The 70,869-nt window shown below is 50.6% G+C and overlaps 2 protein-coding genes across 2 annotated transcripts; both read right to left on the bottom strand.

Annotated features, from left to right (window-relative positions):
* Positions 1-47,425: 47,425 nt before the first annotated feature.
* On the bottom strand, positions 47,426-62,351 carry KIF23 (kinesin family member 23). Its single transcript, XM_065734101.1, has 20 exons — positions 62,275-62,351; positions 61,543-61,679; positions 60,847-60,956; positions 60,076-60,246; positions 58,667-58,779; positions 58,398-58,519; positions 57,765-57,867; positions 57,350-57,429; positions 57,145-57,264; positions 56,477-56,636; positions 55,758-55,925; positions 55,400-55,557; positions 54,756-54,929; positions 53,863-54,042; positions 53,204-53,485; positions 51,071-51,301; positions 50,198-50,280; positions 49,828-49,909; positions 49,644-49,714; positions 47,426-48,113 (listed from the first exon to the last, which is right to left on the bottom strand). Exons 2-20 carry the CDS (start codon positions 61,630-61,632, stop codon positions 48,098-48,100), a joined length of 2,514 nt encoding a protein of 837 aa, XP_065590173.1. The 5' UTR covers positions 61,633-61,679; positions 62,275-62,351; the 3' UTR covers positions 47,426-48,097.
* A 4,004-nt stretch (positions 62,352-66,355) lies between these two features.
* On the bottom strand, positions 66,356-69,917 carry PAQR5 (progestin and adipoQ receptor family member 5). The gene is made up of 8 exons (XM_065734340.1): positions 69,850-69,917; positions 69,453-69,624; positions 69,204-69,331; positions 68,927-69,129; positions 68,638-68,764; positions 67,238-67,334; positions 66,819-66,960; positions 66,356-66,680 (listed from the first exon to the last, which is right to left on the bottom strand). The coding sequence occupies exons 2-8, from the start codon at positions 69,501-69,503 to the stop codon at positions 66,445-66,447; spliced, it is 984 nt and encodes a 327-aa protein (XP_065590412.1). The 5' UTR covers positions 69,504-69,624; positions 69,850-69,917; the 3' UTR covers positions 66,356-66,444.
* Positions 69,918-70,869: the final 952 nt, after the last annotated feature.

Genomic DNA, 70,869 nt, shown 5'->3' with positions numbered 1-70,869 from the left:
AACAAACAAACATCAAAACAAAATTAAACGCTGAACGCTGGCACCGAACGCGACACGAAAGCCCAAATGCAAAACAGTTCCCTCGCTGGAAAAATGTTCCTGGGAAGAATAACTTTCCCTGCGTGAAAGGCGAGGCCGTGCTCGCGTCAGCTGGCTGCATCCTGCTCTCCCACTGCTCCCTACCAGCAAGCAAAGGGCACGGCAACTCCAGAGGTGCTGGTTTACGGTGGGCGAGGTGGAGAGCAGCAGAAAGAAGCTGGCATGCAAGCCACGGAGCTCAGCACGATGAAACAGCCGCCCTAACCCATCGGAACAGCAAACCCCATTCATCTGCCACGCTCCCTTCTGACCCACACTATCTGCGAGCCCAGAGGGGGGGACCCAAGCAGCTCCCCCCTGCACAGACAGAATGCTTTACTGCAGCAAGGAGCTGAGCTCCCAGCCCACCAGGGCGCACGCACTAAGCAGTGTGGGCTGAATAATTTACAGCAAGCAATTTGCTCGGTGTTACCTCTGCTCCCACGTGGAAAGGCTGCCAGCAGCCGAACGCTCCTCGGATCCATCCGTCATCCCCGACTGTTTCCTATGCAGTTTTTGTGAATGACGCCGGGTGCACCTGCTTGTTTGCAAACAGCACTCGTTTTGACATCCGCTTGCTTCTCCAGCAAAGAGCAGTGTGAGATGCGAGGCATGGCATGGGGCTCCCCATGAGTACAGCCACCCTGTGCCCCCCACACACCCACCCTGGGCTCTGTACAGCGCTTACACCATCAGATCCCATGCCACAAGGGAGCAGGAAGGTGCCACCTTTACCTCTGTAAGCACAGAATCATAATCATGAAATCATAGAACTGCAGAGACATAAACCCAAGGAATTACAGAACCACAGAAGGTCTTCAAATGGGAGGGAACTGGAATACCCCTCTCCTCTTTCCCCCAGAATATATATTTTGGCCAATTCTCAGAGAGGATTCCTTTGGAAAGCCAGGGCTTGGGGTTGTTACAACATCCCTTCCAGAGCTTGTATCCCTAAGATGGTGTATGGTTAACAGATTAACAGCAAATAGCATTGCAGTTGAGGTATATTACAGATGGTATAGTTAGAAAAATCACTGCGATGGAAAGAGACAAAATAAAGGTAAGTGCTCACCTGGATCCCACGCTCACAAACAGGAAACTCCGAAGGAGCAATCTCCAGAAAGAGATCTTCCCCCAGTGGTGGTCAGCCCTTAAATGGGGGTCTACGAGAGGTGGAGTCGGACTCCACCCCTTCTGGTCATACAGACGCATTACCTTCACCTGTGCTCCTGCAGCTGACTCAGTGCTCACCTCAGGTGCTCAAGCAGTGGCTCAGGCTGTGATTCAACAGTTCCCATACAGGTGGGAAGGGGCAACGCTCTGCCATCCCACTGCCCAGTGAACACAGGGCAGCAACATCTCCATCAGCAGCTCAGGCAGAGGCTGCACGTGGAGCTGCCACAAGTAAACGATCCCCAAATGCCCCCGCGGAGGGGAAGGAGCTCTGGGGGTGTTAACATCACCCTCCTCCGCGCCGAGCTATTCGTGGCACTCCATGCCTGTAATAACTGGTGTTTTGGCAGCTGACGCCGTGTAATCGAACCGGGGCTGTCAGGGAAATTTGTAGCTATTTGCTTCACAGGGTTTCTTCATTCCACTCAGCAGCTGTCAGCCCGCGCCGCGTGGTTATTGATGATAGGCGCTAATCATGCAACAGATTCCCCACATAAATCAAGAGGCAGTAGAAAATAAAGTTTCTTCACACTGAGGTCATTTGCCCCCCTCCCAAGTGCCATGGAGAAGAAAAATACAAGCTCATACTGCTGCTATTAATAACACCCCCCCCATCCCCTGTCTCCTGGGAAAGGGAGATGGTGTCAAATTTTAAATTACAGCTTTTGTTACATCCACCGAACTGTGTGTTTATAGAACTAATTACTGGGCACATTCTGTGCGTTGCAGGCTTGGTTTGTGGGCTATCACGTGCTTGTAAAAAGATCCTGTAAAAGGTTTTTTCCTTACTTTTTCTTCCTCCCCCCCCACCCCCACCATCCAGGGCTGAGCAGCAGATCTCGAGTTGTAAGTGACAGCTTAAAGCACCGCCAGGGTGCTAATCCCCAGCAGGCTCTTTTTCCAGCCTGTCTCTATGGTGCTGTGAATGAAAGGCACACCGCCCTCCCCTCGTGCTGTCACCATCGTGGAGTGAGGCCCGAACACGTACAGCCCCGTGCCCACGGCAGGAACAAGATCCTAGGATCAGGTTGGAAACCATCTGTAAGATCAAGTCCTACAGCCAGCACGTCCTCGCCGTACTGTTCACGAAGAGTCACGAGGGTCAGGAAAGACCCCTAGGATCCCTGAGCCCATCCCACTCCACCATGCCCACTGATGGTGTCCCCAAGTGCCACATCCCTCCGGGGGCAGTGACCCCACCACTCCCCACGCAGCCTGTACCAACGCACTGCAGCACTTTCAGAGAAGAAACGCACCCTAACACCCAACCTGAACCTCCCCTGCTGCAACCTGAGGCCATTTCGTAGACGAAGAATCACAGGACCATAAAGACCGGAGAAGACCCCTAGGATCACCAGGCCCACCCCACCATATAACTAACCACATCCCCACTGTTCTTGAGCACCAGCACGCAGATCCCACAGCACTGCCTCCCTAACCCAGCTCCATTTGGAGCTGCAGCTGTAGGTGATGATTCAGCTCCCTCCTCCCACATCCCCACCCGCTCACATCGCTGTGGCAGCTCAATTTGCCCTTTGTTAAGTGCCCACCTGAGCCAACTGGGACAGGTTGCACCTTCAGTGGGGTGAGGAGAGCTGGCAGAGAATGCCACAGCTCCAGCAGCACCCAAATCCCCCGAGTCCCCTGTCTGGGGGACCACATCTCTCCCTGATACTGGTGCAAATGTGGGATGCTTGAGACGTGCCGTGGGACAGCAAGAAAGCTGCTAATCCTGGTTGTGGCTGCTTTCTTTAATGCATGGATGGCAAATCACGAGTCTCAATGCTTGCTAATTAGTGCCGTGATTGGCGTGCTCGTTACAAAAATGGTTAATTCGCTCGGCAGCACGTCTCATACAAAAGAGGAGCTGTCCTTTGAAGGCGAAGCTTTTATCCTTTTCAAACACGTCCTCAAGTTATCAACTTCAACACAACATCAAGGCCTGCTTTTGTTGGAATAATTTAACACTAATAGTTCACGAATGCTGCCACCGCTCCTGTTGCCGAGCTGTCAGTGGCTGCAGAGACATTTGGTTCAAAGGCAATGCCAGCGTGCAGTGAACCTGGGCTGGTTTTTAGTTTAAAAAGTTGTTCTGTCTTTTTTTTTTCCCCCCTCTTTCTCTTGCCAGCTGGTGGGGGACAGCCCCAGGGCTGTCCGTCTGTGCGTGAGGTGATGGGCAAAGCTCAAGGAAGGGGGGAGAGGGCTTTAGGAGGAGGATGGGGTGGTGGGAAGCAGCACGGCAGGAGCCAGCCCCAGCTGCAGACCTTTGCCAGTTAGCATCAATTACAGCAGCACAGAGTCCTCTCATAGGCAAAGGAGCTGAGCCGATGGGCAGCAGAGTAAGCAAAGTGTGCCAAGAGGAAAATCGATGCTGGCAAGCGGTGCTTGGCTCCAGGTGGTGCCCAGGGGTCGCAGGCACAGGGTGCTGGAGCATCACTCCTGCTGCTCCCCAGCTCCAGCTCTGTGCTCTCACCCTGTGGCTCTCAGAGCCACCCCGAGCAGCGTGGTGACATCGGGCTCCATGTCACAGCCTCGTGGATCAGCACTGACGTGCCCTCCCCATTGCTGCCCCCACAGCACGGTGGTGGCTGGGATGTGCCGTGACAGCAGCCACGTCTCTGGGCTACATCAGATGAATGTGTGCAGCCCATTGGGACAGCGTGGCAGCAGGGATCGAGCGAGGAGCGTGGCCAGGACTGGGGGAACAACGTGGTACTTCAGAACGTGCCGCTCCCAGGGACACCCTGCCGGGAAGCCTCGAGCTCCTTGGGCTGCCTCCAAGGGGAAACCAAAACCAGATTTCCAGCAGCACGGTGTTGTCACGGCACGGTGGCCCCCGCCAGCCCGCGTCACACTGCACTGTCAGATGTTTCTGTTGGCAGCTCCGAGTCCCCCGCAGCACAACTGCCACGCGGGGCCGGGTGAGTCACAGCACTAGGTGAGCCCCGCGATAACTCAGCAATGCTTTATTGCAGGATTTAATTATTTTATCCTTTATTGATTGGGCTCGGCAGGCCGCAAATCCCCTCGCCCCCACCTCTTTTTTCCTTCCCTAGCTCCAGCCCCAGGGCTGCCTTCGGCACCTGTGTGCTGCTGCGCATCATCCGGGATGACCTAATCCCACCTGAACAGTGCTCTCCCGCTTAGTCCTCCAAATTAAGCTCCCTTCCCTTTGTTTCCATCCCCCCAAGAGCCTGGAAGCAGAAAGGTGCAGGAGAGCCCAACCCTTCGGCAACCAGATCCTATTGCAGCACCCCACGGCGGATGGACGCTTTTGTTGCCATGCACGACAGCACGAGCTGCATGCACACACAGAGCCTTTATTTTGCTTCACCTCGAGACCATTTGCTGTGAAGAAGAGCAGAGCTCCCTCTGCACGCTGCCCCAGGTGTCACCCATTGGCGGCGTGTGAGATGCAGCCCCATAGTGCCACTGCATCATCTCCAGACAGCGGCTGTCTGTTCGTAAATTATCACACCTACTCCATCCTTTTCAGGTATAAGCAGTAATTTGGCTTTTGGAGAGAAGGAAAAAAGAAAAAAAAAAGAGAAAGCGTGGAAAGGGGAAAATCATCTCGAGCAAGAAATAACTAAAAATGTGCAAAACAGAATGAAAATGACACTTCAGCTTTAACATCACATCATTAGCAAGATATTTTATCATGCAATTCATCTGCCTACCTACCTGCTTCCCAAACCACAATGTTCCCCTCAGAGTTCTGTTCCTCTTTTGCAATGAACCATAAATTACATGCTGACAGCTTTAATTTGTGCAAAGTATGCCTGGTTGCTTCTGGCACAAGCAGCCGGCTGCTATAATAAGGTCAATATATATTCATTGTCGCATTGCTTGATGTGCCAGATAACACAAAAATGCAGAAATGTGGTAGTTTCTTTGGGGCTACAAAGTGGGAATGATAGAAAGCGGAGAACGCTGCATCTCATCAGGGCACGGCAAGCAGTTGGCTCATCATTTATGCATGGCATGAGCAATGTTATGATTTAACTAATCATCATCAGTTATTCATCCCATTGCTGTCAGGGGACCACGCAACACTTTCATTTCTTGCCAGTTCTGGATAATTTATGTTCCCCTATCATTCCGAGGGGGTTGTGTTTGTTTGTTGGTTGGTTTCCTCTTTTATTTTTTTTGCTGTGTGGTTGACCATCAGCAGGTGAGCACCGGGGCGTGAGGTGTGGGTGCAGCAAGGGGAGCTACTGCTGCTGTGTGCAGGGCCAGGAGCAACACAACCTGAGCAAGTGCTGCTTGCAAAGCCCAGCATCATCTCCTGGAGGAGATGGGGACAGTGACGGCAGAGCCCTTTCTGATCTGTGCATCACAAGATGAAGAGCAGAGTGGGCACTGTGCGTGCCCAAGTGGTCCCTGCACCCAGCTCCCTGAACGCCACCACAAACATCTGCAGTGCTCAGCAGCCCCAGAGCATCATCTCAAAGCTGCCACCAGGATGGAGGGGAAGGAGCATCGCTGCCTTTGGCACCAGGGAAGCAACCCCTGGGCGTGCAGGGGCAATGGGCCTGGTGGCAACACGTGCAAGTTCTGGGGCGTGACCACGGGCAGAGGTAATTTTCAAAGTGGGAGCTGCCATCTCACCATGGGGTGTGGCAGAAGGACAGGGATGGGGAGTGCTGCTCAGCACTTTGCAGCCTTTGCAGCAGGCTTTGCATCAGGTTCTGCTTTGAGCAGCAGGAAGACCTTCTTGGAGGGCCATCATGGCACTTCTGGGCTCCAAAGTGTCAGGAACATTGAAATCCCTGTTGGGCTCTGCCTTCTTGACACCACTGCCCCCAGCATGGGTGGTTACAGCGGGAGAAGAGCCCTGGAGATGCAGAGAGGTGGTGATTTATCCTCTCACCCCTGCCCCACCCCCCCCAGCAACAGCCTAACACGGCTGTTTTGGAGGTGTGAAGGCACAACGAGCACAAATGTCACCGTTACACTCGCGGACGTTCTCGTAGAACGCACATTAAGGGAAGTAGATTAGATTGCTTTTCCCTGAGATCATAAGTATTTAAAAAGCAATAAGGCTTAATGCCTGTTTTTCTTACTCTGTAAGGTGGTTGGGGATGATAAATGATAGGCAATTTCATGGTCGGAATTTCAATTTCCCCAAATATTAGCGCCATTCTCCACTTCCGAGAGATCCCTTTTGGCAGTCTCCCTGCATTGCCTCCTCCTCCTCTGTTTTCTAATCCATTTTCAGAGCATAGAGCCATTTTGCAGCCTGGCATTGGACTCAGGAACCCATCAGCACTGGGGCTGGAACTGCCTCTGATTCTAGGAAATGGTTTCAGGGAAAGAAAGGAGTTTTGAAAACTGAATGTTGTTATTCTGGCTTTTTTCTTTTTGGAGGGCTGGGGGAGGGGGGGGGCGAGTTGGGAGGAAGAGAACAATACTTCTCTTATTTTGGAGGATGTTTTGATGCAGCCAATTTTAAAAGAAAGAAAAGAGCCCAAAGAGCGAATTGTTTCTGCTTCAGGGAGATGAAAGGTGACTGATTCAGGGAAGAACAAGGCTCTACCCTGGGACCAATTTTTATGGCTTTTCTTGTTGAAGTGAAGAAGAAAACCAGACCAGGCCCAGCATGACCCCAGCATCAGGAATCCAACAACCCAGCCCCTTCCCCATCCTGCAGCTCAGGGGACGAACGCTGACACTGAGCTCTGTGGGGCGAGCACGGCAGCGGGGCCCACGTGCTGACCCTCCACCACCCATCACCACTCCCAGAGGCAATGCCTGAGGATGCAGCCCCCAGGAGCCCCCCCTCGATCATTTCCCCATCCTCACCTGGAGGATGAGGAGGTGTCCGGCAGCTCCCGGCCCCACTGATGCATTATTGAAATCCATTACGGCGCGGCAGCTCCGACAGCGCTCTGCGGTGATGTGTCACGGCAGCACCACTCTGGTGATGTACTCACATAATATATCAAAGCCCCATCATCCTGATTATGTTCTAATACGATATATCAAAACGCCATTGTTCTGGTGATGCGCCATTATTGTACATCAAAGGAGCGGGGCCCGCTGATGTGCCATTACCCAGCATCAAACCCCTGTCAATCTGACGCACGCTGTCATGCGATGGCCACTCAGAAGGCAGTAATAAAATGAAGCTCATTCTTTGAAATTTATCTCTCCATCCATCCGCAGAGAGATATTGACCTAGCACGGGTTGGGGACTGTATGTGCGTCCCGTAAGTTAGGGGGCTGACTGAGAAGGCTTCGTGTGCGTTAGGGCTTTTCAAATGCGTGGAGAGCTTGATGTGTTTTTTTGAGCTCGTGGGTCGACAGCACAAGCCAGAAAGGGGAAGAAAAGCCCTCCTGTGCTCTGCAGCCGCACACACACCCACGTTTTGCAAAGCACTGGGGGCACTCTGGCTTCAGAGCGATGCACTCACTGTGCTGCTGCGAGCTGAAAGCCCCATCAAGCTTTTAAAGCCAACAGGTGCTGGGCCTCTTCCAGGAGCCTGAGTGCATTTTTGCTCCTTGATGTTTTCCTGGAAAAAAATATCCCTCTGTCCTTTGAGGCTGATGGCAGTTCTGCAGGAGGAGAGCACCCCCACCCTGTGCTGCAGAATGGGGGCGTATAGGGCAGCTTCTCTGCTCCTCCCCCTCCCCCCCGCATGCACAGTAATGAAACCATGAAAATAATGGATAAAGGGCAATTAATAATATGTTTAAAAAAGAAGAAGAAAAGAAGGCAGCGCTCAGGCTGCTCCTGGACCTCAGCGGTTATGGTCCGCTCACTCTGCCCCACCCAGGACCCCCACTCTGCTGGGACCCCCACACTGCCAGAGCCCCCCATGCAGGGCCACCCGGTGATGCAGTGCTGTGCCGTGGGCATCCTGCCCCACCCTCACTGTTTGATCCGGCTCCAGAGCAAAGCAGAGGGCGGCTCATGGCATCTACGTGCTTCCCAGCTCCCTGTCTGCAATTAGGGCTGCCCAGAGTTGCTGCTCTAATGAGCGCTGCAGGAATTTCCCTGGGTGCTGAGCAAGGAGAGCTGGCACAGGGATGCTGCCTTGGCTCTGGGAAACCTCTCCAAACACCTCTGGGGGGAAGAAATTCAGATGAAAGCCCTCCCCCTGTGGCACTGGATCTTGGCTCGGAGTTGGGGAGCACCTGCCCAGCTAGGAGACTGCTTTGGAGGGGTTGGAGCCATGTGGGCAGCAGGCAGAGTGCAGAGCAGGTGGTGGAGGGAGGGTCAGAGCCGTGGGACAGCCCCGGGTCACGCTCTGCAGTGCTCCTCCAGCACTCCCATCTGCAAGATAACAGCTTGGAGCCTCCGTGCAGCAGGCAGTGGTGTGGGGCAGGTGCCAGCCCTACGGCAGGGCTGCTCTGAGTCAGATAGAAAAGCTCTTTTCCTTAAAGCACCTCATCCTTAAGCCCTCTCGGTTTCCCGTTGGGTTTCTCCCTCTCTCTAGGGTTGGTTATCAGCTCAGAAGCTGCTGTCCAGCAGCACAAACCGTGCCTGAGTGCTTGCTGCAGGTGATGTGGGTCACAACATCCATGTTGTCCGTCCATCCTTAGCTTGCCTCAGCATGAGGCCGGTCCAGCTGGCTGCAAAGGGATGTTGAGACGGGAAAATAGCATCTGTCACCCCCAAAAATGGGACAGGTGGGGACCATGGGAGGTGGGGAAACCAAGGGGAGTACAGCAAGGGGGGGAAACAGCAAGGGGGGACGACAAGTTGGGGATACCAAGAGGTAAACCAAGCATCAGCAGCAGGAGCACCTGGCTCGAGGCATCCGGTGCCAGGAAGGAGAGAGTGGAGCAAACCACCCACCGCGGTGCTATGAATGAGGACTTTTTCCCATCTGCCTGAAACCGATATTAAAAAGAAACCGCAGGAATGCTGGATGCTTTCCATCCCGTTTCGCACCTTCGGCAACCCAAATCAGGCCGCAGAGCAGCTGGCACCGGAGGGGCTCTTCCTGCAGCTTGTGTGCTGGGAGGAGCAGTGCTGAGCTGCAGGAACCTCCCAGCTCCCCGCTCCCATCCCTCGGGCAGTGCTCCTTGAACCATCCAGCCCTCCCCGTGCAACCAGTTGGGGCAGAAAAGAGCTTTTGTTCTCCCTGCAGGTGTCATCACAGTGCCCACCACCACCCAACCTGCAGCCCCCGACCCAACTCCTGCACCTCGGCAGGTGCACCGGTGCGGGCCCAGCCCTGCGCGGTGGCTCTCGGGCAGCAGCGTGATGCCACCTGCACCCATCCTCACCTCTTCAGGAGCTCTTTCTCAGGAGCACAGGGATGAGCACTGCAAACAGCCAGATAAAAGGCACAGGTTTTAACCTGTCCGTCGCGGCAAGAGACCGGGTCATGTGATTAAGTTGCCTAAGAGTCGGCTTAAGGCTCGTTGATTAATTAAAAGGATAATGCTCATCGGCCATGCGTCACCTGCAGCATCCCCAGCGCGGTGTCCCCACAATGCAGGATGCACACCAGTGTCACTGTGGGAGATAATTGCTTCTAACGAGGAGCAAGCACGCTTTCATCCCAAGGGCAGCGATGGATCCAAGACCCAGCTGCAGGGCTTGCTGTATTTTCTGATCATTTTTACCCTTTTTCCTCAGGGCTGCCCTTCCCAAAGCAGTGCCCCCTCTCCCTGGTGGCGCGGGGCAGGATGCAGCACCAACCCTGCAGGCTGCAGCAGGCAGCAGGGAGACACCTCCAGGCTCAAAAAATAACGATTTTAGAGCAAAACTTTAGGCAGGGCTGGGATGGTGGGTCTCGGGGACACAGACACAGGATGCAGGCAGGGGTCCCGGCCCCTCCAGCTGTTTATTTTTGTGTATCTTTGGGAACGCGGCCATCAGAGGCAGGCAGGGCTGTTTAATCAGGTTCATATTTACCTTCGGAGCCACTGTACAAACAACACGCTGTGGGTAAATTAAACAAACACCGGTTATAAAGTCGACATAATCAGCTTAAACTCAAAGGATAATTACAAGAGTCAGAATCTACACTATCATAAAGATAGGCGGCCAAGGACTGGCTCCGTAGAAGCGAGCTCAGGAAGATAACCTTGCGAGCTGCAATTAACTCGCAGGCTCTGACAGTTACCGAGACCCGAAATGAAAATAGCCCAAGGAAAACAAATACGGGGTTTGGCACTCCTGGAGAAATTTAAACCTAAACATACAAATTAAAAGCACCTCGAGAGGCAGGGTGGGATTTAATAACATAATGTCTCCCATTCACTTTGAAAGTAATTGACGCACAATAAGAAACCCTTTCTGTCAGCGCAGGCAGTGGGAAAACCCGACGAGTGGCGGTGGAAACGGAGCCCTTTTCATGTCGGGGTGGTGTTTTTTCAGAGCTGTGACCTGACAGAAGAAAGCCCGCGGGGAAATGGTTGATGTCGAGAGATTGTTCACAGGCAGCAGCCCGGCCCCAGCACGGCCATCGTGAGCATGGAGGGACACGGCGGTGCTGGGAGCCCCAGGGTGGAGGAGGTATTGCATCTGGGAGGCTGGCTGCAGCACCCATCCTGCCAGGGCTCAGCAGGAGCCAAAAGCAAAGAGCAAAGAGCAAAGAGCAACACATTGCTGCTCGCAACAAAGCGCCGGGGAGCAGCAGCTCTCCTGGCAGGCTGGGAAACAAACGCCTTTTAAAATGAAAGCCGATAAAGCGTTGAACCCGGTGCTTCTGCTCGCGTGTAAATCGCAGCGCTGCGCTCGCTAATGGCTCCGGCGATGGGAGTTCAAAGGAAAGAAGTAACCTAATTATGAAGTTTGTTCGATTTATTGTCAGTTAATAACAGCGTTTTCACGGATGCGATGAGTAAGATCAGTGGGTTTCTCATGCTTTGCGTACTCCTCTCTTCCCAACAACTATTCTAGGTCAAATTCATCGCGCTGCGTCTCCTTTCCATCACACGGAGTGAGGACACTTCCAAGCGAACCTGGCAAAGCTGTGATTAGCATAATGAGGGCAGGTGAATGTATTGTATTTCCTTCTGGCTTTTTCGGTTCATATTGCGAGCAAGAAAAGGTGTCAAGAGCTGCTGGCAATTTTTGCAAATATTAAGGTAATGAAACAACTAGGAGATGCTGAATTATTAAACGTTCTCCAGCATTTCTGATATTTTATTCCTTTTATTAAATGTGTAAGTGAAGGATCACAGAGCTGGGCTGCCTTCCTTCTCCCACGCCTCTCCCAAAAGCGGTGGAGAGGAGAGAAATTCAAACTCAGCCCTGGTGCCTGCTGTGATCAGAGGCGTGCAGCGGCAGGGCTGAGCTCTGGGTGAGTGGATGAACGAATGAATGGATGCAAGCAGTGGGGTGCAGGAGCAGTGGGAGCTGGGTTCTGCTCATGGGTTGGGCCCAGAGACTGGAGGGGGTGGTCAGAGCAGGGCCCGCATGGGACAGCTCGAAATAAATGAGAGGATAAATAGAGCAAGCAAAGCCATGCAGAGCAAAGGCCACTTCAACGAGCAGAAGTCACGTCCCATCCAGAAGGCCTTTTTTTTTTTCTTCTAAAAATGCCCTTGATATGCCCAGGTCAGAACACTGCTAGAGAGCAAGACACTCACCACCCCCTGCTCTCTGTGAGCAGAGCTTTGAGGCCGCTGAGTGCAGAACAGGGGTGGGGAGGTTTTGCATCACCATGTTCTTCAAGGAGGATCTGAAGGCAGCAGGAGCTGCAGGTCCTCCAGACCTCCATAGTGCTGCTTGGGTTGCAAGCCAATGGGTCTGAGGGGCCAAATTCACTGCAGACATGGCTGGATACAGCACGAGGAACTCCATCACGTTCACCCATTACTTTCATCCGTCACCCATAATCCATTACCATCAACCACCGTGCATCATCCATCCCCAGCACCCATCACATAGCAAGCATCACCTTCATCCACCACCCGTTGTCCAACCTCTCTACCCACCACCCATGCTCTCTACCCATCCCCTTCAGCAACCACACATCCTCAAACCCCCTCAGCCATCACCCCTCATCCATCCCCCACTGTCCACCACCCATCACCCAACCCATTCACCCATAACCCACAGATGCTCCCCCGGCACCCAGGAGTGCACTGTATGGGACCGTTCCCTGGGGGTGAAGATGCTGAGCAGAACCACTGCTGGATTTTTCCTGGAAATACAGCATCCATATCCACCATCATCCACTCCTACCGGCGATCGTGGTCCTAAAGCCATGTCCACTGAGGATCACGGCCAGTGGGCGTGGTGGGGATGGGTTGGGGTTGGTCTTGGTGATCCTAGAGGTCTTTCCCAACCTCAGTGCTTCTATGACTCTGTGCATCTATGAAAGCAGCATTGGAGCAGCAAGCAGAAGTGGGCAAAGGAGCGCTGTGCCCACTGCTGAGGTACTGTGCTGCATGTTCCCATCACATTAACCAAAGTATTCTGCATTAAGCACTCCAAAATAGGAGTAATATTCTAAGCTTAATTATCATTTAAATATAATAGGAATCTGATGTTTCCACCAAGCGACCGTGTGCCAATCAGTCAGCAGTAAGCACTGCGTTTTCTAAACAAATCGTTATTAACTTTAATATATTGCAGACATGTAGCAAGCTGGATCCAATTTTAAGTGAAAATTAATGGCAAATTCTTGTAACCACATTAAGAGCCATCTTAGTTCATTTGAAATCAGTTAAACATGAAAACAATATGAAAGCCATCTTGTGTGCCTGGAATATAAATATTTGTCCTCATCCTTGCCAGAGCAGCAAGAAAAATTAAGAGATGTTGGCATGTGAGCTTTATATAAACACGCTCACAAAAGGCCGACGTTTGATGGATTAAACTATTTGTCAATTTTTCCGTTTCCTTCATCAAAAAGTAATTAAACATTAAGCAGATGTCAGAATCTAATTGGTTCGAGAGAGTATTGCACAATAGGATTTATGGCAATTGTGAAGTTGTATTTACATGTCTGTAAACAGGCAGCTGCCTGCCAGAGGAGAGCGGTCACAGCACTCCAACCTCTGCGGAGCAGAACAAGGCCCCGATTCGGGCAGCCCTGTTGGGATCTGCTGGCTCAGCACCAGCACAGCCCAGGGAATTTGGGACGGGGATGGCCACACCACACCTGGGCACCTCGTGAGGAAGTGTGCTTCTTCCCACTTGCGCCCTCCTTCTCTCTTTTCCTCTGTGGAAGCATGGGGGGAAAAATGGGGGAAGAGTCCCTCTGAGGCCCTTCTTTGTACTTCTTCTTTTTTTTTTCCTTTTCCTGCCTTTTAAACTGAAGGGAAACCCAAGTACAAAAGAAGGAAAGAGTTCAAAAAGCTTCAAAATTCTGCACGACATGGCATTTTTTCTTCGCATTTTCCGGCGTGGGTGCAGAAGGCTCCGCTGCAAAGCTCCACCAGCGCCCGGAGCTGATGGCTGCTCCTTCATCAGCAGTCACCACCTCGCACAGTTCTCGCAGGGACACATCCTTCCCAGTGCTGGTGCAGCACTGACATGGAGCAGGGCCATGTAATGCACCAGGGGCAAAAGAGGCTCCATGCAGAGACCCCAGAAACCGCTCGGTATCCCCAGCTCCCCGAAGAACCCGCGGAGGAAGCGCTGATCACAGAGGTGGTGAAGGCAACCAGACCACCCCTGAGCAGCAGGGATTTATTACCTGGGGGTGCTCACGGGGTGCTGACCCACTGCTGGGCTGGGAAGAAGCAAAGGGGATCTCTGAGGCTTGTGTCTTCCTGATGCTGAATTAGAGGGGAAAAGCATGGGGAGTCGGTGTGAACCCTCCTCACAGGATCCAGTGGGACTGTGGAGACCCTGCCAGCAGCAATAGGAAAAGAAGGCAAAATTCAGAACAAAGCAAAGGCAAAGGTGGTCCTGTTTGTCATGTATCTCTAAGTTGCAAACGCAGAACGGTTTCGCACTGAGGCTCCACTAAGGAGAAAATGAGAAAAAACGGAGAGGAAATGTCTCCGCGTGCGGTGCCCGTCGCCGTGCCCATCACCGTGGCCTTAGGCCGTCTGCCTGCTGTGGTTACACCTATCTTGTGCTCAGCAGAAGCCACTTCTGCAAACCTCCCCAGCACTGCTGGTTGGAAACAAAGCCATCAAGGCAATTTGCAGTCGCTCAGTGCAAAGAAGGGTTTGGTTTCTACCTGGCTCAGAGTGCACGGCGCGCGGTGCCTCTCCCAGCCGTGCGCAGCCACAGCCCTTGCTTGGAGCAGGGAAGCTCAGCCCACGGCTGCTCACTGTATGGGAACTGCTGAATCACGGCCTGAACCACTGATTGGTCACCTGAGGTGAGCACCAAGTCAGCCATGGGGGCACAGGTGAAGGTGATATACCTGTGTGGGTGGAAGGGGTGGAGCCTAGTTCCTCCTCTCTCAAACCCCATTTAAGGGCTGACCACCACCAGGGAAGGATCTCTTCTTGGAGATCCCTCCCATGTGGAGTCCTCTGCGAGCCTTGTCATCTTAAAGGTGAGCCATCTTCTCTTTTGTATTACCTGTATAACTGTTTGTATAGAACTACTTAAAATATACCATCTTCTATACTATTCCCTGGTGGAGTATCGTCATTAGGAGTTATTTACTCTACATTTGGCGAGCCAGGCAGCTCTAACTAAATCCATAATGTCGTTTATTTGGAATATGTTTAAAAGGGCCAATTATGGGACTGGGGGAGAACAGAACAGGATGCTTTTCAACAGGCGAAACAGGCAGTTAAACAAGCCCAGGCACTGGGTATATTTGATCCTACCCTTCCAGCTGAGCTAGATGTTCACGTAACTCAAGATGGCTTTGGCTGGGGCCTGTGGCAACGTCAGAGTTCTGTTCGGACCCCCATTGGATTTTGGTCTCAGGTGTGGCATGGAGCAGAGGAAAGATATAGTATGATTGAAAAACAGTTATTGGCTGCCTATTCTGCATTACAAGCGGTAGAGCCAATAACCCAAACGGCCGAAGTTATAGTCAAGACTACATTGCCAATCCAGGGGTGGGTAAGAGATCTGACCCACCTTCCTAAGACGGGGGTGGCCCAGGCGCAGACGGTGGCACGATGGGTTGCCTATCTCAGTCAGAGGAGTAGTCTATCTTCCTCACCGTTGAAAGAAGAGCTTCAGAAGATTCTTGGCCCAGTAACGTATCATAGTGATGCACCAAAACAAACTTCGGTTGCTCCACCACAGAAGAGTCCCGTCCAGGAAGGAAAATATCCTATTCCTGAAGATGCCTGGTACACAGATGGGTCCAGCAAGGGCAACCCAAGTAAGTGGAGAGCAGTAGCGTACCATCCTGCCACAGACACAATCTGGTTCGAAGAGGGGGATGGTCAAAGCAGCCAGTGGGCAGAGCTGCGGGCGGTGTGGATGGTTATAACCAAAGAACCTGGTGATGGTATCCTGAATATTTGCACAGATAGTTGGGCTGTGTATCGGGGGCTCACTCTTTGGATCGCACAGTGGGCCACCCAGGATTGGACTATCCACTCCCGACCGATCTGGGGCAAAGATATGTGGTTAGACATATGGAATACAGTCAAACACAGAACTGTGTGTGTCTACCATGTTTCTGGTCATCAACCCCTACAGTCACCAGGAAATGATGAAGCCGACACACTGGCCCGAGTTAGATGGGTTGAGAACTCTCCATCTGAGAATATCGCTTACTGGCTACATCAAAAGCTGCGGCATGCTGGGCAGAAGACCATGTGGGCAGCCGCTAAAGCGTGGGGACTGCCCGTACAACTATCGGACATCGCTCAAGCATGCCGAGACTGTGACGCCTGCTCTAAGATAAGACCGAGGTCGTTGCCTGAAACTACAGCCCATCTTGCTAGAGGACACAATCCTCTACAGAGGTGGCAGGTTGATTATATTGGGCCTCTCCCTCGGTCTGAGGGGGCGAGATATGCCCTAACCTGTGTCGACACCGCGAGTGGGCTAATGCAGGCCTATCCAGTACCAAAAGCCAACCAGGCATACACTATAAAGGCACTCACAAGGTTGATGGCTGCCTACGGGACACCGCAAGTCATCGAGAGTGACCAAGGAAGTCATTTCACGGGTGCAGTGATACAACGCTGGGCAGAAGAAAATAATATTGAGTGGCGATTCCACCTGCCATATAATCCAACGGGGGCAGGCCTTATCGAACGTTACAATGGTATTCTCAAGGCTGCCCTGAAGACAGACTCTCAGTCCCTGCAGGGGTGGACAAAGAGACTCCATGAGACCCTGCGGGACCTGAATGAAAGACCTAGAGATGGCAGACCCAGTGCCTTGAAAATGTTACAAACAATATGGGCCTCCCCACTGAGGATCCAAATTACGGGCACCGATAATGAAGTGAAACCTCAGATTGGCAATGAGAACAACCTTCTGCTCCCTGCCCCTGAGGACCTAGAACCAGGTACCAATAGAATAAAATGGCCCTGGAAGGTGCAGGTAGGACCACGATGGTGCGGCCTACTTGCACCTTGGGGGAGATTATTGGAGGTGGGGGGTTCGGTAGCTCCTCCGGTTATAGGTACATGGCCTACTGAAATAATGGTTAACACTCCAGTCTTCATTGCTAAGGGGACCCCTATCATGTCTCTGTGGCAGATCAGGACACCCCCTTTGGTGCCTGATATAGTCGTACAGCCACAGACATCGGGTCAAAGGGTTTGGTACAGGCGACCAGGGCGTGCCCCTGTACAAGCTGAAGTGTTAACCCAAGACAGGAATACGGCCTGTATCTTGCCCTGGAAAGCGGATCTTCCCCTCTTGGTACCTCTAAAACACTTGTATTACTCCCCATAAGTCTATGAATCACCAGAAGGAATCAAAACAATACTGCAGTGTTCCAGAGTTGTTATAAGACCATGTGAAGCATCTGGTGATGGTCTAACCGGGACTGATGACACGTAAGATGGACCTGCACTGTATGATTACATGCTTCCAGTAGATACCACCGAGCACTGGCCCAAAGAAGAGTTCGACGGATGCGCCGATCATCACTCATATCAGATTACATCAGCATGCGTTGCGACGGGCAATTATGTAAGCGTCGCGATGTATTGGGTCTCTGTATCAAGGGGAACTCACCTTATGGTTACTTGATCAGTGGTTCATGTCGTGAAGGGGTGGAGTGTATGGGAACTGCTGAATCACGGCCTGAACCACTGATTGGTCACCTGAGGTGAGCACCAAGTCAGCCATGGGGGCACAGGTGAAGGTGATATACCTGTGTGGGTGGAAGGGGTGGAGCCTAGTTCCTCCTCTCTCAAACCCCATTTAAGGGCTGACCACCACCAGGGAAGGATCTCTTCTTGGAGATCCCTCCCATGTGGAGTCCTCTGCGAGCCTTGTCATCTTAAAGGTGAGCCATCTTCTCTTTTGTATTACCTGTATAACTGTTTGTATAGAACTACTTAAAATATACCATCTTCTATACTATTCCCTGGTGGAGTATCGTCATTAGGAGTTATTTACTCTACACTCACCCACCCATTTAACAAGAGGAATCAGAGAGTGGCGTGAGCTCTTCGGGGACGTGAGGGAATAACAACATTTCCCCTGAAAAGGGGGAGAAGGGAGAGGAGCATGTCCCGAATTGGGCTCCATCCATCCCCTTCCCGCTGCCCCCCCAGTTGCATCCCACAGCGTTGGCTGCAATGCTCATTATAATTTACAATAAAGACATGGGAACAGTGACATTTACTGCAGACCTTATGCTCATTAAAACAGTCTCATTGCCTCATTAATTCCATTTTTCAGAAATTACGTTCATTTTTATGCACTGTATTAGCTCCTCATGCATTTCACATGCTGCTATTCCACATTTAAGGAATATGTCTCAGAGAGGTTTCCAAATCAGCAATCCCAGTGCCCTAGAAGCAAAATAATTACTTTTTCCATTGCTAGTTCCTGTTAAGCCACTCAAGATAAATAAAATTAATGCGACTACATTTGTCATGTGAATTTAATTATTCCAAACAGCATTAGCCAGTGCTATAATTGTGCAGTAAATGTGCTCCGTGACATCAGGACACACCGAGCAGCATGGAGAGGCAGACATTTTTACATCTCCAGGAGCACCACAGAAGCACAGTACCAAAATTAGGCAGGGAGAGGAGGCTGATGACCACACGGGGCTGACAGGAGCAGCCAGCAGCGCAACAGGTTGGAGCCCAGATAGTGCAGGAGGATTGCAGCAAACACACGCACTGAGCTCTGTGTTGTCCCCTTAGTGCTGGTCAGGTGTTGGCACAGGCTGCCCAGGGGAGTGGTGGGGTCCCCAACCCTGGGGGTGTTCAAGAGCTGTGGAGATGTGGCACTCGGAGGTCCCCTCCAACCCAAGCCAATCTATGATTCTGTGACAGTGGGCACAGTGGGGATATCATGGTAGGATGTGGGGATCTCAGAGGTCTTTTCCAAATGTGGTGGTTCTATGGCTCTGTGATCCCCATCTCATCCCCTTCAGTCTCTTCCCTTTCCCAGCACGGGTCCTCTCCCTGCTCTGCACCACTTTGACTCTCCATCTCCCCCCAGCTCAGACAAACCCACTACATATATTCAGTCCCTCACCTATGCCTCACAGCCCCACTCCTTCTTAGGAATTAAGTATTTAATCCCCTAGCCATATTATTTAGCTCTCTGAAGTGTCCTGGCCTGGAGATTGCACAAAAAAATGCTCTGCAGATGGCATCGGTGGTGCAGCTCATCCCATGGGGCCCAGGTCCTGGGGGACAGCACCCGGGGGTCCGCATCCCATCCAACCTCTGCCCATGGTGGCAGCAATGCTTCCCATGAGGAAACAGCCCTCAGGGGGAGATGGGCTGCCGCACCCCCTTCTTGAACATGCACATTGGGCGCGTGCATTGAGATATCCAATATTAATGAAAGAAGGGTTTATCGGATTTCATTTCCAGGGCTTCTTAAAGTGGCACCGGGCCGCAGACAGCTGCTTATAAATAGGCGTGTGCCATTTAGGAGGTCACACAGCAAACCTTGAAACACGCCAGAAGCTTAACAAGAAACAGAGAAACGCAAAAGAAATCAGAAGGAACCGCGCTCCCAACACGCGTGACCCCGGCCCCGCCACGCAGCAGCATCCTATGGGGCAGAGCACAGCCAGTGCTCATGGGGCTGCTCACAGGGAAGTGAACGCCGCCTTTCATAAAAGCTGACTCCTCTACCCTAAATAAAAAACACTCCCTGCCTTGAAGAACAACATTTTTTTAATTATTATTTCATAGTACCCTGTTCAGCAGCAGAGCATACAAATACTCATAGCTACGCAAATAGCAACTCTTTATTTGCTTTGTTTGCTCAGCTAATATTGACTTTCCAGCCTAACACTGCTGCTATTGAGTCTGGCTATTCACAGCAATGTTTGACTAGCATTAGAACAGCACAGCGATAACAGCATGTGCAACCGAAAAAGCAATCCATCGCCCCTCCGTGGGATAGTGCCATTATGACAGAGGGGGAAAAAAAAAAAACCCCACGTCTGCTTATTCAGTCAAGTACAACTGTTGAATGCAACGCTGGCAGTGACACTCCTGGCTAGTGCAAACAACCCAAGGTTACAGCGTTATTGTGTACTCACGCAAAGCAAACACTGCAGAGCGGCTCCGTCGCTGCCCGTCGTCTTGGGCAGGACCCAGGGGTTTGCTCCCTGCCCTGGGTCAGTGTACGCTGCGCCGTGCCCAGCACTGTGCATGCTGTGGGGTGGATGGATAGATGGGGGGAAGCGGGGTGAGAGCCCTGTGGAGGGGACAAGGAGGTGGTGGTGAGGTGGGTATCGGTCTCTTCTCCCGGGTCACAGCGGCAGGACAAGAGGTGACAGCCCCCTGCTGTGCCAGGGGAGGCTCGGGTTGGATGTTAGGAAATATTTCTTCTCCAAAAGAGAGGTACTGCACCGGCACAGACCGCCCAGGGAGGGGTGGGGTCACCATCCCTGGGGGTATTCCTGAACCGTGGGGATGTGGCAGTGAGGGATGGGGGCAGTGGGAATGGTGGGGGGTGAGTTTGGGGTTGGGGATCTGAGGAGTCTTTGCCAACCTTAATGCTTCTGCGACTGTACGGCTTGGCATGGTGGGGATGGGCTGACTTGATGATCTTAGAGGTCTTTTCCAACCTCAATGACTCTGGCAGCTGATGCAGGACCGTGGGCATCCTGCAGCAGACATCGCCGCTGCAATCACCCCGTGCTGCCGCTCCGCTGCCCTACAAATCCAAACCTGCATGGTGCCCACCCCTGCAGCAGTGCCTGCTGCTCGCCGCGCGCTCCCCGAAGTGCCTGCATTTCTCACTCCTCTCCATCAACACCCAACTTTACAGACAGATTTCCCATCCCTTCCAGATTGCAGAGCCAGACTGATTGCCTCGCTCGCCTCCCACGTGCGTCCACCAGATTACACAAATAGCTGTGTGTGTGTAGCAGGCAGAGGCAGAGAGCAGCGCCCGTCTGGCACACCGAGCAGCCAGCTCCTCCCGGGGCACCCCTGCGTGGGACCCCCAGCCCCACGTTATCACTGCAAGCCCCGGGTTCGGTATTTAAAGCTGACGTTAGGAAGTTTCCCCTCCTCTGCATCAGAAGGCAGAGAGATAGAGATGAGACACAGAGCTGGAGGTTGGACTTGGTGATCTTAGTGGTCTTTTCCAGCCTTAACAATCCTGTGAGATCCTATGAAGGAGCTCACGGCTGCACCCAGGCTCCAGGACACAACTTCTGCATGGAGGTGTTCCCTCCGTGAGCTCCACAAACCGGGCAGAGGGGCATTTCTGTGTGCACTGACTGCTGAGGAGCTACGAAGGCAGAAAGCAGGCACGGCGACGGCGGGATGTTGATGCGATGGTGAATTTATTTTTGACAAAGTCAGCGTTCTGTTTTAGGGATGCGCTGGGGATCGCTGACCAGGAGGGCTCCTCCAGCCTGCAATGGAGGCTGGATGCTGGGAGGACCTTAGAATCGTCGAATCAGAATCAGTGAGGTTGGAAATGATGAGCAAGGTCCAGCCCTCACCTGCTGCTCCAGGTGTCCACCAACAGCAGAGAAGATGAGAAGTTCCCCTCCCCCTTTGGGGATAGAAATGACTCACAGGGCATGAGCTGGTAGCAAAAGCGGGAGCACAGCAGGTATCTGGTTTCCACGAAACCCTGTTCTCAGCTGTTTGTGTCCCGGGAATGGCCCTGAGCAGGACCACACCAGGGTTTTGGAAAGCAATTTGGGTGTTACTACATGCTATTGTTCCTGAAGCAGTGCACAGGCTGGAGCTCTCTGCTCGCTATTAGCTGCTCTGGGCGTGTCTGGGCTCTGGATCTGCTCGATGACAAACAACAGCCTGTTATTAATGTCATTATTATTATACACGCATTTCTATGGAGCCCATCACACAGGCTCTCAATTATGCCCTCTGCTTGTGTAGCACCTTTCATTTCAGGTCTCATGCTGCTCGACAAACATTAAACCAATGTTGGAATTTGTGCCAGAGGCAAGAAAAAAAAAAACGCAAACAAACACACACAAAAACCCCAACCAAAAAAAAAAAAAAAAAGAAAAGGGAAGGAAATCCCAGCACTGATCTGCACCTGACACAAAGATGGGGATTGTACGCAGGAAACTGAATGCAGCTCTAATGTGGGGGTGTTCTGGTGTTTGTAATAACCAATCCTTGCATCTCCAGGGACGGCTGCAGGGGATTCCTCGAGCACGGGGTGTGCTGCAGCCGATGCATTTTGCATCACAGCACACAGCGAGTGCAGCAATTAGATTCTCCCACCCACATGCCACCAGCAAGACATAGGGGGGGGGGGGCAGCTCTCCACTCCTACAGATGTGCCCATAAAGCTGGGGCTGCCCTGAGAGGAGCCCACCTGCTGGGGACGGGGGACAGCTGTCCCCCTGGGGTCTGTCCTGCAGCAAAGGCACACACAAAGCTTCTGGCACACGGCAGCTCTCCAGCTCGCTGCCCCAGGAGGAGGGATGCTCTGAGTGGTGCCAGCAGCGATGCTTGTTAGCACTCACGGCACTTACTCCTGAAGTGTTTTAAAGCTTCAGAGCCAGAGGAGCTGCAGTGCCGTCAGCTCTCCTGCAGCTCACTCTGCTGCCACCAAGGAAATGCAACTGGCTCACTGGCAGACACATAGAGGCACGGGGCAATGGCTTGGACGTCCCCAGATTGAACAGTTTTAATCCAGGCTGGCTGCCTGGATCTCTGGAGCAGCGCTAATGCCTCTGCACATGGCTCCATGGTGGTAGACTCCAATTGTCCTGCCTGGAGCTGGTGCTCATGCCATGGCACTGGTGGACATCTACCACCCTAAGTCACACCAGAAACTTCTTTGGTCTCCACTTAGCAGCAGTCCCTTATTTCCACGGGCAGCACTGCCATCGGGTGGCACCACCCCAGTACCAGCATCTCCTTAATCCTCAGCAACCTTTGAGATGCTCTGCTGTGATGGCCCAACCCCTTTGGTGCCAATCACCCCACGCTGATGGCAACAGCTCTGTTGCTTTGTCCCTTGGGAGCCATCTGCAGACAAAAATAAGGTTTCAGCATGTTTCGAAGTCGAAACAGAAGCTGAAATTCCTGACCATTCCTCTCCAGAAAGATCCCAAATATTTCACACCAGGGCCATTCCTCAGTGAAGCAGTTTGGATTTGGGATGGGGAAGAGCTCTGCAGCAGTGAAATCCCTTTGGCTGGGAAAACATCCCATCTGGTGGGCACTGTCACAGTGATAACCACTGCACACTTTTGAAGATTTTTGAAGAATTAAGGGAAGAAAAAGATGTTGCAATTAATAATTCAGGCTTTTCCCATCACCTCTGGACCACCCGTGAGCTCCGCATGCACCGGGGCACGGCGGGGAGCAGCAGGGCAGGGCAAAACCTCTCCGCAGCCATCTGGATTTGGGAGTTTTGCAATATTTCTGCAACGCTGGCACGCTTCTCTTGGTGAAAGGCGCCTGGGTGTGGGGTCAGAGCAGGGGACGCTCTGGGGCAGCAGTGGTGCTATGCTGGGGATGCTCTGGGGCAGCAGCGGTGCTATGCTGCATGCTGAGTCACGCTTGCTGCTCATCCCTCAGAGCACGCTGCACCCCAGCCAAGGCATTTCTGAAGCTTAGGAACAAATCAATGCGTGGCTGCCTTCCCAAGGCCATCCCCCACCTCTGTTGTCACAGCACAGGAACCTGCTTTGTTCCCACAGGTGCTGGGCACAGCCGCCTCCCACCTTCCTCCTGCTGAGTTTTCCCATGAGCGGTGAACGCCAAGCAGCCTCTAACCCAGAGCATCCAGGTTAATTACTCATTAATAGCAGTAAAACACCCTTCACATTCTCCAGGAAATATATTCCAGCCAGAACGAAAGGCAACGCAATGCTCTGATTCACCCCAGCGTCTAGGAAAACATCGCAGCAATAAACTGATAAGGAAGAACAGGTCTGATGCAGCTCCTCTCCAGCCTGTAATTAGAGCAGTCTGCATGGCAATTATCACAAAGTTCCCACCGGTGTGGCTCGGGGCGGGCTCCCATCCCGTTGCTCTGCATGTGAGGACGGGCAGACGTCACCCAGATGCCACCACCCCAAGGACTGCTCCGAAGACAAAGATGCTGTGGTGCAAACCTACGTGATTTTTCCCAGCAAGGAAGGCTCGGGGCCAGACACAAACACCCATTGTGGCTGCAGGTGGGGATGTGCCGCAATAGCAGTGACTCAGGACTGCACCATCTCGCCCTGCCGACGGGTGCTGTGTGGGCTCATCCTGCCCAGGACGCCGGCTCCGAGGGCTGGGAGCCGCTCGTTGGGCAAAACTGGGGCAGAGGAGCAGCGTTGCTCAACCCAACCTCATTTACCACTTGTCCCGGAGCATCGTCCCCATCACCCACAGCGTAATTCCCTTTGCAAGCCAAGCAGCACGCCCGCTTTCTGCTTCAGTTGCTTCCCTCTGCAAAAAGGGTTTGCTAACTCCCATTATCCAATATTTAGCAGCACGCTGCAATAAGCAAAGTGTGAGAGATGAGAGTACACGCCGTGCGCGTTGCGAGGCCGCGTTCAAAGTGCAGAAGCTGTCTGCTGCATGAAGCTCTGTGCAGCTCTCAGGTGTGTTCTGCTCTCCATCCCAGTTAGATTCCCGTGCTGGGGAAAGCAGCTCTTGGAGGTGTGGAGCCAGAGCACCCTACCTGCATAGAGAGAATAATTGTTGCTTATCAGAAAGATAGACGTGGCTACCAAAAGGAAAACTGTGCAGGTCGTTATCTGTCCCAGCGATTCTCCCTCCACAATCTGATGAAATAAAGATGAACCGCACTGCTGCTGTCACCCAGCACCTCTGATGGCGGCACCGTGGGGACCAGGACCCCACGGACAGAGGTGTCCCCTGGCTGCAGGCTGCCACGATCCACATCTCAGCCATCCCCACTCTTCAATCCAGATACACGTGGAAAGCATCCCCCGGTTCCACTGTCCCTGCTGCCCACCCCAGCCCCGCAGCCGCTCCAGAAAACCGTTCACCCTCATCACCCCTCCGGGTTTTAATCCTCCATCCAGATTTGCCCGGAGACCTCTGAGTCCATTTTCCTCTTTTTTGTTGTTTGTTTTTCAGTCAGGTGTTTTCCATTCGCTGATAACAGCGTGTGTTTGTTCCAAGATCACCTGCATAAACACGATCTCAGGGCAGGGGGCAAGGTTCAAGAGTTGAGATCTGCGCCACGGTGCGCCCGCGCCGCGGCGGCCAAACCTGTATTTTGTTCCTTCTAATTATACCTCGCCATATTAGCAGATAATAGCTGTACATTTAAGCAAATTATCTCAAATAAAAAAGGGGACAATAATGACACTGTTTGTTTTCTCTCCTTCCATTGCTGGAATTACTCTCTGTTTGCCCAGGGTTAAATATTAGCGAGAACCTTTCTGCGCCGATGTCTGCTCCGGTGCCTTTTACTGTTTTAAACCAGCAAGAGTCAGTAAAAGTTTGGGCAAATATTAGATTTGGCAGAGTTTGCTGTTTGTATCAGGAAACCGATTGGTGTTATTGATTGACAGATGTGACCAAATGTTTAGAAAGTCTGTCCTCTATTGGATTCTGCTAGGTGTTTCAGCAAACAGCCCTAATACAAGGCAAACAGAGTTATTGGAAGAAGTACCAGCCTGTGTTAGCACAGCAAACTGAGGGCTATGCAAACAGCTTAAAAGAATCTGGCCACCTTCATATAACCTTTGATGTAGGTATTGATCCTTCTGAAGGTGGCAAAAAGTTTGAACAGGGAGCAGATTGAGTGGGATCAGATATAGATCAACACCGTAAGAATGTAAATGTTATCTTTAAGCTACGCTGTCGGTTTAGTAATGGATGTCTGTTTGGAATTTATCTTCTTCCAAATCTCTAAATCCATGCAGCAATAAAAATTAATAATAACTTTTAGATAGACTGCCTCCTAAGTCTCTCTCTGCCCACCCCAGTTAGAACAGCAGTGGGCATCCTTAATACTGCAGGGGGCCTGGAGAGCTGCTGCCCTGTGATGGGAGCCACTGGGAATGGGTTGGGGTTGGACTTGAAGACCTTGGAGGCCTTTTCCAGACTTAACAATTCTATGGCTCCATAAGTGGCCGTGGTGGTTAGGGGTTGATGGCTGGACTTGATGACTCTTCCAACCTTACAGATTCTATAAGCAGGCATGGCAGCGGTGGGTTGACAGTCGGACTTGAAGACCTTGGAGCTCTTTTCCAACTGAATAGATTCTGTAGATGGGCATGGTGGAGTCGGGCAGACAGTCGGACTTGATGACCTTGCAGCTCTATTCCAACCTTCATGACTGTCGGAGCTAAAGGGGTAGTACACAGCTGAGTTAACAAGGCCTCAACCCCTGAGCCCTATGGCAATGCCTCCAGCCCCCTTCCACCTCCCCATGCCTGCCCTCGAGCTCCTGAAGCAAGCAGCACTGCATGCCCATCCTGCAGCGTGGTGCACGGGGCACCCACCCAATCTGCATCTGCAATTTCCCTGGTGTGGTATGTGGAGCAGCTCTGCATGCACAAGTGACCCTTCATGCATCCCTGTACCATCTGTGGTGACAATTACCACAAGCACACATGTAATCAAGGTAATTACGCACACAAATTGGGCGTGTGATTGCATGGGCATTTCTACGATTTTTTTGGTCAAGTTAGGCCTCTAAAAACTAAAATAGATTCCAAGTTATGTTTTAAATTATCTGCCCATCTGGCTATTCTTGGAAATAATGACTGTTTATAGTGACAGATATTAAACAGACCCTGTTGATAGATGGGTTAATCATTGCAAGAGAAGAAAAGGGATTGTTTTATGCCCGTGTGTTGACCCACGATACACAGTAACTCATGACGTGTTTGAATACAAACAGGTAACAACCAGCTTTGTGCTTTAGAAGTACCTCCTAATAAAAATTACAGCGTGCACATTATGAGGTATCTGATGAATCATTACTGCAGCACAGCGATGGACTTAAATAAAGCCCTGGTTAATGATTAAACCCGAGTAGTGCACGTTTGCAGTCACGCTAAACCCGCGAAGAGCTGCTAGACATGTGCCAAAGCCTCATGTCTGGGGAGGGTTTCTACACCCGGAGTTTCACCCACCTGTGCCATGCCCATGCCCTGCTGCAGGGCACAACCACCACCGTGGAACCGATGGGGAACTTCCTGGTGACGTCAGCACTAGGGGATTTAGGGACAAGCTGCCATGAAAGGCATCATGTGCTGTGGGTGACCCATCCTTGACATCTGAAATGCCACCACAGGCCCATTAGCAGGCAGCTAACGAGCTGGCAGGGCATCCCTTCCCCTGCTGGCCTCAAAACGCCGCATTCATTAGGAATGACTTGTTCTTTGCTGGCCGAGCAGAAGAACAAAAGCATACAGTGCAATCAAAAAACCCATTAGCACCGCCATCTCTTAAGAGAAATTAGCATTATTCTTTAATGCCAGGCATTACTTAGGCAACACTCAGCAACACAGTTGGGCACTCCACTCGCAGCAGTTTGTGCAACCAGCCATAAGGCAAAGCACTCCAGGAAGGAAGCTGGGAATGCACTTCCCACCACCCCCTGCAGCAGAAGGAGCTGGGATAACCCAATCCCAGCAGGAATAACCCAGTCCCAACAGGGATAACAGCGTGCTCTGCACTGCCAGCCCTGCTAACCTCCATCCCTGCCCGACCTGCCAGCTCCCTCCAGAACACCCACTCAGCCTCTGAGGACACCAGAATAAGAGAGAAAACCAACCCGGGCTCCAAAGGCAGCGGTTGATGCATGCTAACAAGTGCTACCTTGGTGGCTCATCGCCATCCCTGAAGTGTCCCAATTTTATGTTCTCAAAATATCATACAGACATTGATTAACCCGCGGCCGGGCCGTCAGCAACGTGTCACTCCTTCACATTTCAGTTTGGTTGGACGAGGTGATCTCAGCGGTCTTTGCCAACCTTTCCTGTGATCCTAGGACTTTGCAGGCAGGTAAAGAGAGCGGGAGGGAAGCGTGGTCACAGCAGCCAACCCCCTGGATGTTTAGGAAGGAGGAGCAGCGCAGCAAGGATGGGCAGCAGGAGGGGGCCATGGCCACGGCCACCTATCAGCACACAGGCTGCATCTCCAGAGGTGCCTGTGTTCTGCACGATACCTTCATCGTGCATCCATGCAAACAGGCTGGGCAGCTCTTCCCCCCAACCCACAGCTTGAGCGGGTGGATGCAGACATCACCCCAAACCCACAGGGCTGGCAGTGGAGCTGGTGGGTGAGGGCTGCCCTGGAGCCCCACCTCGGCCACGCACGGTGCTGAGCACAGCTCCTTTTCTTGCAGAGAGCCCCGCTGTTTGACAGTCTCCTTCTCCTCGAGCCATAAATAAAGCCACAGGGGGATGACTAAGTTCCATTTTTACAGCATCAGCTCCAAATTGCACATGCCAGCCACTCAGCCTTAAAGCAAGACGTTCCGGTGAAGCTCAGAGTGTGAGCAGCACTTAGAGGAGAGCATCATCAACTCCGTTCCCTCTCTGCCTCTGCTCACCTTCCAACCGCTTTCGGTACACAGCATAGAGGAAAAAGCCACGTGCCAGGAGCACCCCTCGGGATGGGCACTGCCACCTCTGCTTCATCCTGTGCTGCCATTTCCAACACACAGTGTCCCCTATTAAAGGAGTGTGTTTTGAAAGGGTTATATCGTGATGCATATTTATGAGACGGCCGCGGATCAAGAATACCGATATTTGAAAGATGCAATTATCTTGAAAAAGTTTGGCTTTGTTTTCATGCTAATGAATGTAATGTTTTAAAGCAAGCTAATTGGCTTGCCACTCATTTAGCGGGGTCTCTCCTCGTTACAACCCCTACGTTTCCTTATAAGCACGTTTAAAGGCAGCCTGCGACTCCAGCTCCAAGCATTGGGCCCCTGAGGAATTTACGGGATTTTTTTTGTGCTCTACAATAAAAACAACGCTTCCTAACCACTGGCAGCATCGCTCCTTCGTTAGCTGAGAAAATCCCTTTGTTTTGATTGGAAAAGGCTGAACGTGGGATTAAAAGGAACGGGGGAGGAACGCGGGAAGGCCACCGCGGCCTCTCAGCAGATAACACACGCTGAGACGGAGACACGGCCGGGTTCAGCTCTTTCAGTGCAGATTTGGTTATTGAAGAGATGTTTTCATTTATCTGTTTTCCACCACCGAGTGATCACGTTCCACCAACGCGTGGTATCAGTGCAGGGGTTGGAGGTGTATGCCAAGGTGCTGCTTGAGAGGGACCACGCGTGTGCACACGTGCACGCACACACATGGTCCCTGTGCACATCCCACCGCTGCATCTCCTCCCATTGCAGCCCACCCACCACTCCATCCCTCCAAGTGTTTACACCTTTGCCGCTCGCGCTGGCAGCAGAGCATAAACAGAGAGCGCTCTGGAGGGGAACACCATGAGTAAGAGAGGGTTGGAGATGTTTCTGGAAGGGGAGCCATCCCCACTGCCCTGCAGGCAGGATGCCCAAGCAGCTGCCCACAGCCCAGGGCCAGCCCTGTGCTCCTGCTTTGACCAGCGCATCTCCATGCAACGAAAGAGAGACCGAGGAAGGCCCCGTCCCGCAGACACGGTGTTGCCCCATAGAGCTGGCACCCAGGCAGGGCCTGATCCTGATCACACACCTCAATCCCAATTGCCCTCCCCTCGGCCATTGGCATTCCCGGTAAGGCCACTTCTGAAAGCAAATCGAGCCACTTAAATTCCATATTAATTTGATTTTCCATGGGGTCTTAGGAAATTTTTTCAATCATGAAGTAAATTCTGATTGTAATAAAATATTACATAAATATTTACATCAGCCCTGGCTTGACTTTAAAAGGAGGGATTTTTTCCCCTCGCACGCGCTGCCAAAGTAGTTAGCTGGCAAGCCTGTGAGAAAACAAGGTCTGCTAGTCACTTTTTCCCCTCGCAGATCCATCATGGAGCAATCAGGAGGTTTATTTTTCCCATGTCTCCCCTAAATTCCATCATTTCCCTTCCTAAAAGATTCCATGTGTCTCCCGAGCGGCGGCCGCCCAGGTAAGGCAGAGCCATCAGCCATTTACACGGGGGAGGAGGGGAGAGGAGGGAGGGGGGACGTCTTCAAAGCTGCAGCACATTAAAAGGAATTTATGAGATGTGTTGCGTGGGCAGGATGCCAGCTAAATTTAATATGGATCTATATACAAAGAAACTGTCTAGTTACACGGAATGAATATTTAATCGTGCATGGATCAAGCAATTTCGCAGAAGTAATTAAAAGCAGGCTTTGTTTATTGCTAAAAATTATAGCTACCCTATTGACCTGGTGCTGGAGTCCCTTTGCCATATTGAACATGTTACCTGCTGATATTATGTTATTAAATGGGGATTAAGACTTTTTTTTTTTCCCTTTGCAGATAAGAGCTCTTAAGCTATCTTGTCTGCTCGTGTGCGGAGGAGGGGGAAAAGAAAGCCCCACGGAGGAAAAAAACAAGCCTGCGTGAATTGGAGAGGTTAGGAAAACACTCGTACCTACACCGGGAAGGCAGAAAACGATGAATCAATTAAATACACGATGGATTAGCCTGAAGTCGGGATGTTCTTACCGTGCTTTCCATGGCAAGCAGCTTCAAAGGACCCAACACGTGGTGCAGCATCCCTGCTGGGCGGCTCCAGCACTGAGCCCAGCGGGACAGATGGGCACCACGGCTGGGTTACACTCAGGGAGAGCCCCAGGAAAGCAGCTGAACCTGGACTGGGGGCTGTTGTCAGGCTGACTGCTGGCTCTGTGGCCTCAACGGCCCTATGCTGGCAGAGCTACGAGCTCCCGGACGTCATCGTCCCATAGACTGGATTGTTGTGACTTTGAAACGAGCAAGAGGAGCCAACACCTCCCTCCAGCTTCTCTGGGTGCACCACAGGCACGAGACATGGGGATGTAGCACTGAGGGCCATGGTCGGTGGGCATGGTGGGGGTGGGTTGGGGTTCTGAGAGGTCTTTCCCAACCTCAACGACGCTATGAGCTCACCAGAGGCAGAGACAGTTTTGTCAGCAACCACCTCTGAAAAGAGACACCTCCCACAGCCGTGAGCCAGGGGGAACCACAGAACTACTGGGGTTGGAAAGGGCTTTCAGGATCAAGCCCAACCTGCCCTACTGAGTCCCGCCACCAGTGACATCCCTCAGTGCCACATCCACACAGCTCTCTGAGGATGGGGACTCCACAAACAACCCGAGCGTTCCCCATGAATGAAACAGCCACCGCCCAATCTTAATAATAACAAGCACCTCATTGCTGGGGAGAGCCCCTGGGAAGGCTCAGAGCCCACCTGGTCCTTCGGGGAGAAGCCAGAAAAGCAAAGGAGGACCCCACACAGCATCCCATCATGAGCCCACGCAGCACACTCCCCGTGCTTCTCAAGATGCTTCCTAAGGAGTGTGCTCAGCGAGGGATGCCTGTTGCCCGCTAATTAGCTGAAGCAGCTGCACAGTAATTAGCTGATGCCCAGGCAGGTAACACAGGGGCTGGTCAGCTCCAGCTCTCGCTGCTCTGGAACTCCTCCCCTTATGTTCTCACTCGTAGAAACAGCTTTTACAGAACAGGAGGAGGGGCTGCAGTCAGCAGAGACACAACAGATAACGCAGAGCATCCTCAGCCAGCTCTGGTATCGGCGGGCCCCTCGAAACACCGACTTCACTTACGGCGTGAGCAAAAAAAAGATGAGGAGCTCAGGGTGCAGAGGGCTGGAAAAGTGAAGGAAAGATGTTCCTTGTCGGGGCTGAGGAGCACGAGAAGAGGGGAAATACACCCAAGTGGAGAAGGCACACACCCCGAGGAGCCGTCAGAGCCCGGGCTGCCGGCAGCCGCCTCCTGCATCCCTGTGCAGCGCTCCTCCGACAAGTCACTTGTAAGCTATTAGCAACGAGGATATTGCCGTCTTACCCTTACTTTGCATAACTCTAAATGACAGAGCAAATTGCCACTCCGTGAGGAAACAGCCCTGATGTATTTAAGCCGACAGCGTCTCTTTCCATTACGATTATTCACCGCGCGCGGGCGCTGCCCCGGGCTGGCAGGCACGGGGCTCGAGGTGCAGAGCCACCCCCCGCCCAAATAACCTCCGTGTCTTTGACCTCAGAGAGTTGATGGAATGAAATAAGAGCTGGGGGGGAAGGGGAGGGGGTGACATTTATAAGCACTGAGATCTTAAAGACAGAAAAATATACTACCGGGGGTGACGGCTTTGAATCCGATTTTAACAAAAAGGGGAAATTCTGTCCGAGAGCTGCTCAGATGGAATATTAAGAGCATTCACACCCTTTGCTAGCTGCGTTTTTCCTTTTAGACGCTTACAGACTCTTCCAATGGCATAAATGCACACTTACAGACGGGTCTATGCGCGTGTATCCCCAGCGATGGATATACAGATATCATTATTGTTAGATACAGACGACACTACTCACCCAACTCCTTATCTCAGCTTTCATCACTGATTCGCAGACTCATTAAGGTTGGAAGAGACGTCTACAATCATCAAGCACGGGTCCAAGGTGCCGCCATGCCCCCCCTTGGATGGCTGTAGGGTGGCACTGGGACTCCTTGGGCATGGCTGTGTCCAGGGCCAACTCGGGCCGATGACTCTCCCAGGGTACGTGGGGATGCGCGCGGGGCTGAGGCACCAACCTGCAGGTGGGGATCCACGCGTCAACATCCGCATGTGAAAGGGAACTCAGATCACAGAGGGTAATTAAGATACGACTTATGATTTGCAGGAAAGAGGTGGGGGGAGGAAAGCACGGCCTCTCAAGGTCAAAAAACAAACCTCGACAAAAGTGTTATCTCCAGCGTTGCGCAGCTGATTGCATCATCTGCATATGAAACGAAATCTAATTAATATTTGTCATGCACAGACCGTTGCTGAACTCCCCTCACTCCCCGCCCTCCTTTCTTCATTAATCTCCCAGTAACATCCACAAAGTTGCACGCAGTAATAAAACACCCAACGCCGTCTCCGGAGATCTGAATTGGAGATAAATCTACTCTCTTGTCAGCAAGCCTAGAAGGCAGAAAGTGCAACTCCCCAAGAGTCGGTGACCTCGCTTAATTAGGAGAAAACAATATTTTTCACTAAATTGGGTGGCTAATGTATATCATGATAATCTGCTGAGGAAGTGGATTTGCCCCCACCCCACGTGCCGAGCAGAGAGCTGAGTGCTGTATTTAACACAGGGGGACCCTTTCCAGGTAAAGAGGAGGAGAGACCAATTACACCTCCACGCTGACGGTTCTTTCGTGCTGTGTCTGGAGGCCTAAGACATAAAGCAACTCTTTCTCCCAGGCATACTTCTCAACAACCCCATACAAACTTGCAGCTGATGTTTGTGGAGGAAGGGTTTCTCTTCGGAAGGCCCAGCCCCAAGGAGATGCCAAGTGCCCGTTAGACACAACGACGTAATGGGGGACGTGTTTGAGCGTGGAAAGACACAGTGAGCTGAGTGAGAGCAATGATGCTGCTGATTGGAAAGGCACTTCCGAGCAGCTTTGTGCTGAAGATGGGTTTGGGGAGGAGGAGCCTCCTGCAAGGATACGCAAAAGATTTATACACAAAAGATTTCCTAAAACCCCCGTGCTGTTGGCACCTCTCAGTCACTGCAACTGCAAAGCAAGCTGCAGGCACAGCTTGGTGCTGCAGCCTTTGGGAGAGCAGGAAGGGCACCAGCTGAACCCCAAGTACTCACACGCTCAGAACCCAACAGCCAATGCAAGCGGTGGCCATGCGAGAAATGCTGGGATAGATCTTCCTTCAAACCGAAGCTACAACACGACTCCATAGCTCAGAACCTGAATGTTCACAAGCCACGTGTGAGCTTCTCATATGGGACCACCCTGCCCATCCCAAAGCACAGTTCCCACCCATCCACCCATCCCGAGGCAGGCAGGAGCAGGCGCTGCCGATCCCACAGCCAGGAGCAGACTGCTGGGGCCCCCCGCAAACAGCTGCAGCCTCCCCCTCCTCCTCAGTGGTGTTTTGCAGTGCTGGATCCTGAATTTCTGCATGGGTTTGCGTTAAGGTGAAGCTGAGCAGCTCTCATTAGTATTCCCTCGCCATCTCAGTCCTGAGCATTGCTGAGCTTTACCTTTCACGCAGCGTTCCCCGGTGTGGTGACTCTCTGCACTAATTAGCAACCTTCCCAAATATATGCAAACCCCATTTTTCCCAGGCTGTGATATTTCCACCTCCTCCGCCTTTGCTTCACAACTTGCCCTCCGCTCGCACCTCCCCGAGCACACAGCAGTGCACCTTTGCTCAAAGCAAAAACCAAATTAAAACTTGACCCAGAGCCAGAAAATAGTAAAAAAAAAAAAATAGTAATAATAATAATAATAATAAAGAAGGTGTGGAAGCATCCAGGGACTGAGCGACCTGGGCCTGCCAGCCCCATTCTGCACGCACTACAGCGATGCTGGCAGCTCCGCACCCTGCCCACACGTTGGCCCACGAGCTGCCTTTCAGAACTGATCAGCCCCAGATGGGAAGCTCCAGCTCAGGTCCTGCCTCCCCTGTGCCCAGATTCCACCACATCTTTCCCTCCTCCTCTGACCGCTTTTATTAGTCCAGCAAAACCATTGAGGCTTGGAAAGCAGCGCCGCGTTCACCACGGCGCAGACCTCAGCGGAGACCACACTTTCCTAAAGTTTACTTTTAACTGCAGCTTGCGGCTCAGAAAACTCCAGCTTGGTGGCTGATTTCTCCTTGCTGAGCCAGTCAAACCCTGTTCGCCCTCCCTCTTTACAACAAACTCATTTTTAGGCTGCTTTCCTGCCCTTACAGTCTGCACCGGTGTGCACGGCCCCCAACCCACGTCTGTCACTTTACAGTGCTCGCTCCTGGGCAGCACGCAGGTCTTTTCCAACCTGTTTCTATGAAAGCATCCTGCTAAGAGCAAGCACGTCGTGTGATCTTGGCACTGGATTTTTGCAGGTCTCTGCTTTGCACCTTAAAGACAAAGCAGCCCCAGGAGGCACCCCCTCCTGCCACAGCACGGCCCCACAACATCAGCACCACAGCACAAAGGAAAAAAGAAAATCCCATCCGTTCAGGAGATAAAGCAGCATCAGAGCAGGGAGGGTTCATGCGTGTGGATAAGCGGGATAATCGGGAAGGAAATTGGAAAGGAATTCCTTGGAATGGAGCACGCTCCTAATGGGTTCCCTCTGCCTGCTGGAGCAGAGCTGCTCCCATCTGGATCCAATGCCGGTGCTGTCGGGTGTGCAGAACAACTTTGTTGTAGCGAAAGGAGCGACCCACACCAGCTCCAGCTCAATTGGAAATTAATGAAACTTCTGGATCCCTCCAGGTCTGGCTGTGGCTCACAGGTGATGTGCCAAGGCAGCCCGGCTCGAGCAGCGACCGCGCAGTCTCCATCACCTCTGATCCCCCGGCACCAACCTGGGCAGAGCCAAAGCAGCACCCAAAGGGACAGCCCAGGGCAGGCTCACCTGAGGGACGGGGGCTCCTGGCACTGCATGGGGGTGGGCACGCTGCTGCCCTGCGCTGCACTTCAACTCCCACAACCCGAGGTAGGAACCTGGCGCGTGCACAAAGCAGCAATTCCTAGCAGGGAAATGGCCGTTTTCCAGACTGCCATTATTCCTCTTTTATAACGTTGTGCTGAGGCCAAAGAATGGATCCGCAGAGCCTCTTTGGCACCGGGGAGGTTAACGTTTTCCTTTTGGCACTCGGGCGCTGATAGCTGCTAACCGCTCGCTGCTCCTGGGCCAGAGATACGCCTCCCAGTAATCTCTCCCTTTGCCATTTCAAAGCCTCAGCAGCGAGCACTGCTTCCTGGCAGCTCACGTTAGCGAGCTGTACGTGCTCTGCTCTGCCCTCCTTGCTGCCTTTGCGGTGAAGGAGGAATTCATCTGCTATTATATTTTCATCTCTTTGTCATCTGTTGGTATTGGAAAGCATTCTCCCCAGGCTTGCTGGACACCACATGAGCTAGTTAATGTTAATAAAAGATTAAATTAACTGCGGGATCAGAAAGGCTTTCAAGAAACATATAACGTTATATTAATCCCAGACAGGCAGATTATTGCACATATTATTGGGTTTAACAACCCGAGCTGAAACCGGAGAAGGGAGAGAGCTGCACAACATCCAACCCATCCAAGTGTGCCCATCGCCCGGGGAGGAAACACATACCCCCCACAAACAAGAGTGGGGCTGGGGTGAACACCCCCCACTCACACAGCCTTTGTCTGCCACCAGGCCCCAGTGCAGCTCCCAACGAGGTCAGCAGGAGCCTCTCTCCATCAGCATTTGATGCGGTCCTCGGGTCCTGCGGCCCTGAGCGATGCTCCCTGTTTTGGCTACGCTTGTGGTACAAGAGAGCGACCCGAAAATGCTATTAAAACACCGATGTGATTTCCAGAACGTTGTTTCAAATGCACAAAAGGGTGGAAAGGTTCAGGGTTCAATTCTGGGAGCGCATGCACCGGTCGGATGGAAGTGCTGAACAGGGAGGGCAGGAACCAGCCAGCTGGGAGCATCTTTCACCCATTTTCTGTTTCCTCAGCATTTCCTGACCTCTCTGAAGGCGAGCAGACCTCCTTTCACGGTACGGGATCAGCACGGCCATTCCTCCACCTCTCTGCCAATGGAAAAATTAATGCTGAGAGTAAACGAGCTGACACTTGGGGACGGCCCAGAAGATGGCTTTCCCTCGCTCCCCGTGATGGATCACTCACAACCAACAAACAAGCATCCAAACTCCTGTGCCACACTGACATCTTATGGAAAAAGCATTTGTTACAATTACAGAGGTGGAGGAGCACGAAACGAGCGCAGCGGGCTCTGCTCCGTGCCCGGTGCTTAGCACACGGTGCCAATGGGAATCTTAAAGGGCAGAATCTTACAAAGGAAAAAAAAGAGCCCAAATTTTCTTCCAAGAAAACCATTTCTTCTTATTGTAGCAGTAGCTGCTCCAACCCAATGGATTTCCTCTTCTACGAACGCAGTGTGAGTGAGATGGTGGGTGCCAGAACCTCTTTGCACAGCCCGGAGGAGGACTTGGAGCTGCGGGGCTGATATTTAACCTCCAGCTCATTCGTTCCCAATGGTTTCATGGAAAAATAATAAATAAATAAATAAATAAATAAGCTTCTGGAGGATCAATCTCCAACAAAGCACTTCTCTGCAGCCAGGCATGGAGATGCCATGGGAGTGAAAACCTCCACCCACCAAAAGCAGGAAAGCAACACCTTGGTTAGACACCCTTCATCAGCCCAACCGTGGCTTTGTTTCCACTCCAGCATGGATTTTAGAGCCCTTCAGTGGGCTGTGCTAAGCTGGAGCTAGAAGACCCCAGGGCTGACTGATGAGACCTGGGCACCACAGAACCCTGACCACGGGCTGCAGGGAGCAAACTGCTGCCTGCGATGGAGATGGGCACCTAGGAGAGCCCATATCCTCCCAAAGGGACATTTGGCCAAGGATGATCCAGAAAACACAGACACTCAGCCAGGCACGGAGGTGCCCTCCAAAAGCACAAGGCTTTGGGGTTCTACTTTTGCATGGGGAAAAGCTTACTAGTCACAGTTCATCTGAGAGCGTGCTCCTCCAATGTCCTTTGAAGCACTCGCCTCCTGATTCGGAAGGGAGACTTTAAATAAAAGGCAAACAAAACCAGTGTCTCCACTTAAAAGCCCTTTAAAGGCTCGGAAATGATTAATGTGTTTAAAGTATAAACTGTAGCCGCTTTAAGAGGAGATAAATATGAGATTGAGACTTCTGACTGCACAAACAGTGCGAACGCGTAAGTAAACAGCCCCGACAAGTTCAGCACTCCCGCGGAGACGGCGTTGTGCACGCAGCCAGCAAACAGCACCAGTGCCCACACCCGTCAGGAACACTGATGAGAGCTTGGCACCCAACCAGGTTAACCAAGTGAACCGTTCAACCAAACCTGCTCCCCACGCCGGTGCGTTGAGCCCCGCTGCTGGGCGGCCCACTGGTATGAGGTCTGCTGGATCCTCCTGCCATCCCCAGCTCCGGGTTCCAAGCTTGGCTGTGCTCTTCTTGGAAGTCCAGGCTTCGTTCAAGACAGAGCTGCTAGGGACAAAGAAATACGTGAAACGCAAAGAACGTCAGATGTGAGCGTGGGGAACCTCCGTTTTCACCACCGTCTCAACGAAGAGATGAGAGCGTTGAAGAGCACACGGGTTTCTGGAAGTCCTAAGATTCCTTCTGCAGCAAAATTCCCAAAGGCCTTGGGGTCCCTTCCAACCCAAGCCATTCCATGAGTCTATGAAAGGAGACGATGGCTGCTCAGTGGATGGGAGGAAAGGGAAGGAAAGCAAGCAGTAGGAAGCGGGATGTGCTGCAATGTGTGGGACTTCTCTGCTGAAAGATGCACATCGGGCTCAATGGGCCATGCAGCAGGTGACTCCCTTCCAACAACAAGATTATGCAGATAAGGGGAGACAAGGCAGGATAGCACTACTGGTAATCCTGTGTATGTTCAAACACTTTGACAGCTAGATAAATAGACTATTTAATTAAACCAACAAGTCATCGTTTATTTTCACATCACAATAGGTTAAATGACTTTTTATTCCCATTTTCCATATCAACAGAGCAGACTTTTTGGTAATAAAAGCTAAACTCTAATTAACAGCTGGTGTGGTTGTACTTGGCAGCGCCGTGAGTAATTCAGTACAAAGCAAACACATTTACTATAAATGGCTTTTGATTGCAGAGACCAAGGTAATGGATGCTGCATGCCAGCTCCTGCCTGGCTCTGGGTTCAACAGGACCAAGGGCCAAGGGAGAGGGGACACTGTCCTGGTCAGGAGGATGCAGAGGGGAGAGCATCTACATCTAACACCATATCCTCCCTCCCCCAGCTCCCAGCACGCATCAGCCACTCCTGGGGCAGAGCACACCCTGACAGAGCGGGGTCCCATAACTTGCCCTGTAGCGTGGCAGCTTCCCCCATCAATGCAAGTGGCTGCTGCTAAACCAGGGCTTGTCTGAGGTGCTGTGCACAGCTCATGCTCTGCAGGATGGAGGTCTGGCCGCCCCTGGGGCTGCTGCTCCCCCTCTGGAGCAGGATGCTGCATTAGGGCTGTGCTTCGGCCAGGAGCTCCCCATGCACTAACACCCCCTGCTCACACCCATCGCTCCTGGGTGCGGTGACTGCGATACCTGGAAAGCACCCAGAGTGCAGCACTGTGTTCAATGAGGACTTCAGCATGAGCAAACCCTTTCTTTGAAAGCAAGGAAGCGTGCAGCATCGCCCTCGGTTTTAAAGGGAACACACAATGCTACGACTTGGAACAATGGGCAGACACAGCACCAAGCAGAACCCCCATCTCTGCCCACAGATGGGCTGCCCCCTTCCCTTCCACCCCCCTGAGCTGAACCAGCAGCCCCACGCAGCTCACAGGAGGTCTCAGTGTCCCACCCATAGCACCTGCTGTACATCACAGCAGTGGGTTTGAAGGGGAGGTGCAGCTGCAGTGGGACGTCTGTAAGCGAAGCCTGGAAGTCCCAGAACCATAGGGATGTGACAGTGAGGGATGTGGGCACGGCGGGGTGGGCTGGGGAGCAGAGAGGTCAATTCCAACCTTAACGTTGGTCCCTGATTGCCCAGAGAGGAAGCTGATGGTCCGGGACCCGGCCCAGGGCAAGTCTGCACCAGTATGGAGACATAGGATCCCAGTGCTGAGCTCCATACTCTCCCATTTCTGCCGACCTTGAAGGCCACGCAAAAGGGGAAACCTAATTTTGTGATACATCACTGCTCTGCCAGGGCAGCCAGCCCCAGATCAGGCTCAATTCTCCTCTTCCTGCTAAGCAAGCTCTTATTCCTCTTGTCATCTTGCATTTGCTCAGCTTGGACTTGAAAACGTGCCAAGAAGCGCAGAGGGACCCAACGTCCAGGAGATCACCACGCCTGGAAGAACAAGGCAATGCTTTTAGGGGGACATCCGCTCCACTGCTTCAAAAAGGCAAGCTCAGCAACGGGGGGGGGGGGGGGGGGGAAAGAAAGGAAAAGGAAAAAACCCAAAGCAGCACCTGCATTTACTTTGTGTGACCTCCAGCTCTGCCTATCGCTCACGCAGAATAAATAGGGAGGGGAGAAAAAAAAACCACCGTGTCCTAAAGCAAACAGCAAGGACAAGCTTGATGAGAGTATTTAAGCAGTTATTAGAGAGTGCCTGATTGCAAACCTTGTAGGAGCCCCACGGAGCATGTGATGTTTGTTTTACCAGCACTTAGCAGCTGTCCTGTTAAGGAAGAGAACAAAGTGTAGGTGTTATAAAGTCAATATTGTTACAGGAAGGCGTGTGACAAAGGTCTGCCGGGCCGCAGCTACACGAAATCACTTTCGTGTTGGGTTTATACAGCTTAGCTGAAGTTTACATTATTTCCCCCGAATTACTTTTCCAGATGTGGACGACATAAAAGATTAAGATCGTGGGCCCAACGTGGTTATTTCCACTGATGGGATTAATGCGGGTTGGGTTTGTTTCTGGTTTTTTCCCCCTCCTTTATTTTTAAATCTGAAATCGGAGATGGGTTTTGGGATGGAACCAAACGTGTGTTTCCCAGGGGCTGCCCCAGAGCCCGGTGTGGGGCACAGCCCCCCCAGCTCTGCCCCAGCCCACCAAAGAGACCCTTGAAATGGAAGGGCATCCGTTCATCGCTGCCAAGATGTGAACTGGAAAGGCCACAATTCCCATTGGCATCCTTATGGATGAATGGACTCTCAAGAGCAGTAACCTTAAGAAAAATAAATAACTTCTTTGCACCTGGCTCGTTAGAGCATTAAAGCCTCTCTGTGCCTGCACAGCCAGTTCCTAGGGCAGAAAGCATCCAAGCCCTTCCTCCGTGCAGAGTTTCATGTTAACGTTTCCTTTCGGATTGCCAAATCTCGAGCCAGCTCCACCAGAACTGCAGAATCACAGCAAAAAGGCAAATTCACAGGAACACCCGCACCAATGAAACGGATATTTTTCCCCCCCACTGTGAAAACACCATCTTACAAAAAGCTGCGACCCAGGGCACGGCCGAGGCAGCTCCCTGCAGAGCATCCCTCGGGCAGAGCTCAGCACAGGGCCCTGCTTTCCCCATGCAAACCCCCCCCCCCAGGTCAGCAGGTGCTGCTCCCCCCAGCACCCCCAGTCTGGGGGGCCCTCCCAGCTTTATGGGTTTCCCTTCTGCTTCGCTCTGTGCACGCAGGAAGGATTCACTCGATCCTCCTCACAGCTATTAACCTCTGCTCGTGAGGACACCGGGGGTGAATGAGTAACTTCAGCTCTTGGGTAGCACAAAAACACACAGCACCGCTGCCAACGAACACGGAGAAGTGATTTCATTTCCATACGTGAGAGTAAACACTTCTTCCCCCCCGCGCCCCCCTTCAAACACAGCAGTTATTTTGTTAAGCTGGCTCCTGCTTTGCAAATTCTCACGTTTTTATGGGGCCCGTCCATCCATCAGGGCCTTGGCACCCCGTGCCTTAATTCCTCCGTTCCTCGTGTGATGAGATCGGACCCAGAGGAAGGGGTGAGGAAATCCAGGCTGGAAGCAAACACCACCACCCGACCTCTGCTGCACTTCACACCTCTGGAAACACCATCAGCAAAACCTATTAAGCACCATTTAATGGGGAAACAGGCTCTGCCCTCAATAGCATAAAGGCTTTTCTGATGCTGCACCCTTCCTGGAGGTGCAGTGCCTGTGTCCAGCAAGGAATGTGTCCCCTCTGTGTCACCTCAGTGCAGCAGGGGGCAGCAGGATACCCACGGGAAGGAAACAGTCCCCTTGCCCGTGCACTCCCCCCCCCCCTCCAGCTCTGCAAATAGCAGCCCTGCCTTGTTTATAAAGGCAGTGTTGACACTCAGTTATAAACGGTAATGTCAATTTGATAAAGTTAATTCCTTATTATTTGGAATCTCATTTGCATTGGAGGTTGGGTTCATTAAGAAGCAGAAGTGTTGAAGTGAGAGGCTCCAAAAGCACCTGGAGGGGCCCATCCACAGCTCCTCCCACCACCAGAGTGCATTAACCCAGCAGTGTGAAGAACCCCCACCGCAGACACGCGTGCAGCTCACCCAGGCTCCAGTAAACGTTTGCTTGCTCTTATTTTCCAAGTGGATTTCTTGAAGCAGCTGCAAGAAATTGAGGTGTGATCTCCACCAGCAGCCCGCAGGAGGGCATGCTCTGGGAGCTCCATGCCTCTCCTCCAGCTCCCTGCTGCAGCTTCTCCCTCCTTTTCCCACCTCCTCTCCCCAAGGAGAGTCACACTTGATGCGTGCTGTCAGCAGAGGACGTTGCTGCAGATGCTCTGCACAGAGGAACCTGCCTCTGTTTCCTGCTCAGCAGGGCAGGGCTGGATTCACACAGCCCCGGGGCAGCCCCCACCAGCACCCCTCACATCAGAGCAGCACAGCACGCAGCAAGGTGGGGGGCTCCAGGGCTGCCCTGCCCCTGTTTGCTGCCTGGGTTTGTGACTGCTGGTGAAGGACAGGACGAGGACACCCCCAGCGCTGCTGGAGAGCCGGACTTGTCAAGCAGCACACTGGAAGATGCGCTGTGCTTTGGGCACCTTGGGAAGTCACTGTGTTTTTGCAGCAGCAGCTTTTTATCTTCCTGCAGCAGTCAGAAACCAGCAGCACATGAAAGTATCTGAAAGTATTTCTCAGCACTTCCCCCCCCCCCCCCCCTCCACACACACACACCCCCCCCAAACACCGTGGGGAATCCACGCAGCGGGAGCACAGCCAGCACGTGGCAAAGCACAGCGTGGGAGCCCTACATGTGCTGGGTCTCCCCCCATGGTGCAGCTGCTGGGGCAGGCAGGGTGCTCCCCACAGCCCCCCCTGACCCGAGCATCTCCCATTGGGAGCTGCTAAGCAGAGCAACGTTCCTCCAGTCATTTTCCAAACCCACATATCCCAGCTGCCGGGGCCTGTGCCCATCCCATGCAGCCACTCACTGCTGAAGCCATACGAAGGGCTGCCAGGACTTGGCTCGCTGCGAGGGAAGTCCTAATCCAAGCCCTAGAAGCTAACAAACACCACAGAAACGTTTCCAAGTACAGCAGAAGGGCCAGTTCACTCAGAAGCACAGTAGGAGACCAGATTTACTAGGCAGAGCTGATGTTGCTCACAGGACACGTTCTTTATAAAGGTTAAAGCTCTCAGAGCCAATAAGGGTTTAGGGACTCCGCTGTGACCCGCTACTCCACATGCTCATTTAATTTCATTTCTCTGCCTTTTGTCCACAGAACACCTTCTACCCCTTTCAACGATCAAGAGCCAAAAGCCCAAAGCTAATATTTATGCCTCTGATCTCCTTGATGATGCAATCCAGCAACAAATCACTACTTAAATAATCCAGCCATTTAATCATCCAGAAACGTGCAGAAATAAGAGGATTAGCCTCCCGTCCCAGGGAACTGTTTTACAGACTCTAGATTCCCCCCCCTCCAATACAACAAGAGCAGCTCGTGGTATTTTAAAAGTAAACCCAAGTACCCAAAGCTCCAGAGCCAGCTGCTTGGGCAGGAAGGGGCTTCCTCACCGCTGTCTCAGACACCAAGTTTTTGCCCACGTGGCACAGGAGGAAGCTGACATGCTGGTGAGACGTGGCTGACCCCACACCTTTGGGGTCACACAGCTGATCCCTCTGCTGGGCACTGACCCAGGGTGAGCCAGCTGTGCCAGCACCATCCCCGTGCTGTTTTTTCTGCAGCCAGTTTCCCCCCATGCCAACTGTGAGCAATGTTTCACTCCTCTTTTCATAGGCACTTCATCCACAAAACTGCACGCAAATCAGAGGTGGTGTAATTTTAGCATGCGGGAGGATTATTTTTAACAGCATCTGAGCTCAACATAAATCAGGACATGCTGGAGACAGACACCAGGAGAGGGCTGTGTGCTGCAGATCGCTCCCGATGCACCTCTGGGCTCTCCTCTCTCGGAAGAGCAGCAGTTCCACTTTCAGTTCCTACAGGCTGGCTCAAGCTGACCGCTGTGGGTCGCAGAGAGCTCTCAGCCTTCGTGCCCACCCCACGGGTGCCACACACACAGCTCTGTGCCCGTACACCTTTGATCCCTGCCCGCAAATAGCTTCCACCAGGCAGCACGGGAGGATGTGGGGAATGGCAGGGCCCGAGCTGAGAACAGCTGGAGCCGCCGGGGTCAGGGTTGGAGCATGTTAGCATGCGAGTGTGAAGCACGCACGGGAGCTGCCAGGTCCAAAAGCAGACAGGCTCCTCCGTATCAGCTTTTTCATCCCCTGCTCTCTGGCAGGCTGCCCAGCAACGCGGGCTGAGCTCAGCCAGAATGCTTTCAAGGGAGCAGAGTGCAGGCACCCTTTTTTTGGCAGGAAGATCAGGCAGGGTAGTGAGGTAGGCAGTAAAATCCCGTTAACTTCGCTGGGAAGAGTTCAGCTAATCCTACAGGCTTCTGGTACTTACATGCTTAGCAGTGATTCACTGCCACGGAGCCAAAGGGGAGGAACACGAGCAGGAATAAGATTGGTGTCCTGAACTTTCATACTGCATCCTGACCTGCTTTGAGACAGCTTTCAGAAGAGCCCAGGTTCAAGAGCAAATCTAACTCCAGCTCCCTGTGAGAAGTCTACGATTTCAGGGTCGAGCCTGCATGTTATTCTTCTGCTTTTTATTACTCAGCAGAGGCTGCAGCCAGTTCATGCCAAGAACATCCAAGCAACGCAGACAACAGAGCCCAGAGCCTTCACCTTTTGCCAGTAGGAAACTCTGATGTTGCAGAGCTGGCAGGAAGAACGGGCAGCACTAACTGCAGGCTTGGGCCCATTGTGGCAGGAATTTGTTACCTCAAAAGGTAAACACGAATTCAGTTCAGCAAACTGAATGTACAACAGCATCTGCCAAGAATACCAAAGAACTTAACTACGAGCAAACTAATCAGGATTCTTCTGACACCAGGCTCGCCCGCAGAAAGCACAGAGCATCCGCTGCTCATCACTCCTCCTCCAGAGCAGCTGACTTGAAGTGCTGAAATTCTGCTGGCTGCTGGCTCCAGGAACTAGGAATCACAAAAACCAACCTCAGAACAAAAGCAGTGAAGAGCTGCTTTCACCAGTGGGCTCCACGCCTCTGCAAAACGCATCCCACTGGAATATGGTTTGATCCTGCTCGCCAACGGAAGGACAGGCAGGAGGAACAAGAGCCTGCAAGGAACCTGGGAGGACTCAGAGGAAGCTACTGGAGAAAGCAATTAGCAGGGACTTCCCTGCACAGATTTTATATATATATATATATTTAAGATGACCCAATATTGCATAATTTTCCATGCCTCTGCATCCCCCTGGTTGCTTTGGTTCCACGCACGACTGATCTCTCCTGAGCAGCACATTTGAGTACCCTACCTAGTGAGGCCCCAAGGTGTCCTTGGCTTTAGAGCCCCTGCTTGGGCAACAACAAATACAGAGCTAAGCTCCCCAGATCCTGCCCAACTGTAACTCATCATTATTTACTCCACAGGGCTACATGCTTTGAGTAGCACTAGCCCCAACCTGCACAAAGCTCAAGGGAAAAACAAAGGTAGGCATTAGGACACTGCAAAAACAAGCAAAGCCCCATACCTCTGCTTCCAACCAGAAGTCCAGTTCCCTCATAAAGGCTTTTCCACCCCACTGACAGCAGCCAGCACCAAGCAGGAGGCCTCAGCTCAGCTATTTCACAGAGGAGCAGTGGTACAGGCAACCCTCCTTCTGCATGCTGCTGTTTGCTTTCACGCTTCCCGCTGAATGTCAGCGGAGACTAAAGAATGACAAGTACACAGAGATACCCACAATAAATGCCAGCCCTTGTTAGCTGAGTAAATTGTGTGCTTAGCTGAGCCTTGGAGGAATCTTTGCAGAGTAAACACCGCCAGGGCTATGTGCTAGAGTAAATATGTGAAGAAGACACAAAGACATGAGGAACGACTTCACAGGAATGCAATTGAGTGGCACTGAATGCAGATGCAGTGATGGAGAAACGCTGCTCGGTCTGGGCCAGGGAACAGCTTGATATGCACTGAACTTCTGCCACCATGCACGCCCTCCCCAGGCCAACAGACCTCACGCTCCCTCCCAGGGAACACTCTGCTAAGTTGGGTTTCTTCCCCAACACAGACCTGAGCAGCTAGCCCAGACAGACCTCACAGGCAGCTCGGGCACGTGAAGAACAAGTCACAGACCTGATACAACTTGTTAACACGCTGCCACCTCCCTCCCAGCACTGCCAAGGACGCAGGCATCCTCCATCACAAGGCCTCAGGTTTAACCCTTATTTGGGCACGGTGGCTGCAGTGACTCTTCTCCTCCTGTATTCTCATTCAGGACACAAAGCTCCTTCCTGAGATACTGCAAAACATCACGTGTCAAGACACAACTTGACAAGGACTGGGAAACAGACACCTTGGCCACACAGCCTTTGCCCCAAGTGACAGAGAAAACAGCACACTGAGAGCTGAGTCAGAATGCCTCGTTCACACTGCTTGCAAAGCAACTCAGGTGAAGCCACAGTCTGCAGCCACTGCTCTCCTTTACAAAGTCCTGAGCACCATTTCCCAAGGCTCCCTCCTCCCAGGGTTCCCCAGAAACACTCTCAATACAGCTTACACTGACAACAGGATGACTGGGTCTAAATCAGAGATGATGCCTTTGCCCACTGGGGTGCAGCAGGTAAGGCAGGAGACGTGTGGCAGTGGGGACACAGCACACGGGTTAGCAACGTCCCAGAGGAATTCAGGGCCAAGCCCACCTCCCTGCAGGGAGGGTGAGAGCAGGAGTCCAAGGCCAGCCCCCCGATGGTGGTTATTTCACACCACCTAGTGGCATTGGCTTGCCACAGCAGAGCTTCCTGCTGGTCCGCTGCAGTCCAGGACTCACCCATTTAGCTCCAACTCAAAAATCTCTTCAAAAACCAAAAAAAGAAAAGCAGCCATCTTTAGGCTGTTCTTTCCTCTCTTATTGTGGGTTTTTTTTTTCCTCTTGTTTGCCCATTTCTGACTTAAATGCAATGTCTTGAAATGTAGACAATTACTAATGAGGTCATAAGCTTGTAAAAGCAAGATTGCACCCCAACCAGCACCCAGAACACAATGAAATGAACACATGCCTGCCACAGCTATCTGTGCTGGTGGCTTCTCTTTAAACAAGGACTTCTTGCTCCCCAGACTGAGGTGGAAGGCCTCAGAATCCAATAAGCAGCACAGCTCAAGACAACAAGTAAAACACTGCTGCATGGCTTCCTCCAAGGGATTACCATCGAGTCTGCTCTTAGCTTATCAACATCCATACTGCCACAGAGGACAGTGTTAACTCTAACAATTACCAGTGCTGTACAGCATCCTCCCCTAGCCTTATGCCAGGGAGATCTGTGGAAGGAATATAAACCCCCTCACAGACAACGTAAAGCTGGAGGCTGCAGTGTCTGGTAACCCAGTCACTCCCCATGAACAGAACCAACCTCCCTCCCCAAAGGATTTGCAGACCTGAAGATAAGCACGTCCCAAACGCACCGGGGAGCCAAGCAGATTCCTCACTTTGAATTCCAGGAGCATCACAAACAAGGGCTGCATTCAACCACAGTCTTTGCCCACCATGGTCTTCTTAATGGCTTACCTCGTCCTTGCTACAGCACAGATGTTAAACTGCAAAGATTAAGACTGATAAGAGCCACTGAATAAAAGTATTTATTTTACCATGCTTACAGAGCCACACATACAAGGTCCTCACCGTATCTGTGAGCACATTACCCTTTTACCCCATATCTACTAGAAGACTGAGACTGAAATAGTTTTCACAAACTGATTTGTATATTAAATAATTAAAGGTAATCCTTCCGAGAAGAAATTTACATTAGCAAGCTGCTGCTGGCTATAATAAGATATGAAATGGCATAAGAACACTCCTAAAGTGCATTACTGCATCTGAATAAATGGCAGCATTTACATCTCTTCAGAACAGAGGGCCTGACAAGAAAGGGATAGCGAACAGAAAACAAGTATGTTTAATAAGGAGCTGAAAAATAGGCAAGGCAACAGCCTTGTGTCATTACTCAGTAAAGATACAGCTTAACAACAAGGGTTTCATACATACAAGACAGAAGGTGTTCTTCAGAAGTCCACAGCATGCAACAGTAGAACCTTCCCCTGTCCACTGAAAGGATTTGCACCCACTCACACGCTTCTTTGGGTGTGCAAAAAGGATTTTCCATTTAACCATTGCCTGCATGGGCCAGTGTAAAAAACACACAGGCTTGTCGTGATAACAAAGCAGTCAGTTTGTCCCTGGCAGCAGATAAGCCTGATAAAAATCAACAGGATTCCAACGCAGCAGGACGTGAAGTTCATGGCTTTCTTCGCCTACAAGAAAACAAGGCAATCAAACAACTTTCAGATCTCACACAGCAGTAGTTCTCTGTAGCAGCAGTCAATAAGCCATTTACCTGTTGTGCTGCATGCATAAATTCCACATACTTCCTATGCTAAGGCTACAAGCAAAGCAAAGAGCTTATTTATCAAGAAGCAGTTGAAGTTTGTTTTCTTGGTTTTTAAAATAGCCACGGGCTTAAAATGAAGTTTGATTTCAATTTATTAGCTTTAAAGAAGGACGAGTCCCAATTCAACACACAGAAAATGACAAGACTTGCCACAGTAGTGGAAGGCTGCAGCAAGAGCTGGCTTTGTGAGAAGGGATGGAGTACACACCAACACGACAACAGCACCCGTGACCTCACCCACAACAGGAACCACTCGTTTCAGAAGCTCCCCAGAACACCTTGCAGCTACAGCTCTAAACCCTTTAGCACAAATAGCCATCACACAAGAGATGAGAGCCTGTGTTTCACTACTTCTCACTGTTCTGGTTCCAAATATGAGCAGTTTGGTTGGCTTTGGTGAAGCCAAATCTTGTGAAACCACAAACTGCCTTCCCCTGAGCTGAACAGGTGACTTCCACAGCATTGCCAGCACCTATCTGCAAGAGTCCAAACCTGGATGCTTAGGTCTGCCCTGCAACATCGAGTTCAGCAAGACTAAATCATCTGCAACGTTTCTTTTATAGGCAAGAGATTTGTTTTAGATGTCTGGTTCAAGTGTTAGGCACTAACTTCACTGAGTACATTATTTCAGCTTCTCCCAGAAAAGGAGGCTTCTGATCTGGTACATTTGCTGCATAACTGCAACTCTGATCCCATCACATTAAAGAATGATGAGAGTCCCAAAGAATTCAGACTTATCTATGCATCTAAAGAAGAAGAAAGCTTCTTCTACCACAACTAAAGCCCACGCCTCCTTAGCAGATGCCTTGGCAGTTGCATAGCAGGTAGCAGCTGAAATACTAGCTGCATTCAGGTATTCTACTAAATACATCCCATGATTCCCTCAGTTTCCACTCAAAATGGTGAGGTATTTGTAGCTTTATTTAAATTTACCTGAAGATACAAAGATGGGGGTTTTGTTTTGACTACAACAGCAACTGATGAAGGCCAGAGGGACTGGAGAGGGATACAGGGCAGTCCTATGCCACTGCCACCTTCAATCCCACTCCAATTTTGACCTGCCAGGCATGCTACAGCCCCCAGCTTTTTACAGTCCAGCTAGGAGCACTCTGAATTGCTGCAGAAGGACAAGATCGAACCTGACATTCTGCTCACAGCACTAAATGCCAGAGAACATGCCAGAACACATCTTCTGGGTAGAAGTCCCCTACAGATCTGTACAGTCAGTGTTTCCAACACTCAACAAACCTGTTCACTTGACAGCATGCTGAAAGCGTACGCATCACAAACCCAAAGCAGGAAGGGCATCGAGGTGAAGGGGAAAAAAGCACTGTCTCACTTCAGGTGTTAGCAGGAAAGAGAACAATACACCAGCTAGAGGAGGGGCACTTACTTGGGCTGAGCGTGATGCTGATATCCAGGTCCAAGAGCAGATCCTGCCCTCATTTCCACGGCCACAGAGCACTGAGAAGACACAGAAAGTCAGTCTCTAACCCTAAACCTGACCCAGCTTATCAACATTACTCCAAGCCCCCATCCAGAGGAAACATGAGACATCTCCCTCCTTTGTAGCTTACTCTGGTTTCCACATCAGTCCATTCAGAGTCTGCAGCATCCTCTGGTGGATCAGCATTGGAAGGTGATGATCTTCGTTTTCGACTGTAAGACAAGGATGGGGGAAAATGCTATAGAAACATTCTTTAAAGGGATGTGACAGGATTCTCATGCACTATATGTTCTTCAGTTAAACACTTTTCTGCCAACAGCATACCAGCCTTAGCAGCACCATCAGTACCTACAAGCTCCCCAAGTGTACTTTCACATGATTTTGAGTTAGACACAACAACTTTTTGTTCAATCATTTGGACCAGAATCAGTTACACATTAACCACCCAACTTACACAATTTTGGGCCCCGATTCTGTTGGAAGTTAAGAGCACAACTCACCCAGTTGGAGACTCCTGCTTCAGTATCTCTATCTCTGTGAACTGCACAGCCTGACCACCGCCTCTGGTTTTGAAAACATCACCCTGGGAGCCAAAAGCAGTTAACAAGTTACAGTCATGAGGTTACAGGGGCAGCCACGCAGTTAGTTTTCAGGTGGAAACTTAAGCACTCACAGCTACAGTTTCCTTTCAAGTTACTAAGCATACACCAGCAAGTACATTCTTCCTCACTAGACATAAAGTAATCAAGCAAAACCAACAACTACGAAACCTCAAAGGGAAAAAGATGCACGCTCATAACAAATGAAAAGCTTTTCTCTATGAATTACAAAGAGTTCTCAGTTTGCCTCAGGTAAGAACAGTCAGCATTTTGGACCACAAACACTGCAAGCATTCAAAGCCTAAGCCACCCCAGCCATCTGCTCATTAGCTGTACACTAGGAACTCTGTTTTGGAGCATTTGAGCATCCTTCACTGCAGCCACCTAACTCCCTAATCTAAATCAAATATCATTCCAACAAGACCAACTCTGCAAGATTAGCTGCAGTCACGAGTCTAAGAAACTTTCATTATGAATGGATTATTGTATTTTACTAGAGGGGAAAAGAAACCTTAATTACTTCCAAGAAAGATGGCGACCAAGTAATAAGCACGTGATGGTGTACACACAAAGTAATGACAGAGCCCAGGAAAAGCATTCTCAGACTCTAAAACCTTCCTGGAGCCCGACAGCACAAAGCTTCCCAATCCCATCTCTCAGCACTCGGGGTCAAACATACCTTTCCGCAAGGCACAAGCCCACAGCACAAATACATTGCCAGAAATAGGATTTGACAGGGTTATCACAAGTTTAGCACAGGGGTGTTGGCTTTACCTTAATTAGTTTTGTCTCAATCTCCCCATCAGAGGCTAGCTCCTGGTGCGTCAGCATGTACTTGTCACACTTAGCTAGTGCCTTTTCACTTGCAGCTGCTACTGTGATGGCATGAAGGACATTTGGCTGCATGACTGTGTCAGTGGGCAGATTAGAAGGTGGTTTATGATCTACCCATCTCTCCCCAGCTGAGCGCGACCGTCTGTGTCTGAGGCGAACTGGAGGTGCGTTCTGATCATAGTGGAAGAGAACCACAAGAAATCAGCACACAGGAAGCTGCTTCAAAGGATTATCATTAGCAAAAGCCAATTTTGCAGGTCTGGTTAAGATGTGTTTATCTGAAGATCAAAGCTTTGTTCCCTTTGGAATCCATCGGGAAATGTACTGTTACCGTGAGCCCTGCAAAGAACTCCCGATGGATTCTGTGCCAATTATTCCCCACTAATTTGATGTCGTTTTATCCAATCAGTTGCATTCCCTACGCAGTAAAGTTTTCTCAAGGAGAATCTCTTTCTCTTTGGCAGCACTCCTGCCAGATTTCCCAGATCTGATTGCTGTGAACATATTAACCGACCTGAAAAGAGAAATTTGGGGTGTTCCCACAGAGGCACTAATGGATCAAGATATAATCATGACGTAGCAGAGGGAACAGAATCAGTATGGATTTCCAACACCTCTGGAAGATGCAAAGCCTCTGTTAACTCAGAAGTATTATGAGCAGAGGAAAAGGAGGAGTGCCCTTTCCTTGCATTACTGCTTCTGAGCCCAGCTGCTGGAAATCCACAAGAAGCAATGGAGCTTCACAATTTATTTCATCTTTAATCTTAAGTTCACCGTCAGTTGCTCAGGTAAACCAGAAAATAGAGGAAATCTGTTTCCAAATCCTTGAACGGGCATTTGAAAGAATACCTCAGGCTCTCTCTGTTCTGTTGACTCACGAATTTACAGAGCTCTGTGAATCACAGTGGTGTCACATAACCCAAAGCTACGAATGCAAACTCCATCCACCGTGCTTTCAGATGATGAGCAGCAACTGGGATTTTTCCCTGCAATAGATGTGAGGCTAGCTGTGTCCCTCACAGGTAAACCTCACAGAGCTAAAGCAGCTTTTAGAGATTAAACGTACCTAGGGACACGTGGCTTTCAACAAGACAGTTTTACATGAAAACTGGGAATAAAACACTCAAGATCTGTCCACTCTTTAGTGGAGAAGCAGCAAGTAATTCTGCCAGGGTGCCCTAGAAAACTAGAAATTATGTCCAAAAGGAAGATGCTACTACCAGTCACATTTTATTGTAGGAGAGAACACATCCCACACTCTGATGCTGGTGGCTTGTGTATTAGTGAACTGGAACAGCATCTGCTTACACCACATCCCATACTTTGAAGGGCTGGAGCTGGCAAGTAACAAGAATGTTGAAAGCATTATCCAAAAGATGAATCCTACCATGATAAACTACTTGGGAAGCCCCCTCAAGAACTCTGAGCCTGGGAGTAGGGTGTAGTACAATTCTCTTGGTTTTACCTGAGCCACTGTGACAGTTACCCCATGATAGAGATACCACAGATATAAACATTTGCACACAGTAATTTAATGGAAAAGCATCTCTCAACTGTAAGCAAAGCCCCCAGAATTAATGCAGATGAGTAAATTTGGAAAGGCTATACTAGGAAAGCAAAAGTTAACAGCTATTCGAGTGAGAAATTCATCCAAGCACTATTTCTAGCAGACATGTGGCTGGCTCATAAGACCACCTTTTAAGCTGCCCAAATGGACCATGGTAGGTTGCAGGCTGTAAGACAGATCTGAGGAGACAGATACGAATCAAAACAAAGACATTGATAGCTACAAGAAAAAAAAAAGGCCTAGTTATTTCAGAGTTCCTTTCCACAGCTATCTACACGCTAATAAGAAATGAAAATGCTTTTTAAAAGGTTCTTTAAATGCCAAATTCAATATTTAAATTGAGTAACGGGGAGATTCAACTTGGAAACAGTAATGCCCTATGAGAAATACACATAGGGGAAAATTCAAACATCTCTTTTACACTCGGTGTAAGAGAGCAGTTGCGATGAACTTTTGAGCCAGACTAAGTCACACTGCATTCAGCTGTTGACAGGAGCAGCACTAACCCTGCAGCATTGATCCTCTTCTATTTCTAGCTCATCTCTACGCTTGGGAACCTCAGTGACTCCAGTCCAGCACATCCCTCGCCTTCTGTCTGAGGTGTTACAGTCTCTACTTTGTTCTGGTTCTTGTTGTCTAGTCCTTGTTTTAAGGGTGCCACCGGTATTCTTGTGTGAAGGGGTTTTCTGCTCCCACTCCATAACACAGGAAGCCACAGAAATGCTGCTACAAAAGTTAGAGCGTCTGTGCACCTGCTGGTTGCTCACGAGCTGCTGCCTGTCAGGGACCTGAGCAATAAAGTTACGTGAGGGCTAAAGAGAATGGGAAAGCAGTTAGCAATACAGATACACGAGGCAACAAAACAGTGTCACTGCACGTAGCCAACATTCAGTGGAGCCACCCAAATGTATGGCTTTGGAGAGCTACTGCACTGCAGTGACAGCACTAAGAATCAGTTCTTCCAACACTAAAGGCATTAGGAAAGTAGGAGCACAAATAAAAAACACTGATAAATACAAAGAGGAGAGGAAGAATTCAAAAGCAGTTCAATCATCCAAATTCTGTGCTTGGGAAACAATTTCTAGAGAAAAGTGCTCTGCATTTTAGTTCACTCTCAGAAGTATGCTTGTCCCTTTACCAAGAAGAGGCTTTAAAGGCAACTTACAGGTACTGGTGGTGGAGACACTGATCTCTGAATAGGCTTCTCCCTGTCTCTCTCCCGTGAAGGCCTCTCTGGCTTTTCATTCTTTGGTTCAGTAACAATGGCCTTCAGCTGCTTCAGCTTTTCATCTTTGACCCAAAGTTTGTTCTGCATTTCCAGCTGCTTTGCTGCTACACGACGCTCCTACAAAGACAAAGCAAAGAAAAGCATGAAGTACCTGACACAAACAGAGCAGCTGGGCTGTAAGTTTGAATATAATCTGCATTCTATATGCAAGGACATTCTTTTCCTATGAGATACAAGCTGATGAAAGTAATGATGTATTGAGCTAAAAAGAAAGACTGCCAAGACTATGTCTGATGCCATAAATATTTTGATTCCTAAACTACAAGGGCAAATCAGACCACCATCTAACTGCAGTTCATTGATAGCCCTGAGGAAGTAAACAGTCCTGCAGTAGTGCAAATTAATTCCTCAGATTTAGTTCCCTCATTCTTCACGAAGCACATACCTGAACAGGAGTTTACATGAGGATAATGGGGAAAAGCCTGATATCAGGCTTCTCCTGACAACTGACAGGACAAAAGAATCACTCCTCAGAGGGTCATAAACCCAAAAGAACAAGTTCCACATACTGAAATGAAACACACAAGAGAGCTGCTCTAGTTGTATCGTGGGCCCTCGAGGAATTCATTCAATCATATAACATTTATGAAATTTAAGATGAAAATGCCTGTTCAAATCCTCAATTAAAAGCCAAATACGTCTTCCCTCTTAATAATATTAAGAAAACAAAGAAAAGCCTTAAAAAAAAAAAGCAACAAACAACCTAGCTCCCCAGTTCCCTCCAGCATTACTCCATTAGACAGCTCTAACACATCCTGCAGCATACTCACACACTCCTTCTCCCATTTCATGGTTGTTTCAGCAACCATGCCTTGCAGCCGTGCCTCCAACCTGCGCTTGTCAGAAGCCTGACGCTGCAGCTTCTGGCTCTTGCTTTCCAGTTCTTGCTGAAGGTGACGTTTATCTTCTTCATAAATCGTAGCAGTCTTCTCTAAAATCTCAATCTGGAAAAAAGAGAGGAAGAACTCTGCTATGTCCCTCAGGCAACACAACCACCTAAGCCCAGAAGCACAGTGGCTGTGCTGGAATATATGCTCATTAGAGCTGTTTCACCAACACACCCACCAGCTGAGAAGCTCACGTGCCAGGGAGTTCTGCACACTTTACAACGTGACCCATTTAAATGCATTACTGAAGTCTCAATTTGTGGACACGCAGCTCAGAGTTTAGTGGTGGACCTGGTAGTGTTAGAGGCTGACATTTGGACTTCAGGACCTTAAGGGTCTTTCCCAGCCTAAATGATGCAACAGTTCTGCTCAAAAAGCTAGAAACACTCAGAGGTTCCCCACAAGGTACCTTTGATTTTGTTTCTATCCACCTTAAAAGCAACTTGAAGAAACTTGCCAAATGGTGGACAGAAAAAGCTTGCTGTGCTTAGGAACCATATAGCACACAACAAGGGAAGGAAACTCACCTTGTATTCCAAAGTTTTCATTTTCTTCTCCAGGCGTTCTAACTCTGTTTTCTGTCCTGCTATTATCTTCTCTTTTTCAGACAGCTTCCCCTGAATGTAGTTTTCTTTGGACATAACACTGGAATCAAGTTCTCGCAGCACAGTCTTAAATGAAACCACTGCAAGAGAGTCAACACAGTTTACTTTCTCCTCCTTTCTCCTACTCACCTGACACTACCAGCTACTTCATTACCCCAACAAAAGGGTTTTTAGACCGCCAGCCTAGGCGAGGTAATTATTCCACACTAGTGCACAAGAGATGCCTGAGCAGCAGTGAGGACACCAAAATCCTGCTCCACATCAGTGCTCAAATTCTTACCGTTCTTGGCAAACTCCTCTGACAGTTTCTGTCGGAGTTTATGACGTTTTTCCAGGACTTCAATAAACTTTGGAAGCGTTTGATCATCGTTAATATCCAATAGCTCACACGAAGGCAGGGGAGGAAAGTTCTGCACAAATATTTCTGAAGCAGATTGCTCTTCTGTTTCTGTAAGATTTAAAGCCAAGGAACTCTGTCAGCAAGCCAGAGAACAAAGTTCTCGTTTGACAATGCACAGCCACAGATCACTCCACAGAATTATGAAGGAGACAGGATGTAGAATTATTAATGAGAACTACACGTTTTCTGAATAGTTGACAGTATTGAGAAGAGATTAAACGTGACATTTGTGATTCATTCCTTACAATACCTCCGGGCAAATCCTAATTTCTAAAGTAAACCCAGAGCGCATAAACGCATCAAAGCATTATCTTCAGCACAATCTCTTCTCCAGAGCTGCAGTAATGGGACCCTGAACTCAGCTCATCATCAACAAAGAATTACTTTGAGAATTGTAGCATAAGCCCAATTACAGTGTAAGCAGCACTGCAGCATGAAAAGAGCAATTCAGGTGCACCTAATGCAGAGAAAGCTCACCACCAGCAGCTAAGCACAGCTCCTCGTGTGCTTTCGAGGCTCAGGTTTGTTCTTAGAGAGGCCTTCATCCCTTAACAATAGGGAGAAAGGTGTGTGCTGTGATCACCTGGCTCTCTATTTACCTCCGTTAATTGGGCCACCTCGGATCTCCAGCTTCCGTGCCAGCTCCTCTCTGAAGGCCTGATTCCTGAAACGCCTCCCGGGCGTTAAACCACACAGCGGTCTGTCCACAGGCCTTGCAACTTCCACCTCCTGAGTCATCTCTGCAAAACGCATCACTTGCTACAAAGGAACAAAAGCCAGCCTGACGACTCCATTCAAACAGCAGCTGTCCCCAAAGTGACATTTGAGAGCCACAGAAGTTTTAGCAGAGATGTTATCAACATAAAATCTTCACTGTTTCCCAGCTGGATAGCTTGCAAATCTGAAATACAGCATCTAAAAATCTTTCCAGTTACACCTTCCCTTCCTTCAGCCCTCAAAGAGCCATAATCCTGACTGCACACATGTCTTAAGTTCTTGCAAATACTGTCCTGGTCATATTTTGGTGCTTTAGCCCCCACTGCCTGGACTGCTGTGAATAAGAAACTTCCTGTGTTGCACACGAGCAGTATTAGCATGTTTGAGAGGAGAAATTAAGACTTAGAGGGCATACCCACCCTGCAGCATTACATCTGGCTGCCTGAAGTGTCCAAACAGTATAAGTTATCATCCCTGCCACCTACTAAAGTAGCTCAATAATTCAGAGCTAAATGTAGAGTGGAAAAAGATAAGAACTGCAGAAAGTTACCAAGCTTTCCTCGTAGTCCTCAGCTTTAGGATTAACACATACAATCATACGCACTTTTCCTTCACCATCAAAATAGTTCTTGAAGAGATGAGTCAGTTTGGAGTCTCTGTATGGAACTATCTAAAAATGAAGTAGAAAAAAGCTCAGGCAAGCTCTTCTTACATCAGCTCTTCATCACAAGATGCTTGAAAGGCAGGTTGGATACCTTATTTGTTCCATACATCTGGTTCTCCCGTAGAACTTCAATACACGTTCTCAACGTCATTAATGACTGATTTATATTACCTTAAAATAATGACATCAAATAAAACTCTGTAAGCAGCTATCCGCATCATATATGCAATGTATTATTATTATATAATTTTTTTTTTTTTTAAGATAAACTGCCTGGACCCAGAAGTCATTTGCTACTGATACCCATTCCAAATAATCTGAACTATCCACAAATGCAATAAATGCTTCCAAATCTTTCAGTTCCTAAGCTGGAGGATTGAAGGCCATCAAAGGAGATAACCAAGTATAGTAACAAAACACTTAACAATTCTCCTTCTGGTTTCTTTACAAGATTAGCACCTGCACAGCCAAGCCTATAAAACTGATGGGCCAAGCGTGGCACATACCTGCTTCTCGCAGCCTGTTCCCTTCAGCTTTTGTTCTATTTGTCCTTTCACTTCCAGCCAGATCAACTAAGGACAGCTGGCTTAAAATGATCTGCTCCTTCTCCTGTTACAGGAAAGAAATTAGGCTAATTATTAGCTCTACACTCCCCACGTTCTATGGGGGCACGGGGTGGGTGGGGCGCAGGGGAGCATACCTCACAACCCCAAGCCAGCAGGCACACTTAAAACAAAACACATATTGCACCTTCAGAATAAGTTTGAGAGCACATTTATAGCCCGTGCCTCTCTAGGGTTTTTGTGAACAAGTTTATCAAATCCTCTGTCTTGCAGCACAAGCTAGATTATATCAAGCACTCTTGTTCAAAGCCTTTAAGTCTTATATTCTTACTTTAAGATGTTTTGCTCAAAACAGAGGAGGAATAAATGAAAGAACAGTTCTGCTGCTCTCTTTAATGCTCTATTTACAGGATGGAGAGAAATGAAATACTTAAACCTCATAATTTTGATTCACTTCAAAGATTTGCAAGTTTCAGTATACCTAAGTTTACACCAGCACTATTTCTAACCTCTGTATCCATACATGCACACACACACACGTGCAATTCCCCTTTAATAGCATGCCCCAGAACTCACCTGCAGCACGTTATCTCCATCTGCATCCAGAGGGGCCTGAGCCAGCTTTATAAAGAAAACACCATGGGATCGACTGGATTCCCGATTCAGCTGAGTGTTTGCAATGCGCCTCTTCTTCTGTCCTGTTTGAAAGAAGGAGAACATCCCCTGCAAACACCTGCTTCCTTTAACAGACTTGTCTCCTACTAAAAGCCAGTTGTGTTTTCAGCATGATCATACAAAGTCAATACAGACAGATCATCTTTAAGTTACGTTTCAGCACCGTTTACCTTTCCAAAAGGCTTCAAAAGCTTCCTCTGTGGATTTCACCTCTACTTCTGTGCATCCCATGACATACATGTTGTGATTCTGGTCCTCACGAAGTATTTTGGATTGTGGAGGTCTAAAGGGCAAGAAAAGAAGGCACTAAATTTCAGTGGAGTTGGATATACAGTAGTGTATCATCTCATGCAAGTCCTCTATTATTTAAGTATACAATTCAGACTAAATACAGCAATTATCCACACAGCAGATGGAAGTGGAAGTACAAGGAGCCAAGATTAGTTACACTTCAGCTACTAATTTAGAAGCTGTGTTTAATTGCAAGTCTTACTGGAAATCATAGGTTTGTGTGGCAGCTATTGCATAACTACATGCACAGGGCTCCTATAGAAGCAAGATGGCTTCAACAGCGTTCTACATTCACTAGTAAAGCAAAGAGGGGGTAAGGAGTCAGTTTATTTTCTGCTTCTACTAAAATGCTCTCATCATTATCAGGAGTAACACACTTAGGCACATACATAAAGTCACCGTTTCGCACAGGAGTGTTGCAATTGTTCCACCTACCAAAAAAACAGGATTAAAAATATTAAGTCATTCAGCTTGCCTCCAAGATCTTTTCATGTTTAATGCACTGTAGCTTCCATAAGTGAAAATAATCCAAGATTTTTCCTAGGCTGATATCTGGATACGATCAGCAAGAAACTAAACCTAATTTCATTCCTATTTAGAGAGCATTCAGGTATTCAAACTTGTTTCAAAGCAGTGCCCTGGAGCACGCTCTCAATGGCTCAACACAATGGCTTGTTTTGCTCTAGCTAAGTCCTTGTAGATTGGCCAGCTCCCTAATTAACTCAAGTACAAGTAGATATACATAGCTTTCTTTAATGGATTTAGAATTTTAAAGATCTGTTCAAATAAGTCTGATTTATAGACTGTCTTTCCAAAGATCACAAGATTTACTGGTTCTGGACCACGGCCAAGTACATACCTTTCCAAAAAAACATCCAGAATTTCATGTGAGACTATTCATCTCTGTTGCTAAGGAAATGACTGGCAAGGAGTAGAAATAATGCACAAGCTTTTCCCCAGTACACAGTTTTCCAGAGGAAAACATCAGCTATGAAATAGCTTGCTCTTCAAGCTGTGGTCACAAGCTAGGAATAACACCAATAGACAACCTCAGCAGGATACAGCATTGCCTAAGAAATTAAATATTTACTTATTTCTCTTCCATTACACTAGGAAACTCAGCACACTTAAATACCCTTGTCCAGATTCCTCAGACATCACCTCTGTGACTTTTGGAAGCGATTCACCTGAACTGAGACAGACTTGCAGAGACTACAGCCACAAAGACACGCAATCCTCACAAAAGCAAAACCCCTGTGAGTTTATCAATATTGTCATTCCTACTAACTTGGGTTTTATCAGCTCAAACGGAGCCTCCTCCAGGAGGTCATAAATGTAGTTGTTGTAGATCTCGATGTAGGAGACGAAGACGCTGTAGACGTTATCTTCATCGACTTCTTCCACTTTGCAGTGATCTTGCACGTTGATCATATCAGCAAACTCTGGATCTATCTGTCGCCTGTTGATCACACACAGTAAGCAATTGTGATGGAGCACCCACAGCCAGCTACCTTGTCTGGCTGAACAGCCAAAAAAAATAAGCTCACAGTGACAGCTGGTGCAGTTTGAGTACAGAAACACATTAGAAACTAAAGCCAGCATATCCAGATTCAGGTGCACTCAGGACAGTCTAAATAGATAGATCCACTTATCCAGTAGTGCTGCACTCAGCTCCAGTAAGAAGCACCTTGCAGAATTCCTGGATAGCTGATGCTGGAATCATACACCGTTCAGCAACCTCAATATTTTGCAAAACATCCTCAAGCTGAACTTCACAGTAACCCTTCCTGGTCAAATCATAACATTTTACTCATGTGGAAACATACCAAAAAAATAGCCTCACATCATTCAATTCTAAACTTTAGAATCAAAGCATTTCACTATGCAGCTTTCCAATCTACGTGGAACATAAGACACTAAATTGAGTATCACTTGCATGAATTTCATCCATTCTTTTCCCCAACAATAAGATAAAGACACCAAGATAATTTAAAGTCACAGTTTCAGAATAACATTTACATTAACTAATCTTTTCCTGCACGTTACAATAGTTACTCACTTGCCAGAAGGAGTTTTGGGAACAGGCATGGCATCTCTTCTTTGCCGCTCTAACAGAGCATCTACTTCACACTGAACATCCACGCCATTCTTGTCATCAAGCTTAAAAACCTGAACAGTGAACATGTTGAGTCAATGCAATGACAAACAGTAGTGAACATAAGGTGTTGGCCAGCAAAAGACAAGTTATTTGATCAAGCTGTCTGGCAGCCAGCAAATACCACACCCCCTCACTAACACTCAATCTGCTAAGCTAATTCCAAGGAGATTTGACAGAAAACAGGTACTCCCAAAACAAAAATATTTCACAGAGGCTGCCAAGCTAGCATGCTACCAAGGAAAAAGCTTCCAGTATTGTTTCAAATATATTTGGATGGCAAAAAAATAAAAAGAAAAGCAATATAGAGAAGGATGTTCTGTTTTAAGTATGGAATTAGAAGTTGTCTCAGGATACAAAAGCCACAGGAAACCCTAACTCATTTTTTTAATTGATTAAAAAATGAGCAACAATTACAAGAACACTTAGACCATACATCATCTTGATACACCTGTCCTAGAAACCAGGCCTGACTCCTTGGTCCTGCTTCAGAAATCCCATTGTTTTTTGGAGGGTATTTCCTGTTGTTTAAGACAGGAGATGTTCCATTTCAGGTTGCTGTGAGCAGCAGAGTGGAGAATTTGGTACAAAACTACTCACAAATCTCTTGGCCTGGAAGGGTCCTATGCTGTTGAAGATCATATCCAAACACCGTGGGAGAAGTCCTCCATCACCAGGAGATCCTGTCATAGTGTGGGTTTTCCCACTGCCTGTCACCCCATATGTAAAAAGGAGACCTAGAGGAGAAAGGGAGTCCTATAATCATGCTTACAGTCTCAAAAAGCATCAGTTACATTCTGACTTTTTTTTAACTTGGGTAAAACATTCTCGTGAAAAAAGGCCTCTGCTGAGGCACACTTCAACTACAACTGCTAATACTTCCCCTGTTTTGGGATCAAGCATTTGGAAATGGAAACAGAAATACAGCCACTAAGTCCCAGGTACAGCAGTCTGATTTACTTTGGCTGTTACTTGGGAGCTTGACATTAACCAGATACTTCAAGCTATCAAAGAATGCCTAGAACAAATTGATTTGTTTCTATGGTCAGCCTTTAGGAGGGTAATTCACATCTGGAAAAAAAGTTTCTTCAGTTAATAGTGCACAAAAATTATAATTGGGCTCACAAAGCACACACAGCATTACACAAGGGCTCCCAAGGAAGTCATACAGGGGAGCTGAACCACAGCAGTTCCCATTGCAAATAAGCTGTATACATATATATAATTACAAATATATTTTTTACATAGTCAAGAAACCTGAAATCATAACAGTACCAAAAAAAAAAGAAAGCAGACACACAAAGGCATGAGAGCAAACAAGTAAACCCTTACCGTTTTTCCCACGAATGAGATCTTCCACTAGAGGTTTAGCCACCACATCAAAAAGATCCTTCTGAGCAACAAGGGTACCGAAGACTTCTTTAAAGGAATACTGCGTCTGAAGTGAAGAAGACACATTGCCCTCGGTCTTAAGATCCCCAGCCCAGAAGTCCATTGCTTCAAAATGCTTCACTCCTTAGAACTGCTTTCCATTAGCTTAGCAGAACAGCAAAGAACACGCTCTAAGATTACAGCTGCCTTTGAACATGCACAGTTGCTCCACTACAGCTCTTCTAATAATCAGTAAGATATGCATAACAAAGAACTGCAACCTCTGCTTTTTATAAAGCTTATGTCCATCAATAACCAGTGATCAGAAAGCCTGGCCTCACATGCAAATAGAGAAGCTCACAACCTTCAGTTTCGAGCTCAGGTCTCTGCTTCGCCCCCAGCCATCACCTACACAGGTACTTAAGGAACCACGGACACCTCACAATGGATAAAGTCATATTATTCCAGCATTTAATGTTCTTGCTTTTAAGTTCACATCTTTCCCCAGCCCAGCCCTGTTTCCAGCCATAGGTTTTCAATGCACTTGGGCAGATCTGACCACTTTGCCTCAAAGCACTTGCAAGTATTTAAATATCACTTCATATACTTGAAGATTCTCCTGTTACAAACTCAAAAACAAAGTATCCTGCATGCCAGCTAACACTCATTATGCCTTACCCACAGAAAGCCAAAGGCACTGTCTCACTTAGAGCTACTGCACTTTGTTGGGACCTGTAGTTAGCCATTTAACAACCAAGCCACACTCAGAGCTATAGTTCCACATTCTGTATGTGGTTCTGAAGTCCCCTTTCCAGAAAGCACAACAGCTGCTTGGTGTAAGCAACCTGCTACCTTCTTCCCACTTCACACCATCTCACCACTTCGGAACAGTTTAGTTAGAAGGAGCCTTCAAAGACTGAATCCAACTGCCTGACCTCACTGGGACTAACCAGAAGTTAAAGCCTATTACTGAGGACACCACCCACCCTGCCAGGAAGCCCACTCCAGAGTTTGACCCTTTTCACAGTAAATAAATGTTTCCACTCTGATCCTCCATGGCACAGCTCTGCACTGGTTGCAGGGAGAAGAAACCAGCCCACTCACTCTCCTCTTCCTATATATTAACTACTGCTTTCCCCTTCAGTACACACAAACACTGCTCTTTGCTGAGCTTAAGGATACAACAACTCTTAACTCCCTCATGCCTCATTTTACTTAGAGCTGGTTTCTAAGAATCAGAGCTCAGTGAACGAGTCCTTTGAGCTGCCTTGCCAGCTTTACCTTTCTTTCCCCTTTCACTCCCACACCTCCTTTTTGCATATAGGGGGTGCAGAAAGCCACCAAGGTCACAAAGCCTGTCCAAGAAGGGCAACAAAGGAACGGAGCACAAGCCTTATAGGGAGCAGCTGAGGGAACTGGGGTTGTTCAGCCAGGAGGAGGCTCAGGGGAGAGCTTCAACTCTTAAAATCCCTGAAGGGAAGTTGTGAGATGGGGGTTGGCCTCTGCTCACAGGGAACAGCGATGAGAGGCGATGGCCTGAAGTTACACCAGGGGAGGTTTAGATTGGATATCATGAGACATTTCTTCCCCCAAAAGAGCAGTGACACGGGCTGCTCAGGGCAGTGGTGGGGTCACCGCCCCAAAACGTGGAGAGGTGGCACTGAGGGACATCAACAGCGAGCACGGTGGGGCGGATGGAGCTCGGGGATCTCAGAGGGCTTTCCCACTGCTCTGCCTACTAATTCTACGTCTCGACGCCAAAGGAAACCGCACATTTTTGCTCCAAAAGGGATTTGAGAACTCCCTCCTCCCAGAGCACCACCTCCGCTGCGGAGGAACGGCCGTTACCTCGCGGTACTCCCCGTTGCGGAATACCCTGTATCCATCGGGCGGGTGGATCTGCACCGTGCTCTCGTTGATCACCTCGATGCAGCACTCCTGGTCCGGGCGGCTCAGCGGCCGCACCCTGCAGTACACCTGCGTGGGGACACGGCCGTGAGTGAGGGCTGAGCCCCGGGAACAGCGCGGCCCCCCCCGGCCCGAGCAGCCACACTCACCCCCACAGGGTCCTTCGGGCCGGGGGGCGACGGTTTCTTCAGCGCCGGCTTCCGCGGGGTCTTTGCCCTACTGGGGGGAAGGAGAGAGGCGTGAGAGCGAACCGAACCGGGGCGATAGGCCGAGGGAGCGGGGACCGACTTACGCCGCCTTCATGGCGAGGGGACAGCGGTCAGGCCAGGAACCGAACCCCGCACTGCCTCAGCCGACGGCCGCGCGCCCGTTCGGTTTAAATCCAACCAATCAGCGAGCGCGGCCGCGTGACGTCACCGCCCGACGTTACGTCGCGAGAGGGAGGGGGGGAGGGCGCATCCGCCCGTGCCCGCCGCGGGGTGTAGGCCGCACGCCTTGCTACGGCAACGGCGCGGCGCCTGCAGACAGCGCCCCCTGCTGGCCGGGGGTGTGCAGTGCCGCTGTTGCCTGCGGGCAGAGCCCCGTCCCGCAGCTCCGATCAGGGATGGTAGGAAGCGATTTGCTGCAGGCAATAAATACCCTCTATCGCAACCTGTCCCGGAGCTTTTATTTCCAGAGGTGAATGGAGCGAGGTCCATCAAAGCGCTTCTCAATGCCCACCCCGTGTGAGCAGCACGCGTGGCACGGCGGTGTGCAAAGCGTGCTCGGGGCTGGGGTGCACGCCAACGTGTCATTGTCCCCCTGACAATTTCACAGCAGGAGGACCAGAGGGCTTCTCGGACTCAGAAGCTGAACGACCCAGCAAAAAGAAAAGTAATCAGAATGATGAAGGTGAAGCTGGCAGCGCCTGGCAGGCAGAGCCACGTTTCCTCCTGGTTGCATGCAGGCACAAGTTAAATAAGCTTTGCAATTATTAGCAATTATCTCCGAAGTGATTATTTCCACAGACAGAAACGCAACCGTCCAAATCAGGTTTGAATACATCAGTGCCACCGCTTTATTAGTTTCCTCTCTTAATGAAATAAAACCGTTGAATAAACAATTAGGTTCCAGTGCTTATAAATATTAATATCTTGGTCAGCTTTCAAAGGAAAGTTTGTTATCAGAAGACTTAGTAGCCCCATAATGTCTTTAACGAGCTGTTGTCACCCCAAAGTGCATCTCTTTACCCTGCGAGAGGTAATTACACACAAAACCACTCATACACCCGTATAGCTGCTGAGAGACAGTGCTCCACTGCATCACATGTGAGCTGTTGGGCAAAAGCAGCGTGGGGAAGCATCCTCAAAGCCCTGAAGGAGGAGAAGAGATCCCCTAAGGCTGCTTGATCCACGGAGCACCGAGGTGCCCTGGATATTTTCTTATCAGTAAGTGTAAGGCAGGCTCTGGTCCGCCCGGGCCTCGCATCGTTAGGCACTTGGGTGGAGTGTCAGGCAGATAGTTGGGGTTATACCTCCAGCACCAAGTTGGGTTCAGCCCCGGAACATGGTGTCTCACCCTGTGCCCACATCCTGCCATGGGGTTCTGCTGCTGACCGACATCATGGGATCACAGAACAGCAGGGTTGGAAGGGACCCCAAAGCCCACCCAGTTCCCACCTGCTGCCATGGAGGGGTTGAGCAGGTCACCAGGGTAGAACAGGTCACCCATCCATGGCCTTGGGCACCTCCAGACATGGGGCTGCTTCACTCTGGGCAGCAGTGCCAGTGCCTCACTGCTTCTGAGTAAAGGATTTCTCCGTAAGATCTGACCACACATCTCCTTTTTCAGTTTAAAACCATTCCCCCTGCCAGCAAGGACACCTACGAACCTATGAACCTATGACACTTGTGCCCAATCCGTAAGGCAGAACTGGTGAATGCCTCTTGCTCTAGAAAGCGTTGGCACTTAATCTCCTTTTTGCAGAAAAACGTTAAAGATGATTTTAAATATTTCCGGTGATGAAATATCAGCTCGAGTAAAAGCATTTCATAACCCATCCCCAGCCTGAAAGCCCTATGTACAAACACCAGTGCAATACGTCCCGCTCTTGAGGATTCACCAAGAAACATCTCTCTCATCGAGCGCAGCGAAGGACCGCCGTGTTCACCCCACGCATCAGCTCTCCAGGCCCTATCCTGTGCAGCAGAGAGCCAGAAACCCACATCCTACAGACCAGAGGTCCTACAGCCTGTGCAGCTTCTCCCTGTGCGAGGGCTCCGGTGCCCGGCGGAGCTGTGCAGAGCAGCGTGCGATGATGGCCAACCCAACGGCCACGCACGTGCCCATGGGTGCCAGTGCCTGCAGCAGCGACGGGGCCGGGAGCCGTGCCTGCCTCTCGCTCATGTCCATCAGGATGGCTTCCAGCTGGAAGTGCGTGCCCAGGATGCCGCAGACGTGGAACACCTGGTGGCTGTGCCCTGGGGGGGGGGGGAAGCCAAAAGCAAAAGTCGAGTTTTGTTCAAATGAAACCACGAGAGCCATCGCCTCCCGTGGTGGTGTTGATGATTCTTTGTTCTGCCTGACGAGGAAGTGGAGCTCAGCCTCCTGCTGCTTACCGATGTAGTCAAAGTGTCCCGGCGCGAGCCTCTCGGGCAGGTGGGTGGCGAAGATGAAGCAGGTGAGGAAGGCGAAGGCCGTGTGCCTGTGGTGGGCAGCGACTGCGGGATCCGCACAGCTCCGCGATGCACACAGGTAGAACTGAGGTGGTGGGACAGAGCGAGCTGCTTGGCCCCTTAGCATCACCAGCCCCATGCCAGCAGGACGCCCACCCCCATATATATTATCGTCCCTCCCAAGGCAAGCTGAGCCTCCAGCCTGTGACCATGACCTGGCGGCTTCCATGAGCGCTGCGCTTGGATGGGTGCAGGAAAAAATAACCTAATCTCTTTTCCTGCAGGAGTTTGTTTTTCTTTTTAAGAAAGGACGTGTTTTCCCAAGTGCTCACATCCTGAGCAGCCCCGCGCCGTGAGCGTACCCTGTAGAAGAGCGGGATGCTGTCGAAGAGGTACGGGTACACGAAGGCCAGCGTGCGGGACGCCTTGCTGAGCCGCGGCCGCTCCAGCTCCAGGAACCTGCAGGGAGCAGAGCAGCTGAGGCTGCAGCAGTGCTGGGGCCTACTGCTCACTGCTGCCATCATTACAGAGCTGCAGCTCGGTGCTCAGTGCCCTCATCCTCCTGCTAGGACTCCCAGACCAGGGGGAGGCCACCTCTCCAGCTGCCGTGTTAACATCCTCTGCGTAGGGCACACCAGGAAACAACTCTTTTTTTACACTCTCCTGATTTTTACTGCTGCTGCCCATCAGCAGCTGGAAATGGAGCTCGCTGGCAAACAACTACTGCCCCTGCTGTTGTTAACTGAGTATTCACCCTAGGTTTTTGATCCGAGTGTCAGGAGTTAGGATTGCAAGCAGAATGCACCGGCATTGCTTTGCGTCCTGCTGTGCTCTGGGCCCTGCCATGCTTTGTGGTAACACAGCTCTCAGACTGCAGTCACTGCTGTTTGTTAATTAAGCTGTATTGCAGCTCGTGCCTGAGAGGCATGGGACATCTCCGCGTGCTTCTGTCTCACACCCTGCCAAGGCTCTGCAATTGTCATTTTGGGGGATGCATGGAGAGAGTGAGTGAAATCTGAGAGTTAATTAATTTAACCAGTTGCTTTTTTTTATGGCATCACCCTTACAATTGATGCAGGAGCCTGCTGGTTATCGTCAGACCATATCTGAGGCGGAAAGCCTGTGTCTGGATGGGGAATGACATTCTGCATTGTGTTGCCCAGGAAATTAACACTGCTGAAGCACTGGAATGGCTGAAATCACACAGTAGCTGAAGAGACATCCCCCCCAAAATAAAGCAGCGGTGGAGCTCTCCTTGGCCGGGTCCGGACCTCACAGAACCTCCCGGTGCCAAAACGTGGGGAAGACAGCCAGGAACAGCACAGGGCCCCATTCACGGACGGGCACAGCTTCTGCTGCAGCGAGGAAGCACAGACAGGTTTGTCTGCCCCGTGCAGGAGACGCCAAACCCACAGGCATGAAAGGAGCCCTTGTAGGGCTGCTGCTCCCGCGGGGCGGCTCTCGGGGCCCCGCACAAAGGCCATGCACACTCACTGCACCCCACCCGCGTGCAGTTTTTCCATACAAATGGTCTGAATCTGCTGCACATCACCCACATGTACCTCTGCTCACGTGGTAAAACTGACCCGGGAGGGCTGCGATCCCTCCTTGCAGCTCTGTAACACGGGGATGCAGCCATGCACTGCGCAAAAATACCTCTTGGGCTTTTCTCCCCCTGCCTCGTTACAGCCAAAGCTCTATCGGTGACACTAATTAACGGTTATGCTGCAGCGATTGGGGAGGTACAGCGGAGGGCACGCACCTGGAGTGGCAGGCCAGGCTGGTGCTCAGCACCGTGTTGAACACCGCGATGGGGACGTAGCAGTGGTGGAAGATGCTTCCAACCCATTCTTCTGGGAACACATACGCTGAATACGCCATGGCCGAACCTGGAGGAGGATGGGAGGACCTGGTGAGGAGGTGCCCTCTGCCCAACGGGGGCTCTCCAAACCCCAAATCCCATCAGTGCTGCATGGCCACACCCCAAACCTTCCCATCCCCACAGAATTCCCTGCAGTTTCCTCACCGTGGAGCAAACCCCCCGACCTTACCCAAGCTGTACACGCTGAGTGCTGCGTAGTCGAAGAAGTAGCAGATGTGCCGGGCACGGGATGACATGGGGCTGAAGGTGTGGGCGCAGCTGGAGGCCAGCGGGTAGATGCAGCAGCTCAACAGGTAGGCGAGCAGCGGCCAGGCAGGGGGGTCCCGGCCCCCCGACCCCCTCAGCCGCCCCACCAGCATCCACACGAAGTACCTGTGAGCACAGGGTGAGCATCACGCCCGCTGCGTCCCCTCCCCCGACGCTGCGGTGACGGCCGTGACACGCACCATGCGGGGAGGAAGTGGGTCCAAATGTTGAGCGTTTCGTTGGTCATCTGGAAGGCACTGAGCAGGCAGTCAGCTGCGGAGATCCTGGGGGGGCGGTACCCGCAGAGGATGCCCTGCTCCTGGTACGCCTGTGGGGTGCACAGTGGTGGCAGAGAGTCTCCCAACGGGAGGTCCGGCTGCCAGCACCCTGGGTGAGGGTCCCACAGCCCTCCCGGCCCCAGGGGCTGGGGATGGGAGCTGTTCTCTGACCTTAGGTACTTGGTGGATGCTGAGCAGTCGGGGCAGCTTCAGGCTCAGCATTGCGCTGTCGGGACCGGGGCTCCGCGGGTCGGTGCCTCACATCCCTGCCCTGAGGGTGGCACCGGGAGCGGTGGGGATGTGGCTGCCCCGTGGCGATGGCTCTGAGCTCAGGACGGGTGGCCTGGGGGACACGAGCGCTGGTGGGGACGTGGTCTGCCATGCACCAGTGCCAAAGGTGTGGATGTAGGAGATGGAGGGTGGCACCCCCCGCAGTCAGCACGGGGCTTCGTGGGGTCCCCCACTGCCACTCATATGGGGACAGGGAGAAGTGGGGGATGTGGGGCTGTCCCCACCTGCACGCTGCGCATCGGACACCGGGAGCAATCCCGACCCCTCCAGCACTTACCGAACCGCACCGTCTCTCTGCTCCCTGCCTGCAGCACGGGGCTGTGGAGTAAAGGGGGAGAAAGGTGAATTCCCAGGGTGGAAAGCAGCAGAGCTGCGGGCAGCACCCTGCTACGTTCCCCGCTGCACCCACGCCTCCTCCTCGCCCTCCCCATAACCTCCCCGAGCTGCGGTTTGTCACACCTTGCTGCTGCACACAGCCCCACCAAAGCCCTTTGCTCCCTTCTCCTGGTGCTGTACACTGTGTACCCCCACCCTGCGGTGCCCTGCTCCCTGCACATGGGTCCTGGGGCTGGGAGGGTGCCCAGGAAGGGCAGCAGCCGGGAGATGGTTAAGAGGAGAAAAATTAACGAGGCGAGAGAGCAAAAAACCTGACGTGGAATGAAGTTGGAAATGACTTTAGTTAAAGATTAGACCCCAGTCGGGACCTTTCTCCTGGCTGTTGCACCAGCAGCATGCTGGCATTTGCATTCTCCACCAGCAAAGCCACGGAGCTCTGCCTGCTCCCATCCCCACTGTTAGGAACACAAATGAGGGCAACAATGGGACGGAACAAAAATACTTTTTCTTATCTTGGAGATAAGAAGGTGTGAGCCGCATGACGAGCTGGCTCCAGGCACGCGCTGGGCTGCAAATATGTGGGGGCAGCAGCTGGGTTTGCAGGAGTGCAGAACAGGGATGGGGATGGGGATGGGGGCAGGGATAGGAATGGAGAGAGGGATGGGGATGGGAATGCCCGCCCATGCATCCATGCATCTTGCCTGGCTAGAAGGAACAGTGCAGGGGTAGCACAGCACTACAAGGATTGCCCCATTGCATCTGTGACTTCTCTGGGTGGCATGGGGTGACAAAGTGACCTCAGAAATGAGCAAAAAACTGTGGGTGGCTGCAAAGCTTCCTGCTCCCAGGGGGGTCAGCTGGGGGTGACGTGGTGGGGACAGCGCCTGGGGACAGCCGGAGGGGCCGGGCCTCTCGCAGCAGGGAGCTCCCCGGCTGCAACAACCACTCTGTGTTTTTCCGA

The sequence above is a fragment of the Cyrtonyx montezumae genome, unplaced genomic scaffold, assembly GCF_038088225.1.
Source record: "Cyrtonyx montezumae isolate F1298 unplaced genomic scaffold, pur_monq_1.0 scaffold_17, whole genome shotgun sequence".
NCBI classification, from domain to species: Eukaryota; Metazoa; Chordata; class Aves; order Galliformes; family Odontophoridae; genus Cyrtonyx; species Cyrtonyx montezumae.
This window is presented reverse-complemented; position numbering and strand designations above follow the sequence as displayed.

Bases quoted from the DNA above. Each gene is read 5' to 3' on its own strand.
- KIF23 (XM_065734101.1), bottom strand. From the start codon at position 61,632: ATGACAGGATCTCCTGGTGATGGAGGACTTCTCCCACGGTGTTTGGAT. The intron at 57,265-57,349 runs GTATCCAACCTG...CTTCATTTTTAG, and splicing joins AGATGTATGGAACAAATAAG to ATAGTTCCATACAGAGACTC. The intron at 55,558-55,757 runs GTAAGAATTTGA...ACTCTCTTGCAG, and splicing joins AGAGGAGTTTGCCAAGAACG to TGGTTTCATTTAAGACTGTG.
- PAQR5 (XM_065734340.1), bottom strand. From the start codon at position 69,503: ATGCTGAGCCTGAAGCTGCCCCGACTGCTCAGCATCCACCAAGTACCT. The intron at 66,961-67,237 runs GTACGCTCACGG...CCACCACCTCAG, and splicing joins GCATCCCGCTCTTCTACAGG to TTCTACCTGTGTGCATCGCG. The intron at 66,681-66,818 runs GTAAGCAGCAGG...CCCCCCCCCCAG, and splicing joins GGGACACTTTGACTACATCG to GGCACAGCCACCAGGTGTTC.